The sequence below is a fragment of the Trachypithecus francoisi genome, unplaced genomic scaffold (assembly GCF_009764315.1).
Source record: "Trachypithecus francoisi isolate TF-2019V2 unplaced genomic scaffold, Tfra_2.0 Contig01585, whole genome shotgun sequence".
Taxonomy (NCBI): Eukaryota; Metazoa; Chordata; class Mammalia; order Primates; family Cercopithecidae; genus Trachypithecus; species Trachypithecus francoisi.
The window spans coordinates 1,612,166-1,684,254 of record NW_022681444.1 but is presented as its reverse complement, the minus strand read 5'-3'; the positions used below and the strand labels follow the sequence as shown (position 1 = coordinate 1,684,254).

Here is a 72,089-nt window from a genome sequence, read left to right as displayed (position 1 = left end):
GGAAGGCAGAGCAAATCAGGCTTCTACTCCCCCATTCCTCCCAATATCCCCTAGGAACCAGAGTATCTCTGACATTGTCCATTTTATATGCTGTTTTTCAAAATGGTCCCGTGAGGCCGGGCACAGTGGCTCATGCCTATAATCCCAGTACTTTGGGAGGCTGAGCACAGAAAGCTGCCCCCTTCGCTTACCTCTCTGTGTGACTGAGGCAGGTGGATCACCTGAGGTCAGGAGTTCAAGACCAACATGGCCAACATGTTGAAACCCTATCTCTACTAAAAATACAAAAATTACCTGGGCGTGGTGGCATGCGCCTGTAATCCCAGCTACTCGGGAGACTGAGGCAGGAGAATCCCTTGAACCTGGGAGGTGGAAGTTGCAGTGAGCCGAGATTGCCCTACTGCACTCCTGCCTGGGTGACAGAGCGAGACTCCATCTTAAAAAACAAACAAACAAACAAACAAAACAAAGGGCCCGTGAATAACAACCTGGCAGTCCCCCACTGCCTTAGAGATGCAAATGCAGGGAGGATCTGCTGGAAATGCAGGAAAACAAGAACCGCAGTGCTGTTTTCCCACTGATGCATTTGATATATGCTTCACATATCCGACATTTGGTAACTGGTTTCCTGGGGCAGCAGGAGTCTGTGGCCAGCCCTGTGGGTTCCCACTCAATTGCCCTGCTCCACTTCCGTCCTAACTGACGGAAATCTGATTTGGGTTGACCATTGGGTGCCCCTGTGATTCACGGGCTCCCTTTCTGGCCACAAGGAGAGAGGAAATGGGTACCAAGGTGAACCCACTGGAATGATTTCATCCCTCTTGCCAGTGATCGATCAGGGCCTGGGCGACAGGCCTGGGACAGGACTCTGCTCCTTAGACAGGAGGTGATGCCTACTGGGGAGAGGGAAACATTCCCTTTGATAGAAAACAAAAACCTAGGACTGAATTTAAGAAAGAGAAGGGCTGGGTGTGGTGGCTCACGCCTGAAATCCCAGAACTTTGGGAGGCCGAGGCGGGTGGATCCCTTGAGTTCCGGTGTTCGAGAGCAGCCTGGCCAACATGGTGAAACCCTGTCTCTACTAAAAACTGTAAGAATTAGCTGGGCAGTAGTGACTCACACCTATAATCCCAGCTATACGGGAGGCTGAAGCAGGAGAATCGCTTGAGCCTGGGAGGCAGAGGTTGCAGTAAGCCGAGATGGCACCACTGCCCTCCAGCACTCCAATCTAAAAATAAAACAAATGAAAAGATACATCGCAAGAGGAAAAGCTGCCACCTTCGCTTGCCTCTCTGTATGACTGAAGACATAACTCCTGACCCTGCAGCAGCCATCCATGACCTTTGGGGACAGGCCTGAGGACAAAGTGAACCTGCCGTGAACATATGAACTAGTCAGCTGTTGCTACAATAATGCTGCAAACAACCCACCCCCGCCCCAAACTCAGTGGCTAATGCAGTCTTGTCTCAGGCTCCCAGATCATAGGCGAGCAAGTTGATGTGGTTTAGCTAACCTAGAATGGGCTGGGCCACCCTGTGTCAGGCTGCAGGCTGGGCTCTGGTCTTCCCCCGATGTGTTTATTCTGGGAACCAGGCTGAAGGGATGCTACAGCTGGGATGAATTCTTTTCAGGGCAGGTCTCAGGAGTGCGAGGGTCTATGTCAACTCACATGAGCACATTTAAGGCCTTGGATGACCACTTGTGGTTGCTCACGCCTTTAATCCCAGCACCTTGGGAGGCCTAGGCAAATGTATTGCTTGAGCCCAAGAGTTTGGGACCAGCCTGGACAACATTGTGAGACCCTGTCTCTACAAAAAATTTAAAAATTTGCTGGGCATGGTGGTGGGCACCTGCATTCCCAGCTACTTGGGAGGCTGAGGCAGGAGGATCACTTGAGCCCAGGAGTTTGAGGCTACAGTGAACTGTGATTGTCCTACTGCACACCAGCCAGGGCAACAGAGAAAGTCCCTTTCTCAAAGAAGCACACACAAAAAAAGAACTTGACTCAAATTCCAATGGCTGATGAGAGTCACATGACCAAGCCCAGCACACCATTCAGGATTTATACTCACTCAGGGCAGGTGGAGGCCTGTGGATATTTACGGACCAATATCCCAACCTATCATGCAGCCACAGACATAACTGACCCAGGAACAGCCCTGCTGGCCTTCAGTTTTCCCCTCTGTGAGACAGGAGTGTCTACCAGTACAGTTAGAGTTTTTCTACTTGCAGCCGAGATGGAAGCTGGGTCGTGGGGTGGGGTGGCGGCTGCAGGGCCTCCTAGGGAGAATGTACTATGAGAAAATATGGATTCTGGAGTAAGCAATAGGGCCTGAACAAAAAGGAGAGTTCCAGACTTGAGGCGGTGGCTGGGACTTGAACCCCCAACCCCATCCTCCTGCTGAGGTGTGTGCTGCACCCAAGGGAAAAGCTAGTTGTAGGTTTTTGAACTTAGAAAGCAGCTTCATCAACTTCCGCACTGGGGCTTAAGCACCTCCAGGCAGGAACCTCCTGAGTGAGCATAAAGCATTCCGTCACAGACCCAGGATCTGCCTGGGTCTCAGGGGCTGGTGCTGTCAGGAAGTGTCTGGTGCTGGATCAAGGCACAGGCAAGGTCTGTGTGGAACAGACGCTGGTGCAGCAAAGGCTCAGAGGCCAGGGCCTGGGCGTGGTGGCTCATGCCTGTAATCCCAGTACTTTGGGAGGCCAAGGCAGGCAAGTCACCAGGAGTTCAAGACCAGCCTGGTCAACGTGGTGAAACCCCACCTCTACTAAAAATACAAAAATTAGTTGGGTGTGGTGGCGGGCACAGGTAATCCCAGTTACTTGGGAGGTTGACTGGAAGAATCCCTTGAACGTGGGAGGCAGTTGTTGCAGTGAGCCGAGATCGTGCTGCTGCACTCCAGCCTGGGTGACAGAGCAAGACTCCGTCTCAAACAAACAAAAAAGCTTAGAGGCCAGCTGAGATGCCCTGCAGGGCTGGAAGAGGCCCATGGCACAACCAGAGGATCGGAGGCCAACAGAGGCCCATGCAGCCTGGTCAGATTCACAGGTCCATGGAAGACTCCATTTGGGAACAGCCCAAACTCTCTTGTGGGGGCAGAAGGTGGGAGGTTTGTGGTGGACTAGGGTTCTGGGACAAAGAGGTGGGCCTTGGGGCTGGGTACTGGATGTGCCTCTCCATGTGATCTTTTTGTACCCACAGGATGGTGAGGCCTGTTCAGCCTTACGTCGTGGCCTGAGGTTCCCAAGCTCAACACCCTCATCTTCTATAGATACAGAAATTCCCAGTGACCAGCCTCCAGTAAGAAGAGAGCAGCCAGCGAGGAACACTGGCTTAATAAATAAGAAAATAAAATAAGAAGAAACAGACCAGGTGTGGTGTCTCACACCTGTAATCCCAGCAATTTGGGAGGCTGAGGTGGGCAGATGACTTGAGGTCAGGCGTTTGAGACCAGCCTTGCCAACATGGCGAAACCCCGTCTCTACCAAAAACATAAAAATTAGCCAGGTGTGGTGGTGCATGCCTGTAGTCCCAGCTACTCAAGAGACTGAGGTAGGAAAATCACTTGAACCTGGGAGGTGGAGTTTGCAGTGAGCTGAGATCACGCCACTGTACTCCAGCCTGGGCAACAGAGCGAGACGCCCTCTTGAATTAAAAAAAAAAAAAAAAAAAAAAGGGAAATGACATCAACAGTTGCATCTGTCCACAGTATGTAGGGTAGCTTTCCAGGAGAGCCCTGGGGCATCTGGGGTGTCTGATATCCTATAGGCACTAATGCTTCCTTAATGCTGCCTGGTGTCCCCCACCTGATTTTACAGTAGGGACCGCAGAACAATGTGTGGTCACAAGACCTCAGCCGGGCTGACCACGGAGGCTCAGTGGACTGAGAGAATGGTCAGAATGTGTGGTTTCAACAGCCAAACCCAGGCACCCTGGTGTGTGTTTCTCAAATTAGTGATATGTGGGTGGTGAGTGATGGAGGTAGCTCTCACTGTAACCACATGCATCCTGGGCATTCTTTGAATGGCAGTGGGGGAAGATGGTGGAGGTAGGGGAAGAAAGGAGGAGTGGGGCAGGTGGGCGAGGACCACGGGAACTGTAGGAATTTAGGGAATTCAGATGTGTCATGGTCACTGTGGCCAGCAGGACCTTGGGCCCTCTGCCCACACGACTTCGTGTGGTCTTGTAACCACCCCACTGGGAGGGGCTGTCACTATCATTTCACAAATGAGGAAGCAGAGACTCAGAGAAGGGAAGTACCATGCACAGAGATGAAAGGAATGGAGCTCAGCTAGCAGTCTATATGACCGTGGCCAAGGGGCCAAGTGGACCAAAGCTCAATTCAGGTCAAAACCCATCTCCGAGAGGGTCCAACTGGGCAGGAAGGTGTGCTGGGCATCTGTGCTCGTGGCCAGTCCTCCAGCTCCCTTTTCTTATACCCTCTTCTCCCCCAGGTGGAGCCTCAGGGGCCATATTTGTACCTCGCTGCTCCCCTGGCAACAGCTGATTAGACCAGAGGTGCAGGCTGATTTGAGCTGAGCCAATCAGCTTCTTTCCCCTGTGACTTTGGCCTTGAGAATCAGAGATACTGGGTTGAATTCCTAGCTGGTTATTTGAAAAGAGGCATAAAGCTGGGCTGGGCTGGCTGTGCTTGGCCACATGCTCATAGAATGGCAGAGAGAAGACTCAATCATGGAAAGCTTGAAATGCAGTTATGGGAGAGAGAGACAAGATAGAAAGAGACAGTCATGCAGGAGAGATACTGAGACAAGGTGGGGAGAGGGAGAGAGAAAGGAAGGAAAGGAAGGAAAATAAGGAGGAAGACTGAGATAAAAAGAGAGAGAGTCACAAGGAGCCTAAGACGCTACCTCCAGGTCTCCTGATAAATTTCTGGTCCCTACTCCTGCCTTCCTGAGGCTGCTGCATGTCCAGCCTCAGATCTCTGGGACCCTCCTGTTTTAACAAATCCCCTTCTCTTCTTGGGCTGTTTTGAAGAAGCTTTTTTTCTTTCTTTCTTTTTTTATTTTTTTACTTGCAATTAAAACCCCCTGACCTCATTGCCTTAAATCTGTACATTGTTTTGAGTGTACAGATTAATAATACAAATTGTTTTGGGTGTATAGATATTAATAATATTAATTCTTCTCATCCATGAGCATGAAATAGCTTTCCATTATTTGGATCTTCAATTTCTTTATCAGTGTTTTATAATTTTCAGTATACAAATATTACACCTCCTTGGTTAAATTTATTCCTAGGTATTTTTTTAATGCCATTGTACATAAGATTTCTTTTCTTGATTTCTTTTTCACCTAGGTTGTTGTTTTTGTATAGATCTGCTATTGATTTTTGTGTGTTGATTTTGTATCCTGTGATTTTGCTGAATTTATTTATTAGATCTAACAGGGTTTTTGTGTGGAATCTTTGGGATTTTCTGCATATAGAATTATGTCATCTGCAAATAGAGATCATTTTACTTCTTCCTTTCTGATTTAGATGACTTTTATTTCTTTTTCTTGTCTGACTGCTCTTGCTAGTACTTCCAGTACCATGTTGAATAGAAGTGGAGAGAGTGGGTATCCTTGCCTTGTTCCAGATATCAGTAGGAAAGTTTTTGATTGTTCCCCGTTAATTATGGTGTTAGCTGTGGTTTTTCATAAATGGCCTCTATTATGTCGAGAAACTTTCTTTCTTTGTCAAAACTGTTAAGAGTTTTTATCCAGAAAGGATGCTGAACTTGGTCAAGTGCTTTTTCTGTTTCAACTGAGATGATCATGTGGTTTTTATCTTTCATTCTGTTAATGTAATGTACCACATTGATTGATTTGTGCACGTTAAAGCAGTCTTGCCTGTCAGGAATAGATCCTACTTGGTCATGATGTGTAGTCTTTTTGGTGTATTCTTAATTTTGGTTTGCTTATGTTTTATTGAGGATTTTTGCATCGATGTTCATTATAGAGATTGGCCTGTAGCTTCTTCTTCTTCTTTTTTTTTTTGTGGTATCTTTGTCTGGCTTAAGTATTAAGGTGATGCTGGCCTCATAACATGTGTTTGGAAGCATTTCGTCTAGCTCTATTTTTTTTGGTAGAGTTTAAGAAGAACTGGTAATAATTCTTTGAATGGCTGGCTGAATTCAGCCATGAAGCCATCTGGTCCTAGGCCTTTCTTTGTTGGAAAATTTTAAATTACTTTTTGATACAGTTTGGATGTTGTCCCCACCCAGATCTCATATTGAGTGTTGGAGGTGTGACCTGGTGGGAGGTGATGTGATCATGAGGGCGGATTTCTCATGAATGGCTTAGTACCATCCCCTTGGTGCTGCCCTCACCATAGTGAGTGGGTTCTCCCGAGATCTGGTCATTTTAAAGTCTGTGGCCCTCCCCCTCTCTCTCTTGCTCCTGCTCCCACCATGTGAGAGGCCTGGCTCCCCCTTCACCTTCCGCCATGATTGTAAGTTTCCTGAGGCCTCCCCAGAAGCAGATGCCAATATTATGCTTCCTGTACGGCCTGCAGAACCATGAGCCAACAGAATCTCTTTTCTTACAAATCACCCAATCTCAGATATTTCTTCATAGCAATGCGAAAATGGCTTAATACACTTGTTCAGTCCCTTGTTATTAGTGTGTTCAAGCTTTCTATTTCCTCCAATTCAATCTTGACAGGTTACATTTTTCTAGGAATTTATCCATTTCCTCTAGGTTATCCAAAATGTCCATACCCAAAGCAATGTATAGATTTAAGGGAATCTCTATCAAAATTCCAATGGCATTTTCACAGAAATAGAAGAAACAATTATAAAATTCATATGGAACCACAAAAAACCCCTGAATAGCCAAAGAAACACTGAGAAAGGAAAACAAAGAGGCATCATACTTCCTGATTTTTTTTTTTAAATGGGGTTTTGCTCTTGTTTGTCGCCCAGGCTGGAGTGCAGGAGCACGATCTTGGCTCACTGCAACCTCTGCCTCCAAGGTTCAAGCAATTCTCCTACTTCAGCCTCCTGAGTAGCTGGGACTACAGGTGTGCACTACCACGACCAGCTAATTTTTTGTGTTTTTAGTAGACAGGGTTTCACCATGTTGGCCAGGCTGGTCTCTAACTCCTGACCTCAGGTGATCCACCTACCTCGGCCTCTCAAAGTGCTGGGATTATAGATGTGGGCCACTGTACTTGGCCTGATTTAAATTATATTACAAAGCTACAATGATTAAAACAGTATGTTACTAACATAAAAACAGAAACATAGACTGATGAAACAAAACAGAGAGCCCAGAAATACATCCAAACATATATGGTCAATCAATTATTGATAAGACCACCAAGAGGACACAATGGGGAACAGATAGTCTCTTCAATAAATGGAAATCCAAATGGAAATTTGGATTTCCATAAGCAAAATAATGAAACTGGACCCTTATCTTATACCATATGCAAACATCAGTCCAAAATGGATCAAAGACCTAAATGTAAGACCTGAAACCATGAAGCTCCTAGACTCTTCTAGACTCTTCCTGAAACCATAAAGTCTCCTAGACACAGGGGAAAAGCTCCTCAACATTGGCCTTGGCAATAATTTTTTGGACATCACACAAAAAACTCAGGCTACAAGAACACAAATAAGTAAATGAGACTACATTAAAAAAAAAATTCTGCACAACAAAGGAAACGATCAACAAAATGAAAAGACAACTAATGGACTGGGAAAAAATCATTGCCAACCACATATGTGATAAGGGATTGACATCCAAAATTTATAAAGAACTCTTACAACTCAATAGCAGAAAAACAAATAATCCAATTTTAACATTGGGCAAAGACCTAAACAGATATTTCTCCAATGAAGATATAACAATGGCCAATAGGTATATGAAAAGATGCTCAAAATCACTATCATAAGAAAATGCAAATTAAAATTACCATGAGATAGCACCTCATAGTAAGGATGGCTGTTATCACAAAGACAAGTGACAGCAAATGTTAGTGAGGGTGTGGAAAAAAGGGAACCCCAGTACGTTGTTGGTGGAAATACAGATTAGCACAGCCGTTATGGAGAACTGTGTGGAGGTTCCTAAAGAAATAAAAAATAGAACTACCACGGGACCCAGCAATCCCTCTTCTGGGTATATACCCAAAGGATATTTTTATTAGTCCATTTTTGCATTGCAATAAATATCTGAGACTGGGTAATTTATAAGGAAAAGAGGTGTCATTGGCTCACAATTCTGCAGTCTGTACAGGAAGCATGGTGGTATGTGCTCCTGGGGAGGCCTAGGGAGCTTTTACTCATGGTGGAGGGGCAAAGCCAGAGCTGGCATCTTACACAACAGGAGCAGAAGGAAGAGAGAAAGAGAGAGAGGGAGGAGGTGCTGCATGCTTTTAAACAACCAGATCTCGTGAGAACTCACTCACTATACAGTACCATGAGAACTCTGCCCCCATGATCCAATCACCTCCCACCAGGCCCTTCCTCCAATATTGGGGATTGCAATTCGACATGAGATTTGGGTGGGGACACAGATCCAAACCGTTTGAGAGATGAAGTCACCTTGGAAAGACGTCTGCACTCCCGTGTCCATTGCCACATTATTCACAATAGCCAAGATATGGAGACAATCTCAATGTCCATTGATAGATGAATGGATAAAGAAAATGTGATATATATGTACAATGGAATATTATTTGGCTTTAAAAAAGGAGTTTCTGCCATTTGCCACAACACGAATGGACCTGGAGGACGTTACACAGGTGAAATAAGCCAGACACAGGAGGAAAAAGGTTGCATGATCTCGCTGATATGTGGAACATTTTTCAAAAGATTCTCTATCTCAATACACAGATAGAGAATGAAGCAGTGGTTACAGGGGTGGGGGAATGGGAAGATGTGGGTCAAAATGATATAAAATAGTGGGTATACAGGATGAAGGAGCCAAGAGATCTGACATGCACTGTGAGGACTAAAGTTCATAAAATTGTATTGTATTGGGGATTTCTGTTAAACAAGCAGATTTTAGCTGCTCTCGTCACACATTTTAGAGAAGTAACTGTGAGATGATAGGTATGTTCATCTACCTCGCTACAGTAACTACTTGACTCTCTCTATATATAGCATCATGTTGTCAACATCACATACACACAGTAAAATTTATATTTAAAAAAACCAATAGGCCAGCCGTGGTGGCTTATGCCTGCAATGCCAGCACTTTGGGAGGCCGAGGTGGGCAGATCACGAGGTCAGGAGATTGAGACCATCCTGGCTAACACGGTGAAATCCCTTCTCTACTAAAAATACAAATATTAGCTGGGTGTGGTGGCAGGCACCTGTAGTCCCAGCTACTCAGGAGGCTGATGCAAGAGAATTGCTTGAACTTGGGAGGCAGAGTTTGCAGTGAGCCGCAATCGTGCCACTGCACTGTAGCCTGGGCCATAGAGCCAGACTCCATCTCAAAGAAAAGAAAGAAAAGAAAGAAAGAAAGAAAGAAAGAAAGAAAGAAAGAAAGAAAGAAAGAAAGAAAGAAAGAAAGAAAGAAAGAAAAGGAAGGAGCAAAAATCTTGATCTACGACATAGCAGGGGTGGCCCCTGTGATCAGATTTGCCAGGGATGCTCCACCAGAAATCTCTGAGTTACCCTGGCTCTGTCTCCCACTTCCCTGACTCCTCCTTCTGCAAGTCCACAGGTTCTGTTCTCACCCATCTTTCCATCTGCCTCCTTTGCAGCCCCCGAGGCCACTGCCCCAGCCCACACCTCTCCCCTTTCTCCTGCTCAGCCTCCTTCCTCTCTGTCATCCTGTCCCCAGCCTCAGCTCCTGCAGAGGGGCCTGGCTCACTCATGCGTTCAGCAAATGTAAAAGCAACCTTGCCCAATACCAGGTCTGCTCCTTGCTGGAACAGCACAGACCACTGGGAAGCCAATGGGTCAGGTCATTAAGAGCAAAACCCACATTCTCACTGTAGCCCACAGGCTCTTCCCAGCCTGGCCAGCCTCTCCAGACTCACTTTCCTGGGAATCCCTGCTTTCCAGCCCCACTGGCTGCCTCCTGCTGCCTCAGGCCCTTGACACATGCTGTGCCCTCTGCCTGAACAGCTCTTCCTGATACTGGTTCCTTCTCATCCTGCAGGTCCAATTCAGAGAGCCAGCTCTGATTCCTCCTCCAATATCTATCTATCTATCTATCTATCTATCTATCTATCTATCTATCTATCTTTGAGATGGAGTCTCACTCTGTCACCCAGGCTGGAGTGAAGTGGCATGATCTGGGCTCACTATAACCTCCACCTCCTAGGTTCAAGTGATTCTCCTGCCTCAGCCTCCCGAGTACCTGGGATTACAGGCACATACCACCACACTCTGCTAATTTTTTTGTATTTTTGGTAGAGATGGTGTTTCACCATGTTGGCCAGGTTGGTCTTGAACTCCTGACCTCAAGTGATCTGCTCGCCTCGACCTCCCAAAGTGCTGGGATTACAGGTGTGAGCCACCGCACCTGGCCTCCTCCTCCAATCTAATGCCTGTCTCCTTTCTTCTACATCTTGGCACCCTGTTTATCTCCCTTAGAGAACTTACCATATTTTGTAGTCATTTTTGTTTGTTGACCTGATTTTTGTCTGCCACTAACATCAGACTATAATCTCCATGAGTACAGGGGACTTGACTGTTTTGTTCACTACTGAATCTCCTGTACCCAGGACAGGGTCTGTGGTGATAATGAATGAATGAATGAATGAATGACTGCGGCTCCGCAGCCAGGAGTGGGATGGGGCCGAGAGCAATCCTTGAAGCCTCCAGCTTTAGCTCTGCCCCCAGACACACACAAGCCTTCTCTTGTGATGAAACTGCCCACAAGGGCAACAGCCTTTGTCAGCGTTCTGTGGGTCCGTTTAGTGTCTCTTTGTGTAGCTTCTTCATTCCAGGACACAGGAGCTTTGTGTGACCAAAAGGCCATCAGTATGTGTGTCACCAGAACCAAAGAGCAACTGCCCCCTTTCCCAGGACGAGTCTGAGAACTGTTGACCACTTGGAAAGGAGGGTAGAATTTTAAAATTACGGCCGGGCATGGTGGCTCAAGCCTGTAATCCCAGCACTTTGGGAGGCCGAGACGGGCGGATCACGAGGTCAGGAGATTGAGACCATCCTGGCTAATACGGTGAAACCTCGTCTCTACTAAAAAATACAAAAAAACTAGCCGGGCGAGGTGGCGGGCGCCTGTATTCCCAGCTACTCGGGAGGCTGAGGCAGGAGAATGACGTAAACCCGGGCGGCGGAGCTAGCAGTGAGCTGAGATCCGGCCACTGCACTCCAGCCTGGGTGACAGAGCGAGACTCCGTCTTAAAAAAAAAAAAAAAAAAAAAAAAAAGAATTTTAAAATTACTCGGGTCGGCTCTCAAAGCTCCCTTTACTTACGTATGTTGCTTTTGTTATGGGGGTAGGATGATAATTAAAAATAACCAAGCAATAGTAATTACTTACTTTTATTGATTGATTGATTTTTTTTTTTTTTTTTTTGAGACAGAGTGTCACTCTTTTTTTTTTGCCCAGGCTGGAGTACAATGGCATGATCTCATTTCACTGCAACCTCTGCCTCCCTGGTTCAAGTGATTCTCCCGCCTCAGCCTCCTGAGAAGATGGGATTACAGGCATGTGCCACCACACCCAGCTAATTTTATATTTTTGGTAGAGTTGGAGTTTCACCATGTTGGCCAGGCTGGTCTCAAACTCCTGACTGCAGGTGATCCGCCCGCCTCAGCCTTCCAAAGTGCTGGGATTACAGGCATGAGCCATCTCGCCTGGCCTCAGTAATTACTTATTAAGTATTAATTCATTTTTAAAATATTAATTATGAATACAACTATAGTTGACCCTTGAACAAGATGGGTTTTGAGCTGTGTGGGTGCCCTTATACATGGATTTTTCTCTTTTCTTTCTTTCTTTCTTTCTTTTTTTTTTTGGGGGGGGTGGAGTCTGGCTCTGTCGCCCAGGCTAGAGTGTAGTGGTGCGATCTCGGCTCGCTGCCAGCTCTGCCTTCTGGGTTCACGCCATTCTCCTGCCTCAGGCTCCTGAATAGCTGGGACTACAGGTGCCCGCCACCAGGCCTGGTTAATTTTTTGTACTTATAGTAGAGATGGGGTTTCACCATGTTAGCCAGGATGGTCTCGATCTCCTGATTTTGTGATCTGCCAGCCTCAGCCTCCCAAAGTGCTGGAATTACAGGCGTGAGCCACCGCGCTCGACCTTTTTTTTTTTTTTTTTGGAGACAGAGTCTCACTCTGTCACCCAGGCTGGAGTGCAGTGGTACAAGATCTGAGCTCACTGCAACCTCTGCCTCCCAGGCTCAAGTGATCCTCCCACTTCAGTCTCCCCAGTAGCTGGGATGACAGGTGTGTGCCTCCATGCCTGGCTAATTTTTTTGTGTGTTTTTTTGTAGAGACGGGGTTTCACCATGTTCCCCAGGCTCATCTCAAACTCCTGGGCTCAAGCAATCCCCTTACCTCAGCCTCCCAAAGTGCTGGGATTACAGGCATGAGCCACTGTGCCCTGCCAGTATGTGAATTTTTTCAAATAAAAGTTACACCGAGTACACCTGCTCTCCCACCTCCCCTTCTGCCTCCTCCACCTCTTCCATTTCTTTCACCCAAGACAGCAAGACCAACACCTCCTCCTCCTCCCCAGCCTACTCAGTGTGAAGATGATAAGGATGAAGGCCTTTATGATGATCCACTTCAACTTAGTGAACAGTACGTATGTATTCTCCGCTTTATGATTTCGCTAATAACATTTTCTTTTCTCAAGCTTACTTTATTGTAAGAATTTGGTCTATAACACATAACGTAAAAGATACGTGCTAATCAACTGTTGTCAGTCAGGCTTCTGGTCAACAGCAGGCTATCAGCAGTTAAGTTTGAGGACAGTCAAAAGTTATACATGGATTTTCAAGTACGCAAGGGGTTAGAGCCCCTAATTCCTGCATTGTTCAGGGGCCAACTGTATTAAAATAATGGGTAAAACAATCAATAAGCCAATAGTCATACTGTAAAAAGAGAGCAAGGTCTCTGGGTGCCAGGCAGTCTGGCTGGGTGGCCCAGTAGGACAGAGAGTGGTGGTGTGCATATGTGGCTAGAGCATGGAGAGGCCATGAGAAAGAGGGGTCTCCTGGGTGACATTCACGCCAGAGGTGCAGCTTGATGGTAAGAGCTGGGGAGGTGCCCTAAGAGGTGGGCAGAGGCCAGAAGTGCCAATCTCAAAGACTGTTTCTGAGCTAGGTGGGCCGAGGGTGTCTATGTTTGTTCCTTCTGCTAGTCTTCCAGCAGACCAGGCTCTGGGGAAGGCTCATGGTCTTGTCCTTTACCTGCTGTCTGGTGGGTGGGATTGGGGGCCAGTATAACTGGATTCTATCTGAAGGTGAGCAGCCTGGTCAAGCTGGGTCCAGAGTAGAGATGTCAAAGCCCAAGCGGTCTGAACAAGTGTTGGATTTGCAGTCAGAGTAGAACCCAGTGGTGTGCTGGTAAGCAGCTCTTTAACAGCAAAGCCCTAATTTGTAGCATTTGCCAATTTCCGTGGTGTAAATATTCACACCATGGCTGATTTCAAGCCACCAATGGGATGTCACTGAATGCAGAGTTGGGAAAACAGCCAGCTCCAGCACAGCCAGCCAGGGCAATGGGGATGGGGAGCAGCTGATCACAGCGGCTGCACTGGCCGGTGGCGTGGAGGGCCCTGAAGAGTGAGGCCACAGCCCCAAAGGATCACTAGAGGGATTGGCATGGGTAGGCAGCTCTCACCAAATGGATCAGAAGAGACAGGAGGTTTCCTGGTTGCTCATGGGACTGTGTTTATGTCCCTAGCACTATCCCCACGAGTGTGTGGCAGGTGACTACTGTAGTGAGGCCTCAGCCTGGGAAATAAGAGAATGGCCCATTGCTCAGGACTCTGGCCTGTGAGCAGAGCTAGAGGAGCAGCAAAGGCTGGGGGGGTTCACTCGTTCACGCATTCATTCAACAAAGACTGAATAAGCTCTGACTGTGTCCTAGGCGCAGTGCTAGGGATCAGGGATACAAGGGAACAGGAGAGACATGACCCTTCCTTTCATGGAAATTTCAGAGTCTAGCAGAGGCTATGGGCATGAAAGCAAGTAATCAAAATGCATTGCATGTGAAAAGTTCTGGGACCCGCGCAGTGGCTCACGCCTGTAATCCCAGCACTTTGGGAGGCTGAGGTGGGCGGATCACCTGAGGTCAGGAGTTCGAGAACAGCCTGGCCAACATGGTGAAAGCTTGTCTCTACTAAAAATACAAAAAAGTTAGCTAGGCGTGGTGGTGTGTGCCTGTAATCCTAGCTACTTGGGAGGATGAGGCAGGAGAATCACTTGAACCTGGGAGGCAGAGGTTGCAGTGAGCCAAGATCATGCCACTGCACTCCAGTGATAGAGTGAGACACTGTCTCAAAAATTAAAAAAATGAAAATAGAAGAGTTATGGATGGGGATCCCCAGGGCCCAGGGGAGCTCAGGGTACAACCAGCCTCAAGTGGAGAGGGTCGTCAGGGAAGGCTGCCCAGGGGAAAGGCTGTGGGCAGCTTGGAAGTCAGCCCTGTGGGGGATGGAGTGTGTGGATGGGGAAAGGGAGCATGTTCCAAGCAGTGGAACAGCCTGTGCAAAGACCCCAGAGCAAAGCACTGAGGGACCCTCAGTCTGGTTGGAGGGTGGGGTGCAAGGGGAGGGAGTGGTAGGGAGGAAGAAAATGAGTCAGCAGGGGCTGCAGGGAGGAAGCCATTGGAGGGTTTGCTGAGGAATGCTGAAATCCGACCCCCTCCTCCCCCATTCCCACCAAGGGTCATTCTGGCAGCTCTGGAGACAAGAGGAGGCAGGGGAAACAGTTACAAATGTCCCAGCAAGAGACAAGGAGGGCTTGAGCTGGAGAGGAAGGGGACAGGGTCAAAACATATTTCAGAAGTTGACAGATGCACGTGGAGTTGAGCAAACAGTAATCAAGGATTGTTGGCTTGAAAAGCAGGATATTGGGGGTACCATTTGCCAAAAAGGGGTAAGCCTGGAAGAGGAATAGGTTGGGGTGGGGGAAGCTCATGGTGGGCGTGTTGTGCCGTTTTTTGACTCTAAGCTTCTTTGATCCTTCAGGAAGCTCCGCGCCCCCGGAGTCTTGGTAGAGCAGAGGTCAGGACCAGCAACATCATTTGCAGGGCTAATTATGCAAATTGCAAATGCAAATCCCATGCAAAATGGAAATGTACAGCCCCTTGTTCAAAAATGCTTGCAAATTTCAAGACAGTGACCACAGAGCATTGAACCAAATGAGGGGCTGCACAGGCCACCTGTCCCTGAAGTCAGTCCTGACACAGGTACTTATTTTCCCAACACTACTCGTGGCTCAGGAGCCACAAAATGACATTGAAATAGATGGCATCTAAAACCATGGAATAGGTGAGGACACCCAAGGATAGAAGGTGACAGCAAAGGAGAGGACCCAACACTGACCTTGGGCATTCAAGCATTTACAGGTCCATAGAGGAGAAGAATAAAGAAAAAAATTGCAAAGGAGCCAGAAATGTATAAAACCAGAAAGGTGTGGTGTCCTGGAAGCTGAGAGAGTAAAGTGATTGAAAAACTGCTCGACACCGGGCACAGAGGCTCACGCCTGTAATCCCAGCACTTTGGGAGGCCGAGGCAGGTGGATCACGAGGTCAGGAGATCAAGACCATCCTGGCTAACATAGTGAAACCCTGTCTCTACTAAAAATACAAAGAAATTAGCCGGGCGTGGTGGTGTGCGCCTACAGTCCCAGCTATTCAGGAGGCTGAGGCAGGAGAATCACTTGAACCTGGGAGACAGAGTTTGCAGTGAGCCGAGATCGCACCACTGCACTCCAGCCTGGGCAATAGAGCAAAACTCTGTCTCAAAAAAGAAAAAGAAAAGAAAAAAGAGAAGAGGAAAAGAAAAGAAAAGAAAAAAGAAAAGGAAAGGAAAGAAAAGAAAAGGAAAGGAAAGGAAAGAAAAGAAAAGAAAAGAAAACACATTTTTCTTTTCTCAGTGGAGAGCTGCTGAGAGGCTGAGGATCACAACCACTTAGCAGGGGCCGGGAGTGGGCTGGGGGCAGGTGATGAGGTACCCGGGGTAGTGCTGCTCAGATGTTGTTATAATTACAATAATTATTATTATTTGGGAGAGTCTTGCTCCGTTGCCCAGGTTGGAGTGCAGTGGCGGGATCACAGCTCACTGCCGCCTCAACCTCCTGGGTTCAAGCAATCCTCCCGCCTCAGCCTCCCGAGTAGCTGTGACTACAGGCATATGCCACCATGCCTGGCTAATTTTTATTTTTATTTTTGTAGATATGGGGTCTCCCTATGTTGCTCAAGCTGGCCTCAAACTCCTGGGCTCAAGCAATCTTCCCACCTCAGCTTCCCAAGTAGCTGGGACTATAGGCACACATCACCAAACCCTGGCTAATACATATATATATTTTTTTTTTTAGAGACAGGGTTTCACCACGTTGCCCCAGGCTCAAGCAATCCACCCACCTTGGCATCCCAAAGTGTTGGGATACAGGCCTGAACCACCACACCTTGCCATTGCTCAGATTTTGACGTGCACAAAATCACCCAGGGGTCTTGTGAAACTGCAAATACTGATTCCTCAGGTCCAAGGAGGAGCCTGAGACTGCACATTTCTAACAACCTCGCAGGTGCTGCTGCTGTGGCTGGTGGGAGGACCGCACCTTGAGTAGCGAGCTCCAGGGCCATAGGTTTCAAATTTGGCTGCACAGAGGAAACACCTAGAGAACATTATGAGCATGGACCGTATCCCAGACTGATTAACTCAGAATTCCCAGGGGTGGGAACAAGACATTGGGAATTTCTTAAGCTCCGCAGGTAATTCCAATGTGTAGCCAAGGTCAAGGACTATTACTAAGGCCTTCAGAGCTTAAATTAGTGTGTTTGTTGCTGCAGATAGCTCTTCCTGTTTAATCCTTACATGGATATTATTATTATTATATATTTCTATTACGCATTTTATTCTGATCATTATATAATGTAATATGATTGTTTTTAGAGTTTACCATTTATTGCAATGCATTGAGCTGGGCACTTTATACTCATTATCATCATTACTATCATTGTTATTTTTAAAATAGGAAGAGCTCTTGGAGGGATGGATAGGTGGAGCACAGAGGATTTTTAGGGCAGTAGAAACACTCTGTACAATAGTATAATGGTGGGTGAATGTCATTATACATTTGTCCAAAGCCATAGAATATACAACCCCGAGAATGAACCCTGAGCTAAACTATGGACTCTGAGTGATAATGATGTCTCAGTACAGGTTTGTCAGTTGTAGCAAAGGGACCACTCTTGTGGGGATGTGGCTGATGGGAGAGGCTGTGCCCATGTGGGGGCAGAGGGCACAGGGCATATAGGAACTCTTTATACTTCCTGCTTATTTTTTCTGTTAACCTGAAGTAGCTCTTAAAAAATAAGATATTTTAAAAAATAGAAAGAGCTCATGTTTATGGAGGGCTTGCCTTGTACCAGACACTGTGCTATGTGCTTTGTGTGTATTCTCTTATTCCACAAATGAACAAACTGAGAATCAGAGAGATTTTTAAAACCGTCCCATGATTATATAGCTAATATGTGGTGGAGACAGTTTGCAATTTCAGATCTATTTCAAAGCCCATGTGCCTATCCACTATTCTCTAAAACCATGTTTTTCAAATGTTTCTAATGATAAAGATGATCTGGCCGGGCATGGTGGTTCACACCTGTGATCCTAGCAGTTTGGGAGACTGAGGTGGGTGGATCACCTGAGGTCAGGAGTTCGAGATCAGCCTGGCCTGAAACTCTGTCTCTACTAAAAATACAAAAATTAGCTGGGCAGGTGGTGGGCACCTGGACTCCTAGCTATTTGGCTGAGGTGGGAGAATCGCTTGAAACTGGGAGGCAACAGAGAGGGACTCTGTCTCAAAAAAAAAAAAAAAAGATAATCTGATGCTTGTTAAAAAAAAAAAAAAAACAGATTCCTAGGACCCTCCCTTGGGGAACCTGACTTAGTATTTCTGAGGTGGGACTCAGTCTCTATATTTTTCTTCCTCCCTGCCTCTGAGATCCTTATCATCAGGCAAGCTTGGGAAACACTGCTATAATACCTAATGATAGGATTGTGGTATATAGTTTTATCGTTGACAATAAAATTCATTCCCTTCTTTGTAAGAGGATTATCCAGCCCCACCCTTTCCTGGTAGGCAGGAGTGCAGCTGTCTGCACCTTTGCCAGGCTTGGCAGTGAGTTCCTCTGACCATTGGGAAGGGAACGACATGACCTGTGCATGTCTAGCACAAGCTTTAAGTGCAGTTGCATGGTCCAGCTTGCTCTCCTGCACTTCTGCTCTCTGTCCTGAAAGTGACTTGTCCCAGAATGGGGCTGTGTCTTCAGCCTGGGTCCCAGAACAAGAAAACACATGGGGCGGAGCAAACCTATAGTCCTTGTGAGAAATAAAGGTTTGTTGCTGTAAGCCATTGAGATTTGGTGGGGGAGATGTTGTTCGTTACACAGCACAGCTGACTAATACAACATTTAGTTATAATACTAACAATGGTGACATCTCTTGAGTACTTCTTATGTATGAAGCACTTGATACATATATATGTATAGAGCCTCTCATCTTAGCAAAAATAAACTGCAAGCTTGGGATTATTATTGCCATTTTGGAGATGAGGAAACTGAGGCTCAAAGAGAGCTTGCCCAAAGTCACCCTGCCAGGAGTTGCACAGCCACCATCTGATCCCAGAGTTCTTCATGTCACAACTGAGCTTTCCTGTCCTGGCCTTCCCTCTTTTTCCCACCTCTCCCCTCTGTTTTCTGCTAGTATCAGTCTCAAGTGCAACCTGTTGGCAGAAACAGACATATGCAATATTTAATTCACTTTAATTAAAATAAATTTTAGTGGATTTTTTTTTTCTAGGACATAACTCATTTTGATGGGAACCCATTGGATTTTAATGGGAAACGTATTAGAGGAACATATTGTGATCTTTAATGAAGCTGGGCTGCGTGGAGAACCACCTACAGGTAATTAGAAGCCCTCCAGGCCCTTGGGGAATAAGGTGAAATGAACTTCGGTTTGTTTAAGACAATTAGTGCAGACAATGATCTGGGAATGAATTAAATGGTCCTTGATTAGGAGCAGCTGTGCAGGTGGCATCCTCAGGAAAATGGGACGCACAAGTGGGGCTCTTAAGAAAGAGTGATTATTAGTGCTTATCTGTTTATATTGGCAGCCGGCACTTCCGCAGGCTGGAGGTTTGATTGGGTGGCTCCTCCCCGCCCCACCCCTCCCTGCTGCCCTTCCTCATTGATACAGGGTCCTTCTGGGTCTGCCAGGTGTCTCAAGAGGCCTTCTGGGTTCTGATAGCAGATGGGTGCATCTATAATGGCAGAGCTGGAAGCTTCTATACTCCCACTAGTACATGGCTCCATATTGATGGACACTTCTATGCTGGTGGGATTGGCAACCTCTATGTTCTTAAGGATGCGTGTTTTTTTTTTTTTTTTTTGAGACAGTGTTTCACACTTGTTGCCCAGGCTGGGGTGCAATGGCATGGTCTCGGCTCACTGCAACCTCTGCCACCCAAGTTCAAGTGATTCTCCTGCCTCAGTCTCCCAAGTAGCTGGGATTATAGGTGCCCGTCACCATACTTGGCTATTTTTTGTATTTTTAGTAGAGACGAGGTTTCCCCATGTTGGCCAGGCTGGTCTTGAACTCCTGACCTCAGGTGATCTACCTGCCTTGGACTCCCAAAGTGCTGGGATTACAGGTGTGAGTCAGTGTGCCTGGCCAAGGATGGGTGTTTCTATACTAGTTAAAGTGACCACTTCTATGCTTACACACATGCATGTGCTTATGTTTGCTGCTCTAGGAGCCACTGTACTCACAAAGGAGCCTCTGTTCTGGCATGGGCTTATTCTATTCATGCTGGACCACTGGGTGCATTCACACCACGAGGAATGCTAAATAGCACACCAACCAAGCCGGGCGCTTCTATCCTGTAGAGATAAGCATGCTTCTCCTTTGCCCCCAATGAGTCTCTGCATATGCAGGGAGGAGGAATCTTCCCCAGAACATGGGAAGGCTGCCTGGGAGAAGGGACATCTAGAGAGAATCCTGGTGGGAGTTAGCAAGGGGGCACTTCTAGAGTGATAGAAATAGAGCTCACATGTGTGGCTGCTTCTACACTGATGGGAACAAAGGCATTTACAGTGGCTGAGCTGGGAGTGTCCACGGGGACAGGAATGATTCTTCTGAAGGAACTGGTGAGTCTACACTGGCAGGGAAGGGTGCTCTACGCAGTAGAGATGGGCACTTTTCTACACTCGCATAAATGGAAATCCTGGCATTTGCTAGAATGAGTATTTCCGTAGATGGGCATGTCCACATTGGCAAGGATGGGCATATCTATACCGGCAGGGTTAAGTCCTAGAAAAATACAGAGCTTTTGCACCAAAAGGGATGGGCATTCCCTCATTGGTGAGGATGTGTGCGTCCACACCAGTCTCTGACATTTCCTAACTTTTTTTTTTTTTTTTTTTTTTTTGAGACAGAGTCTCACTCTGTCACCCAGGCTGGAGTACAGTGGCATGATCTTGGTTCACTGCAACCTCTGCCTCCTGGGTTCAAGCAATTCTCGTGCCTCAGCCTCCCAAGTAGCTGGGATGAAAGGCATGTGCCACCACGTCCGGCTAATTTTGTATTTTTAGTAGACACGGGGTTTCACCATGTTGGCCAGGCTGGTCTCGAACTCCTGACCTCAGGTGATCTGCCTGCCTTGGCCTTCCAAAGTGCTGGAATTACAGGTGGGAGCCACCATGCCTGGCACATTTCCTAAATCTTGACCAGTAAACCAGCGTGATCCCACTGACGTGTCCTCTGTTTCAGACCATCCTGCCTGTGGATGGAAGAGGCAGCTACTCTGTGGGTGGCGTGGGGGTGGGGAGAGAATGACGAAAGAAGCAGGACCACTGGTGACCTATACCTGCCCAGGAGGGGAGTATAAGGGAGGCCCCGATCCTGGGGAAAGCCCAGAGGAACTCAGCTCAGCCCAGAGCCCAGAGTGGATTCCAGGCAAACTTTCTGGTACCTAGAACCAGGGAGGCCAGGGAGGGTGGCAGCTGGGACCCCCCGTCACCACCCAGCAGCCCAGAGCCCCTTCCCTAACCCCCTCTCAGTTCCAGCTCCTGGCAGGGGCTGCTGTGAGATTCCCCATGCAACCCTGACACAGGGCTGTAGCTAAAACATTGGTCTGGCAGTTTTCCCTCTTTAAGTTGAAGTGTGATGTTGGCAGGCAGCGAGCTGTGGTGGCAGGCTGCCAGGGGGAGCATGTGTTGGAAATCCTTGTTCCATGTTGCAGCAATCTGGGGCTCCCCCACCCGCAAACTGCTCCAGAGCCAGCCAGCCCTGGGGACCAGAGCCTCACGCTGATGGGGAGCAGTCACAGAGATGAGGGGCCTGATGAGGCAGAGGGGCTCAGAGGACCAGGAAGAGGGAGAGAAGCGTGAGTAGAGATCATCAGAACTGAGATGGAGCCACGGAGAGACATGGAAATAGAACAGCCAGAGACATAGACCCAGAGAGACACACACAGCCAGAGAGAAACCGAGAGACCCGTGGTCAGAGAGATCCAATGAAGACTGAATTTAAGGAAGATAAGGGCCAGGCACGGTGGCTCACTCCTGAAATCCCAGCACTTTGGGAGGCCAAGGCAGGTGGATCACTTGAGGTCAGGACTTCAAGACCAGCCTGGCCAACATGGTGAAAACCCGTCTCTACTAAAAATACAAAACTTAGCCGGGTGTGGTGGCACACGCCTGTAATCCCAGCTACTCAGAAGGCAGAGGCAGGAGAATAGCTTGAACTTGGGAAATTGAGGTTGCAGTGAGCTGAGATCACACCACTGCACTCCAGCCTGGGCAACAAGAGCAAAACACTGTCTCAAATAAATAAATAAAAATAAGGAAGATAAGAAATACAGAAGAGTGAGCAAAAGGGACAGACTGGGCATACAGTTCTGTCTCTAAATCTCCTGTTGTCAGAAATATATATATATATATTTAAATAAATGTATACTATCTATAACAGTTGTAGGAAACAAGAAAGAGAATCCTCAGTGGACCAGTAACTTTGGAGTTCCTGAAAGATGGAAAGTAGACAGTCTTGGATTGACAGAGGGGCTCACAGTGTCTCCGCCACAGGAGAGATCCACTGTGCAAGGCGGGGCCGGCTCCAGGAGTGCTCCAAGCTCAGAGTCAGCAGAACCCAGGAATACTCAAACCAGTGAGAGAGCCTGGGGCAGTCATGACAGTTAGCAGTTGAGAGGGTTTAGAGCAGCCAAACTGGCCAGCCCCTCACTGCCCAACTGCCCCCAGCACCCCCACCCCACCCATCACTCACGCTGAACACCCAGCAGAAGTGGAGCTTGCCCACTAGCTGGAGGTGTGTAAGGGAATATTTAAGTCTGAGAGTCAGAACATGCCCTAAAGGAGCGGCCCCCAGCCTTTTTGGCACCAAGGACCGGTTTCATGGAAGGCAGCTTTTCCATGGAGGGGGTCGGGGGAAGGAATGATTTTGGGAGGAAACTGTTCCACCTCAGATCGTCAGGCATTAGATTCTCATACGGAGCATGCAACCTAGATCCTTGCATGCTCAGTTCACAGTAGGGTTTGTGCTGTTACGGGAATCTAACGCCACCGCTGACCTAATGGGAGGTGGAGCTCAGGTGGTAATGCTCATTCGCCCGCCACTCACCTCCTGTTGTGCAGGCCAGTTAGGACAGGCCACAAACCAGTACAGGTCCCTCGGCCTGGGAGTTAGGGACCCCTGCCCTAGAGTATCTAGTGGCACTCTAGGAAAAAGAAAAACATCAAGTTCCATTAGAGACCACTAGTAGCATGCCTTCATGGTGAGTATCAGAGGCAAACCCCTGTGGTCAACATCATCCTTCAGAGGCAGTCAGATAGGAATTCCCAAAGCAAAGGTGAGCAGAAAACCAAGAATGCCCAAGTATTTGAGCAAAGTCGACCCCAAAAGAGAAGCATCAGACTTAGCAAAGAGAAGACCTGAGACCCAAGGGAAAATATTTCAAGAGCAAACACAAACCAAAGAAGACCTTCAAGTGTGCAGTTACTATTCCGAGGGAGATGGGAGAAGATAACATATTCATGACTTGAGGACAGGCTGTTACTAAAATGAATCACTAAAAGATCTTGGAAATTTAAAATAATTGTTCAAATTTAAAACTCAGTAGGCTGGCTGAATAGTAGCATAAATGCAGCTAAAGAGAAAACTGGAATCCATTTAAAGATATGCAGCCCCTATGCCTCTTTTAGGTGTTTGCTTAGAGAAGCTCTTATGTGTATACGGAAATATGTATGAAAGTGTTCACTGCAGAACTGTTTGAAATAGCAAAAAATTGGAAGCAACCTATCGTTCAACAGAGAACGGATAAATCAATCATGGTTTGATCCCATTACAGAATCCTACACAACAGGTAAAATGAATTACCTAGAGCAACATATATCCACAGGGATACATTTTAAAAATATGATGCCTAGTAGGGGGAAATAGGCAATTGCAGAATGACAGATTTTACTTTTCTTTTTTTTTTTTTTTTGGAGATGGAGTCTTGCTCTGCTGTCTGTTGCCCGGGCTGGAGTGCAGTGGCACGCTTTTGGCTCACTGCAACCTCTGCCTCCTGAGTTCAAGCGATTCTCCTGCCTCAGCCTCCCCAGTAGCTGGGACTACAGATGCATACCACCACACCCGGCTAACTTTTGTAGTTTTAATAGAGATGGGATTTCACCTTGTTGGCCAGCCTGGTGTCAAACTCCTGACCTCAGGTTATCCGTCTGCCTTGGGCTCCCAAAATGCTGGGATCACAGGCATGAGCCACCGCGCCCAGCCCACTATCTACCTTTTTTGATGTAGTCAGTATAACATGGATGATTATACTTCAATTAAATTTACATTAAAAACCATATATGGAGCCAGGAGCAGTGATGCACCTCTAGTCCCAGCTACTCAGGAGGCTAAGGCAGGAGGATCACTTAAGCCCAGAAATTCAAAACCAGCCTGGCAACATAGCAAGACCTGTCTCAAAACAAAAACAAAGATCGGGCGCGGTGGCTCACACCTGTAATCCCAGGCCTTTGGTAGGCCAAGGCAGGCAGATCACCTGAGGTCAGGAATTTGAGACCAGCCTGGCCAACATGTCAAAAACCCATCTCTACTAAAATACAAAAATTGGCTCAACGTGGTAGCCTGCTCCTGTAATCCCAGCTACTTGGGAGGCTGAAGTGGGAGAATTGCTTGAACCTGGGAGATGGAGGTTGCAGTGAGCCGAGATTGCGGCACTGCACTCCAGCCTGGGTGATAAAGCAAGACTCCATCTCAAAAACAAAAACAAAAACATATATGGAGAGTGCATACCCAAAATATATAAAGAATCTTTACACTGTTGTAAGGCGAAGATGGGCAAAAGATTTGAACAGAAATTTCATAAAAGAAGATACATGAATGACAATAATTACATGAAAAGATACTCCACTAGTCCTTAGAGAAATGAAATTAAAATAACAACAAAGTACCACTACACACTAAACTGAAAAATACTGGCAATACCAAGTGTTGGCGAGGATATGGAGCAATTGGAACTCTCATAGATTGCTGGTGGAAATGCAAAATGGCACAGCCACTTTGGAAAAGAGTATGTTATCATCTTATAAAGTTAAACATAAACTTACCCTGTAACACAGCAATTCTACTTCCAAGTATTTACCCAAGAGAAATTAAAATATATGTCCACACAAAGATTGATACACAGATATTTGGCCAGGCACGGTGGCTCGTGCTTGTAATCCCAGCACTTTGGGAGGCCAAGGCAGTCAGATCACTTGAGGTCAGGAGTTTGAGACCAGCCTAGCCAACATGGCGAAACCCCATCTCTACTAAAAATACAAAAAAATTAGCCAGATGTGGTGGTGTGAGCCTGTAATCCCAGCTACTCGGGAGGCTGAGGCACAGGAATTGCTTGAGCTCAGGAGGCAGAGGTTGTAGTGCGCCGAGATCACACCACTGCACTCCAGCCTGGGTGACAGAATAACACTCCATCTTAAAAAAAAAAAAAAAAAGATACACACAGATATTCATAGTTATATTATTCAGAATAGCCCCAACTGGAAGCAACTCAAATGTTTGTCAACTAGTAAATGGATAAATTAATCATATTATCCATACTTGGGAATACTACTCAGCAATAAAAAGTATGAACCATTCATAACACATGCAAAAACAGGGCTGAATCTCAGAAATATTATGCCAAGTGAAATAAATCAAACATAAAAGATTGTACTGCATTATTACATTGACAGAAAATGCCAGAAAAGGCAAAAATATAGTGACAGCACTTGTTGTCTAGGGCCAGAGAAGGGGCAGAGGATCAACTGCAAAGGCACAGTAGGAAACTTTCTTGGATGGCAGAATTGTTTTATATTTTGATTGTGCTAGTGGTTACAGAATTTCACACAATGACCAAAGTCATCATATGGTACCCTTAAAAAACAAGTGAGTTCTATTGTATACTATTGTATACAAATAATACTTAATTTGTAATAAGTGCATCCTATCCTATACAACGATAGAATTCACTTATTTTAAGTGTACCATATGATAAAAAAGGTAATTAGAAATCACAAAGACCAGGTTGGGCATGGAGGCTCACGCCTGTAATACCAGTACTTTGGGAGGCTGAGGCGGGTAGAACACTTGACGTCAGGAGTTCAAGACCAGCCTGGCCAACATGGTGAAACCCCCATCTCTAATAAAAAATACAAAAATTGGCCGGGCGCGGTGGCAGGTGCTTGTAATCTCAGCTACTCAGGAGGCTGAGACAGGAAAATTGCTTGAACTTGGAAGGCAGAGGTTGCACTGAGCCGAGATTGTGCCACTGCACCCCAGCCTAGGTGACAGAGTGAGACTCCGTCTCAGAAAAAAAAAAAAAAGAAAGAAAGAAAGAAAAATATTTGAAGAGAAAATGACTGAGAATTTTTCAAAACTGCAAAATGGGAGTAACAAAAAAATACAGGAAGTTCAGCAAACCCAGGAGGTTAAAAATAAGGAAAACCACATCTAAAGGCATTATAGATAAATTATTGAAAACAAAAGATAGTGATTATTTTAAAATAGAAAGAGACACAGGTAGGAAAAAGACACATTACCCATCTTCAAAGACAGTAAGATATAAAGCTGACTTTTCAATGGAAATCACAGAAGACAGAACATAGCATAACAAAATTGTTAAAGTATAGAAGGGAAAATTCTAGCAACATAGAATGCTACACACAACAAAATACTCTTCAAAACTGACGGTGGTGTCCTCTTAATGTTTCTCAAAAAATTAAAAAAAAATACTGAAGGTGAAACAATATTTCAAATAAACAAAAGTTGAAAAATTTATTGCCAGAAGCTTCACAGAGTAAAGAAGACTTCTTCAGATTAGGAAAATGAGTCCAGAGGGATGTACAGAACTTCAGGAAAGAATGGAGAAAAATAGATGAATATCAGGGTAAATATTTTTAAACTGTTTGTAACAAGGATACAAATGTGAGGTTTATACATAGATGAAAGTAAAATATATGATAACAATATCACAAAGATCACAAGGAGGTAAACAGAGTTAAATTACTTACTTCAGGAAACTGCATCATTTAGGAAATGGTAAAAGGACTAAGTTAATACCTACAGATGTGGGACAATGTCAAATGGTCTAATATACCTATCATTGGTATCCCAGAAGTAGAAGAGAGAGAAGAAACAGGTCAGAAGAAATATTTGAAGAGACAACGACCGAGAATTTCCCTAAAATTAATGAAAGGCAACAAATAACAAATCACAGATCCAAGGAGCTCAGATATTGCCAAGGAGGATAGTTTTTTAAAGAGAGAGTTACATCATGTTCAAACTCCTGAAAATTTAAGAGAAAATTCTTGACTCTTCCATGCAGCCAGAAATAAAAGGCACATTACATTCAAAGGTACAAAGATTGGAACTACAGCAGATCTCTCAGTAGAAACGACACAAGTTCAGAAGTTCTTAGAGTAACATCATTAAAGTATAGAAAGATAATATACCTGTCAACCTAGAATTTTCTACCTAGTAAGAATATCTTTCAAAAAACTTAGGAGAAATGAGAACTTTCTAGACAAAGACTGAGAATATTTATTACTGGCAAATCCTCACTGAAGACATGTTAAAAGAACTTTTTTAGGTAGAAGGAGTAAGATATCTGAGATGGTTTGGATACTTTTTCCCTCCAAATCTCGTGTTGAGATGTAATCCCCAAGGTTGGAGGTGGGCCTGCTGAGAGGTGTTTGGATTGTCGGGGAGGATCCCTAATGAATGGCTTAGCACCACCCCTTTGGTGATGAGTGAGTTTTCTCTCTGGCAGTTCATGTGAAGTCTGATTGTTTAAAAATGTGGCACCTCCCTCTTCTCCCTCTTGATCCCTCTCTCATCACATGATTTGCCTGCTCCCTCTTTGCCTTCTGCCATGACTGTAAGCTTACTGAGGGCCTCCCCAGAAGCAGATGCTGGCACTATTCCTCCTGTACAACATGCAGCACCGTGAGCCAATTAAATCTATTTTCTTTATACATTATCTAGCCTCAGGTGTTCTTTAACAGCAATGCAAAATGGGCTAACACAATACCATCTAGCACCTTGGATCTGTACTAAGAAATGAAGTGACGGAAATAGCCTAAATTAAATTAAATATAAGATTCAATGTATCGTGGGTTTTTAGCATATGTAAAAGTAAAATGTATGTTAAAATAGCACAAAGGATGGGAGAGAGAAATCAGAAGTATACTTTTGTATGATCCTTACACTACACATGAAACAGTATAATATTATTTGAAAGTAGACTGATATCAATAATATGTGTATATTATAAACCACAGGGCAACTACCAAAATATTTTTAAAGATGTATAAATAATAAGCCACTAGCGAGCATCATAAAAAAAATCAATCCAAAAGAAGGGGGAGAAAAGAAGCAGAACAGATGGAACAAATAAAAAACAGCAAGCAAAATGCTATATTTCACTTTGGCCATTTCAATGATTTTATTAAGGCACATAGTCTAAATGCACCAAATAAAGAAAAATATTGTCAGTTTGGATTTAAAAAAAATAGCAAGACCCAACTATATTCTGTCTACAAGAAACCCACTTTAAATATAAAAGCATAGACAGGGTAAAAATAAAAGAGTTAGAAAAGATAGACCTTCCAAACATGAATTAAAAGAAAGTTAGAGTGGCTGTATTAATATTAGACAAAATAGACATCAGAACAAGGACTATTACTGTGGATAAAGAAGGAAATTACATAACAATAAAGGAGTCAATTCACCAAGAAGATGTAATAACACGTAACAGCAGAGGTTCAAAAATACATGAAGCAAAATTTGACAGACTTGAAAGGAGAAATATAAGTCCACAATTATACTTGAATTCAACATTTTCCTCTAGTAATAAAAATAATAAGTAGACAAAACCCAGAAAAATTATAGATAAAATATTGTGAAACTTCACCTAATTAAATTTTAAAGAATACCCTGCCCAGCAACAGAAGAATACAGTATCTGTTCAGGGGTACACATGAGACATTAATCAAGATAGACCATATTCTGGGCCAAAAAATAACTTAAAAAATTTTAAATAATTGAATTTACACAAAGTGTGTTATCATATATAATGGAATTGAACTGAAGATCAATAATAGGCTGGAAAAAATAAAATAAAATACAAAAAAGAAAAGATCAGTAACAGAAAGATAATTGGAAAATGGTTGGAAATGAAACCATATGTTTATAGATGACCCCTGGGTCAAAGAATAAGTCACAAGGGAAATAAGAAAATATTTTAAATTGAATGAAAATGAAAATACAACATAACAAAATGAAAATGAAAATACAATATATCAAAATGTATTGGATGCAGCTAAAGCAGTATTTAGAGAAAATGTATAGCATCAAATATTTATATCAGAAAAGAAGAAAGTTTCAAATCGATTATCTAAGTTCCTAAGTCAATAAACCAGAAAGAGGATCAAATTAAACACAAATCAAATAGAAGAAAAGAAATGATAAAGATATGAGCAGAAGTCAATGAAATTGAGAGTAGAAAAGTAATCAAATGAAACTTAGCTTGTCATTGAAAACATTACCAGCATTCATAGATCTCTAATCAACCTGGCCAAGAATAAAGGAAGAGAAGATATAAGTTACAAATATTAGAAATGAAAGCTAGGATGTGACTTTAGATGCTACAGACATTAAAGAAAAAATAAGATAATTTGACAAAGAATTCTATCTTCATAAATTTAACCACTTAGATAAAAGGGACAAACTCCTTGAAAGGTATTAACTATCAAAGTTCACTAAAGAAGAAATAAATAACCTCATTAGTCCTATATCTATTAAGGAAATTGAATTCATAGTTACAATGTTAAAACTTACAGCAAAGATAACTTCAAACCCAGTTGGCTTCACTGGAGAATTATATCTAATATTTAAGGAAGAACTAACACCAATTATATACAAACTTTTCCATAATATATAAGGATAGGGGCCTAGACAATAGGATCTTGGACATAGAAAGGGGCAAAGGTTTCATGACAAAGATGCCAAAAGCAATTGCAACAAAAGCAAAAATTGACGAATGGGATCTAATTAAACGTAAAAGCTTCTGCACATCAAAATAAACTATCAACAGAGTAAACAGACAATGTACAGAATAGGAGAAAATATTTTCAAACTAAGCATCTGACAAAGTTCTAATATCCAGCATCTATAAGGAACTTAAACAAATTTGCAAGAAAAAAGAACCCCATTAAAAAGTGGGTAAAGAACATGAATAGACACTTTTCTAAAGAAGACATACGTGTAGCCACCAAGAATATGAAAAAAGCTCAGTATCACCGATCACTAGAGAAATGCAAATCAAAACCACCGTGAGATACCATCTCACACCAGTCAGAGTGGCTATTACTAAAAAGTCAAAAAATAACATGCTGATGAGGTTGTGGAGAAAAGGGAACGCTTATACATTGTTGGTGGGAGTGTAAATTAGTTCAGCCATTGTGGAAAGCAGTCTGGCAATTCCTCAGAGACCTAAAAACAGAACAACCATTCAACCGAGTAATCCCATTACTGGGTATATACCCAGAGGAATATAAGTCATTCTACCGTAAAGACATGAATGTTCATTGAAGCACTCTTCACAATAGCAAAACCATGAAATCAACCTAAATGCCCATCAGTGACAGACTGGAGAATGAAAATGTGGTACATATACACCATGGAATACTATGCAGCCATAAAAGATAACAAGATCTGTCTTTTGTGGGAATGTGGCTGGAGCTGGAGGCCATTATCCTTAGCAAGCTAACACAGGAACAGAAAACCAATACAGCATGTTCTCACTTCTAAGTGGGAACTAAATGACAAGAACTCATGAACACAAGGGAACAACAGACGCTTGGTTCTACTTAAGGGTGGAGGGTAGGAGGAGGGAGAGGAGCAGAAAAAATAACTACTGGGTACCAGGCTTAGTATCTGGGTGACAAAATAATCTGTACAACAAACCTCTGTGGCACAAGTTTACCTATATAATAAACCTATATATCATGTACCCCTAAACCTAAAATAAAAGTTAAAAAAAAAAAAAAAGGAATAGGGACCAGTTCCCAACTCATTTTGTGGAAGACAGCAAGGAAAACTGCAAACTAATACCACTCATGAACTTGGCTGCAAAAATCTTTCATGTAGTACTAGAAAATCAAATCCAACAATACATAAACAGAAGTGTGGCTTAGTGGGATTTCTCATGGAAACACAAGGTCAGTTTAACATTTATGAAACAATCAATTTAGTTTACTAAATTAAAAGACAAAGGAAGAAAAAAATGATGGTTTCATTATATGAATACATTTTTTGAAATAAAATTCAGCATCTATTTATGATTAAAAAATCTCTCAGCAAACTAACAGAAGTTCCTCAACCTGGCAAAGGGCATCAACAAGGCTCTTACAAGTACCATTGTATTTAATGGTAAAAGACTGAATATTTCCAGGCTAAGATGAGGAACAAGGCAAGCATGTCAACTACTGCTCCTCTACAAGGCAAGGATGTCAACTACTGCCCCTCCTAGTCAATGTTGTTCTGGAAGTCCTAGACAGTGCAATGAGGCAAGAAAGAGAAATAAAAGACACACATTTTGGAAAGCAGGAAATAAAACTCTGCTCAGAGAGGACATGATTGTCTAGTAGAAAAATCTCAAAGAATCTAGCAAAAGATACAAGAACTAAAGTGAATGAAGGTATGAAGTTTTCAGGATAAAATGCAATACATTAAAATCAATTGTGTTTCAGTATAATAGCAATGAACAATTGTAAATCGAAACAAAACGTAGCAATTACAATGGTATCGACAAACATAAAATGCTTTGGTATAAATCCAACAAAATATGTGCAATATATGTATTCTGAAAACTATAAAACACTGATGAAAGAAATTAAAGAAAACATGTATAAATGGAGAGGTATATATTATTCAAATATTGAATAATTCAATATATTTAAGATGTCAATTCTCCTTAAACTGATCTGTAGACTCAACACTATTCTAATTGAAATGTCAACAGAATGAACTGATTGAAATGTTAAGTGGAAAGGCAACAGAACTTAGACATCCAAAGTAATTTTGGAAAAAAAAGTAAAATTGAAGGACTCATATTACGTGGTTTCAAGACTTGGGATCAGTCACATCCCAAACCTCAGCATCATGCAGTATATTTGAGTAACTAGCACAAGTACCCCTGAATCTAAAATAAAAGTTGAAATTATTTTTTAAAAAAGTTTCATTATAAAACTCCAGTAATCAAAACAGTTGGTATTAGAGAAATGATAGATATAAAGACCAATGGAACAGAGTAGAGTTTTGAAATAGACCTACCTGTACCTGGCCAGTTGATTTCAACAAATATGTAAGGCACTTAAACTGAGAAAGGATAGTCTTTTCAATAAATAGTACTGAAACAATCACATATCCACATGGAAAAGAATGAACCTTCATTCATACCATTCATCATAGTCAAAATGAATCATAGGTGTAAGTGTAAAACCTAGTACTATAAAACTTCTAGAAGAAAACTATGCAGAAATCTTTGTTACCTTGGATGAGCAAAGTTCTCTCAGCTATGACAGCAAAAGCATGATCCATGCGAGAAACAAAAAATGATAAATTGAATTTCACCAAAATTAAGAATTCCTCCTTTTTAAAAGATACTATTGGTTTGTTTTTTAGTTTGCTTGTTTTTTGCTGTTTTTTGAGACAGGGTCTCACTCTGTAGCCCAGGCTGGAGTGTAGTAGCAAGATCTTGGCTCACTGCGACCTCTGCCTCCCAGGTTCAAGTAGCTCTTCTGCCTCAGCCTCTGTAGTAGCTGGGACTACAGGTGTGTGCCACCACACTTGGCTAATTTTTGTAGTTTTAGTAGAGACAGGGTTTCACCATGTTGGCCCGGCTGGTCTTGAACTCCTGACCTCAGGTAATCCACCCACCTTGGCCTCTCAAAGTGTTGGGATTACAGGCATGAGCCACCATGCCTGGCCTAAAGACACTATTGAAAGAATGAAAAGACAAACCACAGACTGAGAGAAAATAGTTTCAACTTGTATATCTAATAAAGGATTTGTATCCAGGATAAGAAGGAACTCCCAAAATTTAGTAATGAGAAAACACACAACGTAATAAAAATATGGTCTCAAGATTTGAATAGATGGGAAAAAATATACCAAACAAATTGTTTCAGTCCTTTATTACTGAATACCAAATAACTCCCAAACATGTAGTAGTATTGTATAGGTCAAGATTTCTGTCAGGGCTAGGCTGGGCTGTCCTTCTGCTCCATGTGGTCTCGTCTGGTGACCCTCACATGGTTGTATTCAATGTGTGGCTGGGCTGGAAAGTCCAAGAAGCTTTCCTTACATCTGGCACCTGCTCCAATATGAAGGCTGTTTCCACACCGTGTCCCATCACTCAGTCTTGTGTGAACGTCTGTACTTCGTGGCAGTAGTGTTGCCAAAGCACGATGTTGAAAGCTGCTGGAATTGCTTAAGGGCTAGGCAAGGAATTGGCACCGTGTCACTTCTGCCACTTTCTGTCAGCCAAAGCAAGTCACAAGGCCAGCCTGGATTTCAGGTCAGGGGAATTAGACTCCACTTCTGCAGGCAGATGCACTTATAGGGACAAGAAGAATTGTTGGCAACCATATTTGGAAACTCTACCGCACAAATGATAACAATCAGAAGGTAGTATTTGTGCAAATGTAGAAAAATTAATTTAGGTAAAACTTATTAAAGGAGAAAATATGACAAACCACCAGAAGCATAAAACAACTGAACTTCTATGTAATTTAGCATGACTTAAAAATATACAAAGCAAATACTGATTGAAAAGAATGAGACATAAGTAAATCCACAAAGATGATGGCATGTTTTAGTATCCACCTCTCTCAGAAAATGACATCAAAAATAAATAAATTTAAAATAAGTAAATATAAAGTAAACAAGGATACAGGGAGTTGAATGGCACACTAAAGTTTAATTTATTAGGTAGATGATGGTTATAATTTTCTACCCATCAAACAGAAAACAGATACTCTTTTCAAGTATCCATGAAACACAAAATGCTGACTGTATTATCCCTTAAAATAAATATTATAACACATATCATAAATTATATAGGTCACTTCCTCTGAGTTTGATGAGATGGAAGTAGAAATAAACAACATCAAAATTAACTCTTAGTCCAGAATTTGTTTTTAAAACTGAAACTGTTTAGAAAACAGTAATATTTAGAAATGAATGGTAGCATTCCACATCCAGCAAAGTCTGAATAGCTTGTTTTGGATGAGCCCTCCCACTGAGAAAAAACAACCAGAAAATCTGGATTAAAAACTACGTTTGAAGGCATTGGAGAGCTACCAAGACAGTGTAAGTTTGGGGCCAAGATCTGGAGTGGGAGGAAATATAAGATAGGTGAGCCCAGTATTTGGCAGCAAATTTCCACTCAAGGGACTTGCTAATTTAAAAATTGAAGTAACAGTTTGGAGGCCAAGAAGCTGAGCAGAAATTTCTCAGAGCAGCAGTCTCAGAGGCTAGGGGACAAAAATTGGAGTTGAGGATCTGTGAAAGATGGGGAACCAGGTAAACATTCCCACATTCCTTTGAATGAACCCTGGAAATAGATCAGCCCTCACAAGGATGAAGTCCAACTTTGAATCATCTCAATTCCTCCCCAATTGGAATAAGATGAGCTGCCTCTAGCTTATCCGTCTGCCAAAAGCAAAAGAACATCCTCTCTGGAGAAAGATCACATCATCCAGAGCTTCAAATTATTTCCATAATTTTTTCATACACAATGCCCAGCACTCAATCAGTAAAAACCAGGCCCACAAAAGACAAGCTTTGATTGAAAACCAAGAGAATAAAAAGCAGGTAAAATAGGTTCGACTTTTGCCAACAGCTGAGTAGCTTGAATCTCTATCAAACCAATCCTGCCTCAGATGACAACCATAGACTCTTGCAAAATATGGTAAACAAATATCTGAAAGCCATAGAGAGCAACCAACAAGCAGACAGAAGCTGGAGGGAAATGACATTTGAAAGAAGGGAAAGGCACTGGGCGATCTGCACATTGCAACAGCTCTTTGCACAAAAGAAAAGTAAAGCATAGTCTGCCCTCTGTGGAGTTACTAAAACTTGGATAGAAAATCCAATCTTGGCCGGGTGCAGTGGCTCACGCCTGTAATCCCAGCACTTTGGGAGGCCAAGATGGGCGGATCACTTGAGGTTAGGAGTTCGAGACCAGCCTGGCCAACACAGTGAAACCCTGTCTCTATTAAAAATACAAAAAATTAGTTGGGCATGGTGGTGGGTGCCTGTAATCCCAGCTACTCAGGAGGCTGGGGCAGGGGAATTGCTCGAACCCAGAAGGTGGAGGTTGCAGTAAGCTGAGACTGTGCCATTGCACTCCAGCCTGGGTGACACAGTGAGACTCCATCTCAAAAAAAAAAAAAAAAAAGAAAACAAGAAAACAAGAAAAAAGAAAATCCAGTCTTACTCACATAAGAATCAAAAGACAGAGTTTCCACTGTAGCTGGAAATTGAGAGAGTAACTCCCAGAAAGGAGAGAACTAGGTAGGGGGAGCCCCAAATTATATGTGCAAACTATGCCCAAGTCCCCAAGTCTCTGGATGCCTCCTGAACTAGCATCCGTTGGGCAGGTCCCAAGCAATGCATCCAAGACTAAAAGAACTGAGCTGACATATCGGCTGCCAACCACCACAGAGGAGACAGAATTGACAGTTTGGTTTCAGCCAAAGCAATTGTTTATTTTAAAAAATACAAAACAACAAAAATAGCACTTTTAAGAGACACATACTAGAATCCAAAGTTTCTACAGCTTATCACTCACAAAGTCCAGGATACAATCCAAAGCTACTTGGTATATAAGAAGCAAGAAAACATGACCCATTATCAGGAGAAAAAATAATTCATGGAGAATGCCCTTAAGATGACCCAGATGTTGGAATCAGCAGAAAAGTGTTTTAAGACAGTTATTTTAACTATGCTCCATATCATAAGGGAAAATACACTTATAATGAATAAAATACAGAAAATAGGCTGGGTGCAGTGGCTCATGCCTGTAATCCCAACACTGGGAGTCCAAGGCAGGCGAATCACTTGAGACCGGGGGCTCAAGACCAGCCTGCCAACATGGCAAAACCCCATCTCTACTAAAAATGCAAAAATTAGCTGAGGATGATGGTGCACGCTGGTGGCACAGCTACTTGGAAGGCTGAGGCATTTGAATCACTTGAACCTGGGAAGCAGAGGTTGCTGTGAGCCGAGATCACACCACTGCACTCCACACTCCAGCCTGGGTGATAGAGCAAAACTCTGTTAAAAAAAAAAAAAAAAAAGGAGAACAAAATAGAAGTTGTATAACTGAAAAATACAGTATCTGAAGTAAAAATGTACTGGGGACTTATTGAAGATGAGAGAAAAGGAGAAAAGTCAGTGAATTTGAAGTCAAATCAATGGGAATTATTCAGGCTGAAGAACAGAGCCTCAGGTACCCAAGTGATCATATCAGAAAGATTAACATCCATGTAAATGGAATACCAGAAGAAGAGGGGTAGGATGAAGGCAGAAAACGTATGTGAAGAAATAATGGTGCCGGGTGTGGTGGTTCAGGCCTATAAACCCAGCACTTTGGGAGGTCAAGAAAGGAGGATCACTTGAGCCCAGGAATTCAAGACCAGCCTGGGCAACATGGCAAAACCCCATCACTATCAATCAATCAATCAATAAAAATTAGCTGGGTGTGGTGGTGCATGCCTGTGGTCCCAGCTACTCAGGAGGCTGAGGCAGGAGGATTGCTTGAGCTCAGGAGGTCCAGATTGTAATGAGCCTTGTTTGCACCACTGCATTCCATCCTGGGCAACCAAGCAAGACCCTGTCTCAAATGAAAAAAGAAAGAAGGAATGGCTTAAAATGTACCAAATTTTTTTGAAAAACAAATTTACAGATTCAAGGACCTCAGTAAATACCAAGCAAAATGAATACAATAAACTACTGTCAAGCACATCATTTTCAACCTGTTGAGGACCAAAAGTAAAGAGAAAAATCTTAAAAGGAACAAGAAAAACTAATATATTACATATAAGGGAACAATTAGTTTAATGACCACCGAAATTTTTTTTTTTTTTTTTTTGAGACAGAATCTTGCTCTGTCACCCAGGCTGGAGTGCAGTGGTGCAATGTTGGCTCACTACAAGCTCTGCCTCCTGGGTTCACGCCATTCTCCTGCCTCAGCCTCACGAGTAGAGCGTAGCTGGGATTACAGGCACCCACCACCAAGCCTGGCCTTATTTTTTTTTTTTTTTTTTGATATTTTTAGTAGAGACGGGGTTTCACCATGTTGGCCAGACTGGTCTCAGACTTTTGACCTCATGATCTGCCTGCCTCGGCCTCCCAAAGTGCTGAGATTACAGGTGTGAGCCACTGCGCCTGGCCACTGAATTCTTACTAAAGATTATGGAGGTCAAAAATGCTTAAAAATTTTGCTTAAAGAAAGAATGCGTTAGGCCGGGCGCAGTGGCTCACACCTGTAATTCCAACACTTTGGGGGGCTGAGGTGGGCAGATCACTTGAGGCCAGGAGTTCGAGACCAGCCTGGCCAACATGGTGAAACCCAGTCTCTACTCAAAACACAAAAATTAGCTGGGCTTGGCAGCGGGTGCCTGTAATACCAACTGCTTGGGAGGCTGAGGCAGAAGAATCGCTTGAACCTGGGAGGCAGAGGTTTCAGTGAGCCAAGATCGCACCACTTCCCTCCAGCCTGGTGACAGAGGGAGACTCTGTCTCAAAAAAAAAAAAAAAAAAGAGAAAAAAGCTTTAAAAAATTCTAGCGACCACAATGTAGTGAAAATATCCTTTGATAATAAAGGCAAAATAAAGGTGCGTTCATATTTTTTTCAAAGGGGAGAAAATATCACAAATAGGTTTTGTATTGCATGAAATGCTAAAGGAAACTCCTCAAAAAGAAAAAAAAAAAAGTCATAAAATACTAACCCCAAGTCTAACCATATCAATATTTACATTAGTGTGAATGCACTAAACACTATAATTAAAAGTCATATTGCCCTAATGAATAAAAAACAAAACTCATAATATGCCGTCTATAAGAGACCCACTTTAAATATAGGTTGAAAGTAAACAGAAAAAAAAAACAGTTATCCCATGCAAAAAGTAAGTATAAGAAAGCTGGAGTGGTTATATTAACATCAAATAGACTTCAAGAAAAAGAATATTTCCAGAGATAAAGGAAGCATTTCATTATTATATGGGAGTAAAAATCATAAATGTGTATGTTCCTAAGAATAGAGGTCCCAAGTACACCAAGCAAAAATTCATAAAATTAAAGGAAAAAGGAGACAATTTTATAATCATACTTGAAGATTTTTACACCCCTCTTTCAGCACTTAATAGAACAATTAGACCAAAAATAAACCAATAAAAATGTAGTATATAGGCACTACATCTAACAATTGCAGAATAGACAAAGAACTTTTCAAATGTCCATAGCATATTCACCAGTACATATCATATGCTAGACCGTAAAGCAAAACTCAATGCACTTTAAACAAATGAAGCTACATGGAATATGTTTTCTGACCACAATAGACATTTTATTGAGAATCAATAAAAATAAGATATCCAGCAATTAAATAATATACTTCTTTTTCTCTCTCTCTCTCCTTTTTTTTTTTTTTGAGATGGAGTTTCACTCTTGTTGCCCAGGCTGGGGTGCAGTGGGGTGATCGCGAGATCTCAGCTCACCGCAACCTCTGTCTCCCAAGTTCAAGCGATTCTCCTGCTTCAGCCTCCTGCGTAGCCGGGGTTACAGGCACCCACCACCACGCCCAGCTAATATTTATTTTTTTAGTAGAGATGGGGTTTCACCAAGTTGGCCAGGCTTATCTCGAACTCCTGACCTCAGGTGATCCACCCACCTCAGCCTCCCGAAGTGCTGGGATTACAGGTCTGAGCCACCGCCATCGCGCCCAGCCCAAACAATGTAACTTCTTCTTTTTTTTTTTTTTAACTAGGCAAAGAACTTTATTAACCTTTGTTTCAAACTTGATTCCCGGGCTTCTTCGGCTTAATTAGCTGCAAAGAATGAATTGTGTATAAGCAAAAACTAAAAAGAGCTGCAGTGTCCAAGTGGCTTGGGCTTAAAATATCAGAGATCTAGATTTTATCAGATCCATAAACAAAAATTTCTTAAAAAGCAGTCATAATATAAAATAGCAGCTCCCAGTAACTTCTTCAAGTTTTATCTTCAGAACTTGACTCAATTCCGTTTGCCTCATTCTTGGAAGCCTCATCAAAATTCTCCACAATATCTGGAGCTTCATCATCATCATCCTCTCCAGTAGCAAGTGGTGCTTTTCCATCTACAGATTGTTTGGGCAGAGCTTCAGCCAGTCTCCTTAATCTAGTCAGACTATCTGCGCCAAGCTGGTTTACGGTGCTGGGTAGCATTTCTGTCAGCTGCTTCGTCTCAGCATGGCCTGTAATGGTGAATGCGTTCGCTGCCGGAGATGCCTGAACTTGAGGGTTGTTAAAGTGGATCACTGTTCCTTGGTTTGTAAACATATTCACCTCTTCAATACCAGAGATATTGCTTACCCCTAACTTCTTTAAGGAGAACTGAAGATTTTTATCATCTGCTGTGACTGTTCTATGAACCGCCTTCTTTCTGCGAGCAATTCCTTTGCCACCAATGCGCACTTGTGCCTGCAGTTTGGCGAGTTTTTCCTGGTTCATGATTGTTTCTTTCATCTTGTTGGAGCGAATAAGGGGCCGCGCGGGGGGCTAGAGTTGGTGCTCAGGGGGTCTGGGGTGGACCAGCTGAGATTAGGCGCACGCACGCGGAGACGCAAGATGGCAGCTAAAGGGCAACAATATACTTCTAAATAGTCCACGAGTCGAAGAATAAAACCCAAAATAAATTAGGTAATATTTTGTATCGAATGATAAAAAAAAAAATGTAACATATAAGGATCTGTGAGGTGCAGCCAAAGCAGCCGTTATGGGGAAAATTATGGTTTAAATACTCATATTAGAAAAGAAGAAAGTTTAAATGTTTGTATTAGAAAAAAAGAAAGATTTAAAATTAATTATTTATGGCTTCACATTAAGAATCTAAGAGGCCGTGTGCGTGGCTCACGCCTGTAATCCCAGCACTTTGGGAGGCCAAGGCGGGCAGATCACCTGAGGTCAGGAGTTCAAGACCAGCCTGGCCAACATGGTGAAACCCCATCTCTACTAAACATACAAAAATTAGCCAGGCGTGGTGGTGGGCATCTGCAATCCCAGCTACTTTGGGAGGCTGAGGCATGAGAATCACTTGAACCCAGGAAATGGAGGTTTCAGTGAGCTGAGATTGCACCACTACACTCCAGACTCCAGTCTAGGTGACAGAGCGAGACTCCGTCTAAAAACAAACAAACAAACAAACAAAGAATCTAAGAAAAGTAAACCAAATTAATTAGAGGAAGAAAATAATAAAACTAAAAGTAGAAATCAATGCTACAGAAAAGAGACAAACAACAGAGAAAATTAACAGTGAAGAGTTAAGTCTTTTAAAAGATTGTATGTTTTAGAGACAGCGTCTTGCTGTCATTCAGGCTGGAGTGCAGTGGGGCAATCATAACTCACTGCAGCCTCAAACTCCTGGGCTCAGGTGACCCTCCTGCCTCAGCCTCCTGAGTAGCTAGGACTATAAGTCCATATCACCACACCTGACTAATTTTTAAATTTTTGTAGCAATGGGATCTCCTTATGTTGTGCAGGCTGGTCTCAAACTCCTGGGCTCAAACTATCCCCCTTGATTGGCTTCCCGCAGTGCTGGAATTACAGGCATGAGCCTTTGCGCTGGCCTTAAAAGATTTTTAAAAATTGATAAACCTCTAGTCAGATATCAAGAAAAAAAGAGGAAAACCCCACAAATTATCAAATATCAGGAATGAAAGAGGAGTTAGCACTACAAATATCACAAGCATTGAAGAATAAAAAGTGATAATATTATGAATAACTTTGTCAATAAATTCAACAATTCAAATAAAATGTATGAATTCCTTGAAAGACTAATTATCAAAAATGACCCAAAGTGAGATGGAAGATATAAATATCCATAAATATTAAAGAAATTGAATTTGTTATTGAAAATCTTTCCACAAGGAAAGTTCCAGGCCCAAATAATTTCACGAGTGAGTCCTAGCTTTCTTTAAGAAAGAAAGAAGACCAACATCAGGCAACTCTTGCAGAAAACAAAGGGGATAAGAAAACTTTCCAAATTATTTTATGAACCCATCACAATCCAATTACCAAAACCTGACAAACCCATTATGGAAAAAAAAGAGAAAATTGCAGAGCCACATCTCCCATGAACATAGACAAAAAAAAGCACAAAACGTTAGCAAATAAAATTCGACGATGTATTTAAAAAGAGTAATGCATCATGACCAATTGTGATTTATCTCAGGAATGCAATGTTGGTTCAGCATTCAAAAATCAGTCAATGTAATTCACTGATTAACAGACTAGGAAGGAAAAAAAACCACATATGATCACTTTCAATAGATGCAGAAAAAGCATTTGACAAACTCCAGTATCCACTCTGGATTTTTAAAAAGAACACTCAAGCCGGGTATGGTGGCTCACACCTGTAATCCCAGCACTTTGGGTGGCTGAGGCCGGAGGATTGTTTGAGGCCGAGAGTTCAAGACCAGCCTGGGCAACATGGCGAGACCCTGTCTCAATTAAAAAAAAAAAAAATCAAAATAAAAGAGCACCCTGCAGACTAGGAGTAGAAGTAAACTTTCTTAATCTTATAAAGGGCATCTGAGAAAATCACGCAGCTAACATAATACTTAGGAAAATTAAACACTTTCCCCCTAACGTCAGAAACAAGGCAAGGATGCTGCTATTAACTGAATGTGAATCCTCAACATTCTATGTTGAAGACTAATGCCCAGTACAATGGTATTTAGAGATGGGGCCTTCAGGAGGAAATAGGTCATAAGGGTAGAGCCCTCATGAACAAGATTAGTGCATTTTTAAGAAAAAACATGAGATACCTTGCCTTTTTTCTCCTCCATAAGAATATAAGGACATATGAAGATATCCAGAGGCCAGGTGCAGTAGCTCATGCCTGTAATCCCAGCACTTGGGGAGGCTGAGGCAGGAGGATTGCTTGAGCCCAGCAGTCTAAGACCAGCCTGGGCAACATAGTAAAACCTCGTTTCTACAAAAAAAAAAAAAAAAAATTAGCCAAGCTTGGTGGCATGTTCCTGTAGTCCCAGTTGCTCAGGAGGCTGAGGTGGGAGGTTCACCTGAGCCTGGGAGGTTGAGGCTGCAGTGAGCCATAATCCTGCCTCTATGCTCCAGCCTGGGCAAACACAGTGAGGCCCTGTCTTAGAAAAAAGAAGGGCTGGGTGTGATGGCTCACACCAGTAATCCCAGCACTTTGGGAGGCCAGGGTGGGTAGATCACCAGAGGTCAGGGGTTCGAGACTAGCCTGACCAACATGGTGAAACCCTGTCTCTACTAAATATACAAAAAAATTAGCTGGGCATGGTGGTAGGCCCCTGTAACCCCAGCTACTTGGGAGGCTGAGGCAGGAGAATCACTTGAACCTTGGAGGCAGAGGTTGCAGTGAGCCAAGATCTCACCATTGCACTCCAGCCCTGGGCGACAGAGCAAAACTGCATCTCAAAATAATAAATAAATAAATAAATAAGAAAGAAGAGGAGGAGGAGGAGGAGGAGGAGGAGAAGTGGTCCCTCACCATACACTGGATCTGCTGGCACCTGATCTTGGGCTTACTTGCCTTCAGAATTGTGAGAAAGAAATGCTTGTTATTTGAGCCACCAGTCTATGGTATATTTGCTATATTAGTCCAAACTGACCAAGTTAAGTGCACACTCACCCAATTCTAATCAATAGGGTCCCAAAGAATCTAAGCATTGCAATAAGGCAATAAAAAGAAATACAATCTTCTCTATTTGCAGATGGCATAACGTAATTGTTTAGGTAGAAAATCTCAGGGAAGCTATAACACAACTACTAGAACTAGCACCTGAATTTAATGAGGTCACATACACAAAGGTAGAAAACAAAAATTAATTAGATATTTGTATACTGGTATGAAACAATTGGAAAATAAAGTCTAAAAAACAAGTTGACTTACAAAAGGATTAAACTACATATAATCTCATAGGAATAAATTTAACAAAAGTTATGTGAGATATATATACTGAAAACTATGAAACATTTCTGAATGAAATTGAAGAAGACCTAAAGAAATGGAAATATATAAGATGTTCATGAATTGAAAGACACAAAAATATTAAAATATCAATTCTCCCCAAACTCATCTATACATTTAACTTAATCTCAGTTATAATCCCACAAAGATTATTTGGTAGCAATATGTCAACTAATTCAAAAGTTATTTGGAAATGCAAATGACTTAGAATAGGCAAAGCAGTCCAGAAGATAAGTTTGGAAGGCTTTCCTACCTAACCTCAAGTAATTAAGATTATGGTACTGCTATAAGGACTCTACAAAACTTATAAGGACTATAAGGGCAACAATGTATCAATGGAACAAAATAGAGAGCTCAAATACTTAATTTTAAATAAGAGCACCAAAGTAATCCAATGGGGAAAGGTAAGTCTTGTCAACAAATGGAACTGGGACAACTGGATATCCATATGGAAAAATAAACTTTTACCCATTTCACATCATACACAAAAATTGACCTTAAATACATATTTTTTAAAACCTAAGCAGGCCAGGCGCGGTGGCTCAAGCCTGTAATCCCAGCACTTTGGGAGGCTGAGACGGGCGGATCACGAGGTCAGGAGATCGAGACCATCCTGGCTAACACGGTGAAACTCCGTCTCTACTGAAAAAAATACAAAAAAACTAGCCGAGCGATGTGGCGGGCGCCTGTAGTCCCAGTTACTCGGGAGGCTGAGGCAGGAGAATGGCGTAAACCCGGGAGGCGGAGCTTGCAGTGAGCCGAGATCATGCCACTGTACTCCAGCCTGGGTGACAGGGCGAGACTCCGTCTCAAAAAGAAAAAAGAAAAAAAAAAAACCTAAGCATAGCTGGGTACAGTGGCTCATACCTGCAATCCCAGCTACTCAGGAGGCTGAAATGGGAAGATTGCTTGAACCTAGGCGTTGGAGACTGCAGTGAGCTATAGTAGTGTTACTGCACTCCAGCCTGGGCAACAGAGCAAGATCCTATCTCTAAAACAAAAACAAAAAACCCTAAACATGAAACTTAAAACTATAAAGCTTGCAGAGGAAAACACGCAGAGCAACTGAAATTCTCATATATTGTTAGTGGTAGTGTTAAATGTCAAATCAGTTTAGACTTATGGAGGCAGTAAAAAGATCAGAGAAGTGGGAAGGGAGGAATGGGCAGAGCACAGAGTATTTTGGGGGCAGTGAAAATGTGCCATATGATACTATAATGGTGGACACATGCCATTATACATTTGTCCAAACCCATAGAATTTACAACACCAAGAATGAACCCTGAGCTAAACTATGGACTGAGTGATACTGATGTCTCAGTACAGGTTCGTTGGTTGTTAACAAATGGACCACTCTGGTAGGGGATGTTGATGGTATGAGGTGTTCTGCATATGAGGGGCAGGGGATATATGGGAAATTTCTATACCTTCCTCTCAATTTTGCTGTGAACCTAAAACTGCTCTAAAAAAAATTAATCTTGACTGGGCACGGTGGCTCACGCCTGTAATCCCAGCACTTTGGGAGGCCAAGGTGGGTGGATCTCCTGAGGTCAGGAGTTTGAGACCTGCCTGGCCAACATGGTGAAACCCCATCTCTACTGAAAATACAAAATTAGCCATGTGTGGTGGAAGACGCCTGTAGTCCCAGCTACTCGGGAGGCTGACACAGGAGAATCACTTGAATCCGGGAGGCGGAAACTGCGGTGAGCATTTTTTCATACATTTTTTGGCCACTTGTAGGCCTTCTTTAAAAAAATGCCTGTTCATGGTCTTTGCCTACTTTTTGATGGAGTCATTTGTTTTTTCTTGTAGAGTTGTTTGAGTTCCTTGTGATCTGGGCTATTAGTCCTTTGTTGGATGCACAGTTTGCAAATATTTTCTCCCATTCTTTAGGTTGTCTGTTTACTCTGTTTATTATTTGTTTTGCCACGCAGGAGCTTTTTAGTTTAATTGAGCCCCATTTGTCTATTTTGTTTTTGTTTTTTGTGCTTTTGATGTCTTAGTCATAAATCATTTGGCTATGCTAATGTCCAGAAAACTTCCTAGGTTTTCTTCTAGGATTTTTATAGTTTTAGGTCTTACACTTAAGTCTTTAATCAATCTTGAGTTACTTTTTGTATACAGTGAAAGATATGGGTCTAGTTTCATTCTTCTGCATATGGCTACCCAATTTTCCCAGCACCCTTTATTGAATAGGGTGTCCTTTTCCCCAATGTGTATTTTTGTGGGCTTTGCTGAAAATCAGTTGGTTGTAGGTATGTGGCTTTATTTCTGGGTGCTCTCTTCTGTTACATTGAGCTATGTGGCTATTTTTATACCAGTACCATCCTGTTTTAGTTACTATACCCTTGTCATAAAATTTGAGGTCAGGTAACATATCTCCAACTTTGTTCTTTTTGCTTAGGACTGCTTTGGCTATTCGGGCTCTTTTTTGGTTCCATATGAATTTTATTTTATTTTATTTTGAAACAGAGTTTTGCTCTGTTTCCCAGGCTGGAGTGCAGTTGCACGATCTAGGCTCACTGCGACCTCTGCCTCCTGGGTTCAAGCGATCCTCCTGCCTCAGCCTCCCAAGTAGCTGGGACTACAGGCATATGCCACTATATGCAGCTAATTTTTGTACTTTTAGTAAAGACAGGATTTCACCATGTTGGCCAGGCTGGTCTCAAACTCCTGACCTCAAGTGTTCCACCTGCCTCAGCCTACAAAAGTGCTAGGATTACAGGCATGAACTATGGCACTGGCCTCATATGAATTTTAGAATTGCTTTTTCTTCTGAAAAATGACATTGGCAATTTGATAGGAAATGCATTGAATCCGAAGATTGCTTTGGGCAATATCATCATTTATGATATTGATTCTTCCAATCCACAAGTATGTGATATTTTTCCGTTTGTTTGTGTCATCTGTGATTTCTTTCATTAGTATTTTGTTGTTCTCCTTGTAGAGATCTTCACCTCTTTGGTTAAATGTGTTACCAGGGGTGTGTGTGTGTGTGTGTGTGTGTGTGTGTGTGTTTTGTAGCTATTATAAATTGGATTGAGGTTTTGATTTGGCTTGCAACTTGTTGTTGGTATATAGGAATGCTACTGATCTTTCTGATCTTTGTGTGTTGGTTTTGCATCATGAAAATTTGCTGAAGGCATTTATCAAATCTAGGAATCTTTTGGAGGATTTTTTAGGGTTTTCAAGGTAGAAGACCATACAATCATTCAACAGAGATAATTTGATTTCTTCTTTTCCAATTTGGATGCATCTTATTCTTTTTTTTTTTTTGGATGAAGTCTCTCACTCTGTCGCCGTGCTTGGGTGCAGTGGCACAATCTCGGCTCACTGCAAGCTCCACCTCCTGGGTTCACACCATTCTCCTGCTTCAGCCTCCTGAGTAGCTGGAACTACAGGCGCCTGCAACCACGCCTGGCTAGATTTTGTATTTTGGGTAGAGACGGGGTTTTGCCATGTTGACCAGGCTGGTCTCAAACTCCTGACCTCATGTGATCCACCCTCCTGGGCCTCCAAAAGTGCTGGGATTACAGGAGTGAGCCACTGTGCCTGGCGGATGCCTTTTATTCTTTCTCTCGCCTGATTGCTCTAGCTAGAACTTCCAGTACTATGTTGAATGGGAGTTGTGTCTTTTTCCATTTCTTAAGGGGAATGCTTTTAACTTTTTCCCTTTCAGTATGACATTGGCTGTGGGTTTATCTTATGTGGCTTTTACTATTTTGAGGTATATTTATTCTGTGCCTACTTTGTTGAGGATTTTTATCATGAAGGGATGCGGAATTTTATTGAATGCCTTTTCTGCATCTATTGAGATGATCATATGCTTTTTGTTTTTACTCTACTTATGTGGTGAATCACATTTATTGATTTGCATACGTTGAACCATCCTTGCATCCCTGGAATAAAGCCTGCTTGATCATAGTATATTATCTTTTTGATGTGCTATTGAATTGAGTTCACTAGTATTTAGTTGAGGATTTTTGCATCTGTGTTCATCAAGGATATTGGCCTGTGGTTTCCTTTCTTTGTTGTGTTCTTGCCTGGCCTTGGCATCAGGGCAATACTGGCTTTGTAGAATGAGTTAGGGAAGATTCCCTCCTCCTTGATCTTTTGAAACAGTTTCAATAGGGTTGGTACCAGTTCTTTGTACATCTGTTAGAATTTGGCTGTGAAAATGGTTGTCATGAGCTTATTTTTTGTTAGGAAAGTTTTGATTACTGATTTATGGTCCTAAAGTTTTTGCAGGAGGAAATGTATAAGAATAGCCAAGAAACTTTAAAAAGACAACAATAATGAAGATTTTCACTAGAAGCTACCAAAGTACAACATTACAGTTATTAACACTCCATGGTATTGATGGGAGAACGGACCAATGAAAAACATGGAATTTTAAAAATAAATATAAAAATTTAAGAAGAAAAAGTAGAAGAATATTTTTTAAATCTCTTGGCAGAAAAACTTCCATGAGAAATATTTTCATAATTTCATGGCAGCAAAATCTCCTTTAAAAAGACAACAAGCTTATATGAAAAAGATGGGCAGATATGACAATACGTAAAAAATTTCTGTATAAAGAAATATCACATAAATAATATTAAGAGAAAACCAACAGAATGAGAGAAGTATTTGTAATGTATATAACAGATAAAAGATTGATACTCAGTATCTATAAAGAGCTACTACAAATCTGTCAGAAACAACTCAATAAAAAAAGGGCAAAAAAACTGAACAGTAAATTCAAAAAGAAGAAATACAAATAATTATGAACAAATGTAAACCTAAACTTTAAATAATTATAGAAATTAGAAATTAAAATATTCAATGACATTTTACCTCCAAATTAATAAAACTATAAAATAATGATATCCAGTGATGGAGATAATATGAAAAAAAAAAGTCCTTTTATATATGGTTGGCAGATCTGTAAATTTATAAAACATTTTTGGATGATAACTTGGCAGTATCTATCCAAACTTTAAATGTGCCTACTCTTTGAGCAAATTTTTTTCAGGAATCTATTCTGCAGAATCATTGCACAGAGTCTGCACTTAAATTTTTATCAATAGAGGAGTAGTTAAATAAATCATAATATAAACTGATGAAATGCTAGATGTCAGTTTAAAAGACTAGGAGAGAACTATGTATTATGATATTGAAAAAATTCTCAAGGTAAAGTGAATGTGAAAAAATGAAGTTGAAAATCTATAAATATGATATAATCACATTTATGTAAAAATAAAAAATATACATTGTGACAGAAATATGTAATTATTTAGCTAGTGTCGTTTTCCTTTCTTCCGTAGTAATAGAAGTACAACATAACTAGCTAAAAGACCACAGATCCCAGCCTCATTTGTAGCTAGGTAGCTATATGACTAAGTTCTGTCCAATAATATATAAACAGAAGTTATTACGACAGTCTTCTGGGAAGGCTCATTAAAAGGAAAACTGATAGCCAAGACATTCTCTCTTTGTCATTCCATCTTTCCTTCTCCCTCCTTTCTTTTTTTTTTTTTAACTTGAGATAGGGTCTCACTCTGTTGCCCAAGCTGGAGGGCAGTGATACAATCATAGCTTATTGCAGCCTTGAATTCCTGGGCTCAAGCAATCCTCCTACTTCAGCCTCCCAAATAGCTAGGATTACAGGTGCGCACCACCGTGCCCAGCTAATTTTTTTGTTGAGGGTAGAGATGGGGTCTCTCTATGTTGGTCTTGAACTGGTCTTGAACTCCTGGGCTCAAGCAATCCTCTTTTCTCAGCCTTCTAAAGTGCAGGGATTACAGGCAGGAGGCATCACACCTGGCCCTTCCTTCTTTCTTGGATAAGGACATGATGGCTGGAATTCCCACAGCCATCTTGGACCGTGGGGTCATAGAAGCCAACGCTAAGAATAGAAGAGCAGAAAGTTCAGAGGAGTCCAGGTCCCTGACAACCATGAAGCTGCTGTGGTACCTGCCTTCAGACTGCTTTTCCATGAGAAAACAATACGCTCCTCTGCTTCTATTTCTACTTCCATCAGTCTCTTTCAAGGCTAAACACAATTTTCATTTAATACATAAGCATGTAAAACTTAAGTACCCAGAATATATACAACCCAAAAGATTGCAGTGATTACCTCTAAGAAGGAGTTGAAGTTGGAGGAGTATAAAGGGAACACTTCAATTTTACTGTCTGTATTTCTATGGTTGAAATATTTGACAGCCAAGATGGGATCATTTATTGTTGCATATAATAAACAAATTTGAAATCATTCTGTTAAAAGAAAGAGAAAAAAGGAAAGAGACTGGAAGAATATGGCAGGGTGGTAAGAGTGGATGCCTCTGGTTGATGGAATTATCAGTTGTTGATGTTTTACTGTATTTTCCAAATAAAAAGATCACTTTAAAATAAGAACAAGATTCATCAAAAGTTATTTTCAAGGAAGAACAGCAGAAGGGAACAGAGGGAGGAGTAAGAAAAGGAGGAGTAAGAAAAGGGAAGACACGAAGCCTGGTGTTCTGAGAGAGACAGCAAAAAGAGAAAGAGCAAAAGACTGTGGAAGTTGAACCTGCAGGCAACAGTGTGGCTCTGTGCTCAGCTGCTTCCTCAAGATCCTGCTGATCATTGTACCCAGATTCCCATAGGGCCCAGTCCCTCCATTCTGACCAACAGCCCGGGCTGCCTGTTATAATAGTGAAGCCAAGATGTCAGAGTCTCCGATTACATACAAAGGGAAAATGACTTCAAGATGTGTAGGAGATCCCAGAGACCCATTTCAGCATAATCTGTTCCTCCTTTCTATATAGGGAAGCATCCCTGGTCTTTGACACTTGAGGGTCTCTCAGTGAATGGGACTGAGAAGGCTGTGGGGGAGTCCTAAACACAGATACCCAGAGGGAACAAGAAATGGGGCTGAGACCCATGAGATCAATGTCTTGTTTTGCCAGGCACAGAGGTCTATATTTGTGTTTGCAGTCTGAGCATCCTGCCAGGAGTCCAGATAGGAGATAGGTGAGATGGTGATTAGGGGTTGGAGCATGCTCTGAATGTAGCCTTTTCTAAATTGGAGCTCCTCAGTATTCAAGGAAAATGGAGAAGAGTAGGCAGGAGGATGCTAGCATTCAGCATGGTCAGTACTGGAAAGACAAATGGAAAAGTAAAGCAGGAGGAAAAGAGATCAAATCAAAGAACCCAAAGGTGCCTAGGTGTTTGCTCCCGGCCTGGGATGGAATTCATATCCTAGGGTTGATCCCTTGATTAACATAAACAGAGGCAAGCAAAGAGGTGTCGCAGTTCTGGTGACTGGGAGAAAAGTCCATCTAGATTGAAATAAGACCACTCTTAGGACGCAGACTGTCATAGATAACGGCAGACACCTGGGAGGGTATCAAAGCCAAAATAGAAGTCCAAGGTCACAGCTTGGTGGATTAGGGTTCAGGGAACCAAAGTATTCAACAGAAAAAGTGAGGCAGACACTCAGTCATCTAGTGGAAGATAATAGAGAAAACTGTCAATAAAGGAAGCACTAGTTCAAGCCTGCAGCAAGATATTTGCCAAAAAACAAATATGAAGAATTAGGATTTTTGAAGGATAGGATTGCTTTATTCAGCTAAGAATCATGATATTCTAAGGGTTAGACTAGCACTGGCAAATGCCTAGCAACCATTTCACGGCTCACTCATTTTCCACCTATGGAAATTAATTAATTAGTCGTTAATCAATCTTGGAACAATTCCCTGTTAAACGTATACAAGATTTCATTGTTCTCCCCAAGAGAGCTCTTTGGGAAGCCACTACCAGTCACTTATAGTTAACATAGGAAGATGAAATCATTTGATACCCTAGGGATATAATACATAATTCTTCCCTGTGGATATGACCTACAGGGTATTTATGAGCTCCCCAGGGTACAAGGATTCTGTCATGAGGAGATCATCCCAGAGACAGCTCCCTCAGAACTCTCCTTGGTGCTGAAAATTGGTCTGCATTTCCCTACAGATCCCGGGATCCTGTCACTTCCCACCCTGCCATCATTGTTGACATGGATCAAACTTTCCATAGTAGCTAGAGATGCACCTTGTAAATAAACAGAACCCAGACTTCTGAGGGATGAAAAGGATTTGGTAGCAAATAATTCTGAAAGGGATGTGTTGGGAGTTAGGAGGTAGGCTCTAACAAGGTCATCACCCAGGTAACTGTGGGAGTCCATATCAGAGAAGCTATGGATGAGCACTAGAATATCCTTCAAATCACGAGAGAAGTTGAAAAGAAAATTCAAGGTTGACAACCTATGTTACAACTAGAAAACAGTGAAGATGGGGCAGGTCTCAGAGATATGAAATCAGAACCAAATTCAGGCACTAGGAAAGGCAAGTGAGACAGAATCACATGGTGCCAAAGACTTAATGTTTGTGTCCCCCAAAATTCATATGTTGAAATTGTAATCCCCAATGTGATGGCATTAAGAGGTGGGGCCCTTGGTAGATGATTAATTCATAAAGATGGAGCCTCATGCATGGGATTAATGCCTCTAAAAAAAGGAGACTCTAGAGAGCCCCTTCGCCTCTTCCACTACGTGAGGAAACAGCTGGAAGATGCCGTCTGTGGAACGGTAGGTATGTCCTCACTAGACACCAACTGTGCTGGTGTCTTGATCTTGGACTTCCTAGACCCCAGAACTGTGAGAAATAAATTTCTATCATTTATAAGCCACCCAATCTATGGTATTCTTTTATGTAGCCCGAAGGGACTAAGACACATGGACATTGATGAAATTGTACTGGACAGATTTTTCCTTGTTCATGGATACTTATTTCTTCATGGATACTTTTTAACAGGACATTTTGTCTTTTTTTTTAAAAAAAAAATAACATATAGTTATTATAGGAACACTGGGAAGAAAACAAAAGTAGAAATAACGGGAAAGATATTGCCCACAATCCAGAGACAATAACTGTTATCATTTTGGCATATTTCATTTGTCTGTTTTCCTTGAATATTGACACAATTGAGATGATATTTTTACATCCCAATTTTTCACTTAACATTATGTTATTAGCATCTTCTCATGTTTAAAACTCTATATAAAAGTCATTTGTGGCCAGGTGCAGTGACTTGCCCTGTAATCCCAGCACATAGGGAGGTCAAGGTGGGAGGAACGTTTGAGCCCAGGAGTTTGAGACCAGCCTGGACAACATAAAAAGACCCCATCTTTAAACAAATATGTATTTAAACATTATTGGGGAATGGTTGGTCATGCATGCTTGTAGTTCTAGGTACTTGGAAGGCTGAGGCAGAAGCATGACTTGAGCCCAGGGATTCGTGGTTACAGTGAGCTATGATGGTGCCATTGCATTCCAGCCTGAGCAAGAGTGAAATCCTGTCCCTAAAATAAATGAATAAATGGCCAGGTATGGTGGCTCATGCCTGTAATCCCAGCACTCTGGGAGGCTAAGACAGATGGATCACCTGAGGTCAGGAGTTCGATACCAGCCTGGCCAATATGGTGAAACCTTATCTCTATTAAAAATACAAGTTAGTCAGGCATGGTGGCATGTGCCTGTAATCCCAACTACTCAGGAGACTGAGGCAGGAGAATTGTTTGAACCCAGGAGGCAGAGGTTGCAGTGAGCTGAGATCATACTTCATTCCAGCCTGGGTGACCGAGCAAGACTCTGTCTCAAAATAAACAAAATAAAATAAAAGAATAAATAAGAAACATTTGTACTGGTTGTATCATATAACATCATATATGGATGAACCATAATCTTTTTTTTTTTTTTTTTTTGAGATAGAGTCTCACCCTGTCACCCAGGCTGGAGTGCAGTGACACAATCTCGGCTCACTGCAACCTCTGCTTCCAGGCTCAGGTGGTTCTTGTGTCTTAGCCTCTTGAGTAGCTGGGATTACAGGTGTGTGTCACCATGTCCAGCTACTATTTTTGGGATTTTTTTTTTTTTTTAGTACAGACAGGTTTTGCACATTGGCCAGCCTGGACCATAATCTATTAATTGTTCTCTTTTATTGTATATATTTTTGGGTTGCTTCTATTCTTGATTTTTTATGAAAATCACATCAATGGTATGTAATTGAATATACTTGTGCCAATATTCTATTTTCTTAAACTCCAAGAAATACAATCACAAACTAAACTTTTTTTTTTTTTTTTTTTTTTTTTTGAGACGGAGTCTGGCTCTGTCGCCCAGGCTGGAGTGCAGTGGCCGGATCTCAGCTCACTGCAAGCTCCGCTTCCCAGGTTTACGCCATTCTCCTGCCTCAGCCTCCCGAGTAGCTGGGACTACAGGCGCCCGCCACCTCACCCGGCTAGTTTTTTGTATTTTTTTTTAGTAGAGACGGGGTTTCACCATATTAGCCAGGATGGTCTCGATCTCCTGACCTCGTGATCCGCCCGTCTCGGCCTCCCAAAGTGCTGGGATTACAGGCTTGAGCCACCGCGCCCGGCCCACAAACTAAACTTTTAAAGCTCCTGACACATCTTGTTCGATTGTCTTTGAGAGATATTGTACCCATTTACCCTCTCTCCAATGTAGCAGAGAGCCTGGATTATCACTTCCATACCAATGACATCAGTTAGGATATAGGCTAAACTGTTATAGCAAAAAGATCAGAAAACACAGTTACTCAAGCAAGCTGGACATTTCTTTTTTTTTTTCACATAAGAATCTAAAGGTAAGAAGCCCCAAGCTGAGGAGGCAGTTCTCATTGAAAACATTCTGGGACTGTAGTTCCTTCATCTTCATCTGCCATCCCCTGGGGGACTGTCTCCAACTCTGTGATCAAAGGTCCTCCAGGTCCTCATTTGATTTTATTCTGCAAGAAAGGAGAGGGAAAGGCGGTAGAGAGCAGATGATTTTGTTTGGGGCAAGTGAACTGGATATTAGCCTCTCCAGATCCATGCTCTGTTCTGCTGTGTGCCTTGGAGCTGACCTCTATAGATTTCCTTGTCCTTTGGCTTACAGCTTAGTTCAGCCAATGGAAGACCGCAGTAGGAGATCAGAGGATGTAGTCAAAAGATCAGGGTACCGAGTGCTCTGGCTCACTCCTTGCTGGGAGTTGCCTGTGTCCCTTTATTGAAAGCCACAGCTCCTGGCCAGACACAGTGTCTCATGCCTGTGATCCTAACACTTTGGGAGACTGAGGTGGGTGGATCACCTGAGGTCAGGAGTTCGAGACCAGCCTGGCCAACATGGTGAAACCCTGTCTTTACTAAAAACACAAAAAATAGCCAGGTGTGATGGCGGGCAACTGTAATCTCAGCTACTCGGGAGGCTGAGGCAGGAGAATCTCTTGAATCCGGTGGGTGGAGGTTGCAGTGAGCTGAGATCACACCACTTCACTCCAGTCTGGGTGAAAGAGCAAAACTCTGTCTCAAAAAAAAAGAAAAAGAAAAGAAAAGAAAGCCACAACTCCTGTCAGATGGTCTGCGCCGTGCCATTCTCTCTGAGCTTCTATTTGCTTCTTTCTCCAGTCTCTAAGGCCTAGAGAAGATAAGAGCTCCCTGTTGTTGCTCGCCTAGGGGTACTGCATCACCTCCTGTTACTTTTCCTAAACCTGCCTGCAGTGACTTTTGACACCAGCTGCTCATAGTCCGACCAAACTTCACAAGGTAAAGACCACAGCCTTCTAGAAGACTCAGACATCAGCTGCAAGTTTGGGGTTTCCCAGACTACCCCCACTTCTAACCAGCTGACTACAAATCCAGGGATCCTCACTACTCCCTCAGGTTCAGTCATTCTAGAATAATGTAACTGTGCAAGGAGTTCACCTTCCCCGCTGCCTAGACAGAGCTGATTTCTCAATACACGGGAATTGTAATAGAGGAAGAATAATTCACACGGAGCTGGCTGTGTGGGAAACTGGAGTTTTCTTATTACTCAAATCAGTCTCCCTGAACAATCAGGGAGCAGAGTTTTTAAAGACAACTTGGTGGGTAGGGGGAAGCCAGTGAACCAGGAGTGCTGATTGGTCAGAGATGAAATCACAGGAAGTCGAAGCTGCCTTTTTATGCTGAGTCAATTCCTGGGTAAGGACCATAAGATCTGATGAGCCAGTTGATTGTTCTGGGTGGGGCCAGCTGATTCATCAAGTACAGGGTCTGCAAAATATCTCAAGCCCTGATCTTAGGAGTAGTCCAGGGAGGGTTATAATCTTGTAGCCTCCAGCTGCATAACTCCTAAACCGTGATTTCTAATGTTGTGTCCTACAAATGCAATCTAGTTCCCAAGCAAGAAGGTCTGCTTTGGGAAAGGGCTGTTAATGTCTTTGTTTTAACTACAAACTGGGTTTCTCTCAAAGATAGTTCAGCCTACACCCAGGAATGAGCAAGGACTCTTTGGAGGTTAGAAGCAAGATGGGGTGCCGGGTGCAGTGGCTCATGCCTGTGATCCCAGCACTTTGGGAGGCCAAGGCGGGTGGACCACCTGAGGTCAGGAGTTCAAGACCAGCCTGGACAACATGTCAAAACCCGTCTCTACTAAAAATACAAAAAATTAGCCAGGCATGTCGGTGCGCGTCTGCAGTCTCAGCTACTTGGGATGCTGAGGCAGGAGAATCTCTTGAACCCGGGAGGCAGAGGTTGCAGTGAGTCAAGATCACGCCATTGCACTCCAGCCTGGGTGACGGAGAGAAATTCTGTCTCAAAAAAAAAAAAAGAAAGAAAGAAAGAAAAAGAAAAAGAGAAAGAAATAAGATAGATTCAGTTAAGTTAGGTCTCTTTCACTGTCTCAGTCATAATTTTGCAAAGGCAGTTTCAATAACTCGTAGAATTCAGGATAGCATCATACATATGATTAGCAGGAAGATACAAACCAGAATCAGCCAAAGGAAAAGCTGCATAGGGCAAGGTCTGGAAGCGTCCCAAACATCAAGCTTCCATCATCCTCAGGGAGCCGCTACCCTCCCAGCACATCAATATGCATAGTATGGACAACCAGGGAAGCTCACTTAAATGACAGTGTCCAGACTTTCTATTGGAGCTTTATTTCATAGGCTGATTAAATCATGGCCATGAGGTTGAACTCAACCTTTATACCCTAGCTGTCCCCAGAGATAGGGCTGATATCAGGTGACTCAAAGTCCCAGCTGTCTTATCACATGGTTGGACATTCTGGCATAGTCAGTCTCCACACTGACCCTACCTCGTCTTCAGATTAGCATAAACTTCCTAGGAACCATGGTCACCTAAACCATCAGGTGTGGCCCATGGGGGACATCATGAATAACAAAGATACTTTTTTTACTCAGGAAGTTCCAGGGGTTTGAAGATTACCTCCCGGGAACCAGGAATGAGGCCAGCAAATTCTTTTTGTTTGTTTTGAGAAAGAATCTTGTGACCAGGTGAGGTTACTCATGCCTGTAATCCCAGCACTTTGGGCGACTGAGGCAGGCAGATCACTTGAAGCCAGGAGTTTGAGACCAGCCTGGCCAACATGGTGAAGCCCGTCTCTACTAAAAATACAAAAATTTGCCTGGCGTGGTGGCACACACCTGTAACCCCAGCTACTCGGGAGGCTGAGGTAGGAGAATCGTTTCCACCCAGGAGGCAGAGGTTGCAGTGAGCTGAGATAGTGCCACTACACTCCAGTCTGGGTGACAGAGTGAGACTCAGTCTCAAAAAAAAAAAAAACCAAAAAATAAAAAACTCTCCCTCTCGAGAGAGGGAGAAAGGTTCTTGCTTTGTCACTCAGTGGTGCAATCATGACTCACTGCAGCCTTGACCTCCTGGGCCAGCAAATTATTTATTATGTACTGTCCACACTGTCTCACGCATCTATGTGAAGAGACCACCAAACAGGATTTGTGTGAGCAACAGGGCTGTTTATTTCACCTGGGTGCAGGTGGGCTGAGCCCGAAAAAGGAGTCAGCAAAGAGTAGTGGGATTATCATTAGTTCTTACAGGTTTTGGGATAGGCAGTGGAGTTAAGAGCAGTATTTTGTGGGCAGGGAGTGGATCTCACAATGTATATTCTCAAGGGTGGGGAGAATTACAAAGAACCTTCTTAAGGATGGGGGAGATTACAAAGTATGTTGGTCAGTTAGGGTGGGGCAGAAACAAATCACGAGTGGAATGTCATCAGTTCACTTCTTTTGTGCATCTTCAGTTGCTTCAGGCCATCTGGATGTCTACGTGCAGGTCACAGGGGATAGGATGGCTTAGTTTGGGCTCAGAGGCCTGACAACCACTCCTGGCACATTCCATTGGTGAGATCTTAGTCATATTACCATATCTGCTACAGAGTAGTTTGGGAAATACAGTCTGTATCTAAGCATTCTTATGCCATCAGAAATTCTGTTACTATGGAAAATAGAATGTATTTTGAGGGAATAAACGGCAGTGTGAGTTGGGTGCTGTGGCACATGCCTGTAGTCCTAGCTACTCAGGAGACTGAGGTGGAAGGACTACTTGAACCCAGAGTCTAGCCTGGGCAACACAGCTAGATCCCATCTCTTAAAACAACAATGATGATAATAGTAATAGCAATCTGCCACACTGTGCTAGGCACTAACATTTTAAATTCATCACCAGTTTGACAGGCAAAAGATAGTATTTTGACATATCACTTTTGCCATTTTTTTTTTTTTTTAAGACGGAGTCTTACTGTGTCGCCCAGGCTGGAGTGCAGTGGTACCATCTTGGCTCACTGCAACCACCACCTCCCAGGTTAAAGTGATTCTCCAGCCTCAGCCGGCCGAGTAACTAGGATTACAGGCAGCTGCCACCACACCCAGCTAATCCAGCTAATTCCTGTATTTTTAATAGAGTCAGGGTTTCACTGTGTTGGCCAGGTTGGTCTCGAACTCCTGACCTCAGATGATCTGCCCTGTTCAGCCTCCCAAAGTGCTGGGATTACAGGCATGAGCCACCATGCCCGACCTACTTTGCCTTTTTTGACTACTAGAAATAAGCATCCTTTTGTAACTGGAAAGGGCTTCTAATGTAGACCCCAAGAGAGGGTTTTTGAAACTTGCACAGGAAAGAATTTGGGGTGAGTCCATAGAGTAAAGCAAAAGCAAGTTTATTAAGAAAGTAAAGGAAAGGCCAGGTGTGGTGGCTCACACCCGTAATCCCAGCACTTTGGGAGGCCGAGGTGGGCGGATCACCTGGGGTCAGAAGTTCCAGACCAGCCTGGCCAGCGTGGCGAAACCCTGTCTCTACTAAAAATACAAAAATTAGCTGGGTGTGGTGGTGAGTGCCTATAACCCCAGCTACTCCGGAGGTTAATGCTGGAAAATTGCTTGAATCCGGAAGGCAGAGGTTGCAGTGAGCTGAGATGGTGCCATTGCACTCCAGCCTGGGCGACAAGAGCAAAACTCTGTCTCAAAAAAAAAAAGAAAAAGAAAAAGAAAATAAAGGAATAAAAGGATGGCTATTCCATTGGCTTCTCAACTGCGTATACCCATAGTTATTTCTTGATTATATGCTAAATAAGGGGTGGATTATTCATGAGTTTTCCTGGAAAGGGGCAGGCAATTCACGGAACCAAGGGTTCCTCCCCCTTTTAGACCATATAGGGTAACTTCCTGACGTCGCTGTGGCATCTGTAAACTGTCATGGCATTGGTAGGAATCTGTTAGTCTGCGAATGCATTATAATTAGTGTATAATGAGTACTGATGACAACCAGAGGTCATTTTCGTTGCTATCTTGGTTTTGGTGGGTTTTGGCCAGCTTCTTTACCACAATCTGTTTTATCAGCAAGGGCTTTATGACCTTCTGCCAACTAACTAACCTCCTGGGAATGCAGTCCAGGAGGTCTCAGCCTTATTTTACCCAGCCCCTATTCAAGATGGAGTCACTCTGGTTCGAATGCCTCTCACATTTTCATTTTTTTCTCTTGGTCATTTGTCTTTATTTTACTGTGTTTTTTTTTTATCAGGTTTTTGGTTCACTTTTCCATTGGCTTTCTAAAATGTTTTATTGATCCAATGATCTCTTCTAGGTTTCAAGATAGCAACTGTTTTCTGTCAAAGCAACATAGAACAACAACAACAACAAAAAGGCCAGGTGTGGTGACTCATGCCTGTGTAATCCCAGCACTTTGGGAGGCCGAGGCAGGCGGATCACCTGAGGCCAGGAGTTCAAGACCAGCTTGGCCAACACGGCAAAACCCCATCTCTACTAAAAATACAAAAAATTAGCCAGGCGTGGTGGTGGGCTCCTGTAATCCCAGCTACTTGGAAGGCTGGGAGGCAGGAGAATTGCTTGAACCCGGGAGGCAGAGGCTGCAGTGAGCAGAGATCGCGCCATTGCACTCCACCCTAGGCAGCAAGAGCAAAATTCCATCTCAAAAAAAGGATGAGTTTATGTCCTTTGTAGGGACATGGATGCAGCTGGAAACCATCATTCTCAGCAAACTATCGCAAGAACAGAAAACCAAACACCGCATGTTCTCATTCATAGGTGGGAAATGAACAATGAGATCACTTGGACACAGGAAGGGGAACATCACACATCGGGGCCTGTTGTAGGGTGGGAGGAGAGGGGAGAGATAGCATCAGGAGATTTACCTGATGTAAATGACGAGTTAATGGGTGCAGCACACCAACATGCCACATGTATACATATGTAACAAACCTGCACGTTGTGCACATGTACCCTAGAACTTAAAGTATAATAAAAAATAAGTTTAAAAAAGAAAGAAAGAAAATAAAAGAAATAGAAAAAAAAAAAAAAGGCTCATGCCTGTAATCCCAGTACTTTGGGAGGCTGAGGTGGGTGGATCACTTGAGCCCAGGAGTTTGAGACCAGTCTGGGCAACAGAGCGAAAACACATCTCTACAAAAAACACAAAAATTAGCTGGGCATGGTGGCACACACCTGTAAGTCCCAGCTACTTGGGAGGTTGAGGTGGGAGGACCGCTTGAGCCTGGGAAGCGGAGGTTGCAGTGAGCCAAGATCGTGCCACTGCACTCCAGCCTGGGCAACAGAATGACACTTTGTCTCAAAAGAACAAAACACATAGCTGAGGGCAGTGGCTCATTCCTGTAATCCCAGCACTTTGGGAGGCCGAGGCAGATGGATCACTTGAGGTTAGGAGTTCGAGATCAGCCTGGCAAACATGGTGAAACCCAGTCTCCACTAAAAATACAAAAATCAGCTGGGTTTGGTGGCAGGCACCTGTAATCCCAGCTATTCAGGAGACTGAGGCAGGAGAATTGCTTGAACCCAGGAGGTGGAGGGTTTTTTTTTTTTTTGAGGCAGTGTCTCCCTCTGTCGCCCAGGCTGGAGTCCAATGGTGTGATCTTGGCTCACTGCAACCTCCGCCTCCTGGGTTCAAGCGATTCTACCGCCTCAGCCTCCTGAGTAGCTGGGTTTGCAGGCGTGCATCACCACGCCAGGCTAATTTTGGTATTTTTAGTAGAGACAGGGCTTCACCATGTTGGTCAGGTTGGTCTCGAACTCCTGACCTCGTGATCCGCCCACCTTGGCCTCCCAAAGTGCTGGGATTACAGGTGTGAGCCACGGCGCCCAGCCTAATGCGGGAGGCGGAGGTTGCAGTGAGCCAAGATTGTACCACTGCACTCCAGCCTGGGCGACAAGAGTGAGACTCCATCTCAAAAACAGAAAAACGCAAACAGCAAAAACAAAAAAACTAGTTCAAAATGAAACACAAAAACTAAAAAAAAAAAAAAAAAAAGCACTTAAAAAGACCAACTTCCCTGAGCCTCATGTTGTCAGGCCACTCTCCTCTGCCCATTTACTCCAGGTGGCCTCACAGGTGATGCTTCTTGGTCTCTTTCCTCTAGTTCTAGGTCTACCCCAGGCAACTTTATGTGCCATCATCTGGGAGCAGTTAAAGTAAGTATATGTCTATGGTCTCCGACAAATGATGAGTCCCCTTTCTCAGGTTCAAATCCTGTGTTCAGGGGGCAGGAGATGGGTACCTTACTGGCAGCCTATTTTCCAAGAACTCCCTGACCCTAGATGTCTGGTGAGTTTCGGCCCCTTCTGTTGCAATCTGTCAGCTGCTCACTTCTGGAGGATTCTGGTTAGCTCAGTCAGCAGGCTGTGACTTCACCAGATACCATCCTTCATGTCTTAGTTTGAGCTTTCTCCAAAACAGAGCCTGAGACAAGGACTTGGGGACTGGGAGTTTAGTAACACCAGGAAACTGGAGCAAGGGAGAAGGAGGAATGAGCCAGGGGAGGAGCAGTGCCAAGAAAGGGTGTGTTAGGGTGTGTTATTGGACTGGGCAAATGAGGGTTGACTTTAGCTGGGGACTCTCCAAGGAACTTTATTTCATTTTTTGTCATTTTTTTTTTTTTCCTTTTTGTGGAGAACAGGGTCTCACTATATTGCCCAGGCAGGTCTCAAACTCCTGGGCTCAAGCTATTCTCCTACCTCCGCCTCCCTAAGAGCTGGGATTACAGGCATGAGCCACCGCACCTGGCCCAAGGAACTTTATAGAACGCACTTGAGAACCATGTCTTGCTGGATCAGAAAACAAGAGCCCAAAATGAAGGCCTCAGAAGCAAAAGTTTTTTTTCTTTTCTTTCTTTCTTTTTTTTTTTATTTTTTTGAGACAGTCTTACTTTATCTCCCAGGCTGGTATGCAGTGGCACCATCTTGGCGGCTCACTGCACCTTCCACCTCCCAGGTTCAAGCAGTTCTCGTGCCTCAGCCTCCTGAGTTGCTGGGATTACAGATGTCACCACTATGCCTGGTTATTTTTTGTATTTTTAGTAGAGACGGGGTTTCACCATGTTGGCCAGACTGGTCTTGAACTCCTGACCTGAGGTGATCCGCCTGCCTTGGCCTCCCAAAGTGCTGGGATTACAGGCCTTAGCACCCCCGGCAAAATTTTTTCTCTGGCTTTCTCCTGCCCTTCTGTCTCTGAGTCCCATTCTCCCCCAAGGCTAGCCATAGAAACTAGAATCCTTCTTCCCTAAGGCAGTTTATAGAAACCAGAACCCCCTTTTCCCGAAACCAACCATAAAACCTTAAAAACATTACTCCAACTTTCCATCTGCTTTCTATGTAAAAACTGCTGCCATAAAGAAATGATCTGACTTACCTTGTTTGGCTTGTAGGTCATAAGATCCCCATTCCAGAGGGGGTCCTGTCCCATACTCGGAAGGAAGGAACGCTGTTCAGAGAGGGCAAGAAGAATCTAGACAGACAGGCTGTTCAGAGACGGCAAGAGGAATCTAGACAGACAGGTGCTGCTGGATTTCCCCACTGCATCTGTTAGCATTTGATCAATCCCCTTTTGTCCAATCATATTTCTACATGGCTGTCCATACTTGGCTAAATTTAAACATAAAAATGGACAGTTTCCCCTGTAGACTAGGGTCTTCATTCTGAAGGCTCCAGGTACCTGTGACTAACATTCGTGTGCCTTATCTCCAATTAATCTAACTTATCTGAGTTGATTTTTCAGTGAACCTTCAAAGTGGGAAGGGGAAATCTTCCCTTGGCCTCCACAGTCTCTAAAGGACAGCTGGCAGAAGCAGACATTTGTCCACTGGTTCCCCAACAACCTCCCAACACCTTTGTTGGCTGAAAGTTGACCACAAGACAGTCAACTCTCCGGACTTTCCAGCTGCCTTGGAAAAACCCTAAGTGTCCACCCCAGCTGCAGTCGAAATTAGAAGTGGGTTAAGCAGATCTGGTGTGTGCCAGAAATAGCACTGGTTGCATTGTACTTTTTTAAATACGTAAATACGTCAACCACATACTAACAAAAACATATGTGTTGTGTTTGGGGTAGATTCATGCCCGAAGCAGTCTGGGACCTCAGAAATATGGTGCGTGGGGAAGGAAGGGCTAGAAGCTGGCCCACACGGGAAGGAGTCTCCAGGGGGCAAGAGTGTGTCAGACTCAGATGGGGATGGGACACAGAGTGTGAAGAAATGGAGTGGCTTGGCCGGCAGTGGCCCTGGCTGCGAGGCAGCTGAGGATGCTGACCTAGCTTTAAAGGGCTGGGCAGGCTGACCTGAAGCGGAGACAACAATGTTCCCAACCCAGGAGGATCAGGGAAGGCGAGGGCCACCTGTCCCATGAGAACAAGGCATCCACAAACATACAAAAAATATAAGCAAGGATGTTCATCTTAGTGGTAACTATTCTAGTGATTCAGAACTGTAAGCTGGGCATTGATTACAAATCATGGTGTGACCATTAAAAAGAGTCATTTGCAGGAATGACAGAAGACAGAGGGCATACGGAACTGCACTGGGTGAAATCCATGCTGTGGGAAAGTCTACCATCAAGTGGCATTGACCAGTGTTCCTCTACAGGCTGCTTTTTTTTTTGAGACTGAATCTCTGTCACCCAGGTTGAAGTGCAATGGCGTGATCTCAGCTCACTGCAACCTCTGCCTCCTGGGTTCAAGGAATTCTCCTGCCTCAGTCTCTTGAGTAGCTGGAATTACAGACTCCCACTATCATGTCCAGCTAATTTTTGTATTCTTAGTAGAGACGGGGTTTTACCATTTTGGCCAGGCTGGTCTTGAACTCCTGACCTCAGGTGATCCACCCGCCTCGGCCTCCCAAAGTGTTGGGATTACAGGCGTGAGCCACTGCTCCCGCCTACAGGCTGCTTTTAAGGAAAAGAACAAGATGGAGGGAGAACCTGTAGACTAAAGCAATTAAAAGACACCCCAATTTTTTTTAAATGGCCAGAACTAAACCGTAGTGTCTAAGTATGTCCACTTGATTGATAAAGCTACAAAGAAATGCAAAGAAGCAATTGGCACAAACGTCAGGATAGTGGGTTATTTTTTGGGGAGTGAGTGGGGAGCTGTGGTGACCAGGCAGGAAACAGGGAAGTCTTCAGGAGGCTGTGGAAGTTCTCAATCTTGAACCAGGTAGTGGTTACAAGGGTGTTTGTTTATTACAGTTCGTAAAGCTATACACTTATTTTAGAAGATGAAATAAAAATAGGGAAAAATGTTGTAGAAGAATGTTCAATAACATGAAAAATGCTTGCCCATATCATTATGGGAAAAGGCAGATTGAAAATCATTAACTATACTATGATGCCATTTTGTGGGTGGATGGATGGATGGATGGATGGATGGATGGATAGCTAGGTAAGTAGGTAAATGGAGAGATGAATGGATGGATGGATGAATGAATGGATAGGTGGATGGACGGGTAGACGGATAGACAGATAGACAGGTAGGTAGGTAGATGGATGGATGAATGGATGATCAAAAGGATGGATGGATAGATGATAGATACAGAGATAGATAGATACAGACAGACAGATAGATAGAGATAGACAGACAGAGATAGATAGATAGATAGATAGATAGATAGATAGATAGATAGATAGATAGATAGATGTAAAAAATGATCATGGAGGAAAATACACCAAGGTGTTACTAGTAGTTAATGTTTGGAAGTAGGCTTTTTCTGACTTTTGTTTTCTTTTACCATTCTGTGCCATGTGAGTCTTGTACAGTGAATATTTTTGTTTCTCATGAATCACTTAAATAAATGTTACTTTTATTTATTTTAATCTTCAAAAAATGGCATTTGGGACTGGGCACAGCAGCTCACACCTGTAATCCCAGCACTTGGTGGGTGGATCACCTGAAGCTAGGAGTTTAAGACCAGCCTGGCTAACATGGTGAAACCCCATCTCTACTAAAAATACAAAATTAGCCAGGCACTGTGGCGCATGCCTGTAGTCCCAGCTACTTGGGAGGCTGAGGCAGGAGGATTGCAACCTCCGTCAAGAGGTTGCAGTGAGCCAAGATCGCCCCACTGCATTCCAACCTGGGTGACAGAGTGAGACTCAGTGTCAAAGAAAAAAAAAGAAAGAAAAAGAAAGAAAGAAAGAGAGGAAAGAAGAAAGAAAAAAGAAGGAAAGAGAAAGAAAGAGAGAAAGAGAAAGAGAGAGGAAAGAAGAAAGAAAAAAGAAAGAGAAAGAAAGAAAGAAGGCAAGAAAGAAAAACAAAGGCAGAAAAGCACTTGGAGCACTCGGAAGAAAGCAGCAGGTGCACAGCCTTCTTCACTCTTACAGCCATTCTTCCCCAACACACTGAAAAGGCTTTCACACCCCCTAATACTCCCAGAATTAGCTAAGAGTAGACCCCTCATTTTTAAAAGGTCTGACTTTTTTGGTAGTGGTATTAATGTTGATTCAGGAGAGAACATTGAAATAAATAGCTCATGGAAAATACCATGGTACTCTAAGAGTTTCTGGCCCTGGCAGGGTCCGAGGTGCATTCGACACAGGTTGATGCCAGGATCCAGCAGACGCCTGGGAGTGTCCCTGAGGCTGGATCAAGAACCTGGCTGGGTGTGGTGAGACTGGGTCCACCCTTTGACTCTGCCAGGGACGCAGGACTCCTTGGGGACTCTGGTCAGAGGAGGCCTTTGCTGGTCAGAGTAGTGAAGGAAGTGGGCAGGTTTCCTTCCTAGCTGAGAGGAGATAGAGATGGGGTGTGCCTCAGGAGCCACAGCCTCATCACCCCCAGGACAGCCCACCTTCCTGCCCTGCACATCCTCTGAGGCCCCCGGGCTGAGTGAACAGCACTGCCAGCCCAGGACCCCAGGCCAGAATTGGGACACATCCTTGACTCGCCCCTCTCCCCTCTTTCCCAGCATCCCATCCATGCCACGCCCATCTCTCAGGGTCTCCCATTTGTCTGCATCCCAAGCTGCTTGTTGTTGTTATTTGTTTGTTTTTGAGACAGGGTCTCGCTCTGTCACCCAGGCTGGAGTGCAGTTACGTGATCTCGGCTCACTGAAACCTCTGCCTCCTGGGCTCAAGTGATCCTCCTGTCTTTGCCTCCTGAGTAGCTGGGACCATACCATGAGCCACCACATCTGGCTAACTTTTTTGATCTTTTTTTTTTTTTGAGACGGAGTCTCACTTTGTCGCCCAGGCTGGAGGGCAGTGGCGCAATCTCGACTCACTGTCAGCTCGAGCTCCGCCTCCCAGGTTCACACCATTCTCCTGCCTCAGCCTCCCGAGTAGCTGGGACTACAGGCACCCGCCACCATGCCCGGCTGATTTTTTGTATTTTTAGTAGACACGGGGTTTCACCATGTTGGCCAGGACAGTCTCAATCTCTTGACCTCATGAACCACCCTCCTCGGCCTCCCAAAGTGCTGGGATTACAGGCGTGAGCCACTGCACTCGGCCTTTGATTTTTTTTTTTTTAGAGATGGGGTTCCACTATGTTGCCCAGGCTGGTCTCGGACTCCAGGCCTCAGGCAATCCTCCAGCCTCAGCCTGCCAAAGTGCTGAGATTACAGGCATGAGCCACTGCGCCCAACCTCCAAGTTACTTTTCCTGTCCAGCTCTCAGCCCTCGCTGATGCTCACTGCTGTGGCTGCTCCAGAATGGACAACACATGCCCCCTAGGGATCCCGATAGAGTGCATACTCGCCACCTCCAGGCACGGTGCTGAGCACTTTGCCCATATCAATGCCTTTCATTCTCACAACCACATGAGGCAGATGCTATTAGGACCCCATTTTCCAGAGGAAGACCTTGAGGCTCAGGGCTCACCTGTCAATTGCCCGATGTCACAGTGACATTAGTGATGAAGACAGGACTCAAACACAGACAGCCTGGATCCAGAGCCCAAAGCCTCCACCCCAGGCTTGGAGACAGAAAATGAGAGATCTGGAATCAGACAGATCTCTCACAGCAGCTGCCTGCAAGCTGCATGGCCTTAGGACATTCATTCACCCCATATCTCTCTTTCTCCCTCTCTCTCTCTCTCTCCTCTCTCTCTCTCTCTCTCTCTCTCTCGACTGAGTCTTGCTCTGTTCCCCAGTCTGGAGTGCAGTGGTGCAACCTCGGCTCACTGCAACCTCCGCCTCCCAGGTTCCAGTGATTCTCGTGCCTCAGCCTTTCCAGTAGCTGGGATTACAGGTGTGTGCCACCATGTCCGGCTAATTTTTGTATTTTTAGTAGAGATGGGGTTTTACCATGTTGGCCAGGCTGGGTTCGAACTCCTAACCTCAAGTGATCCGCCCGCCTTGGCCTCCCAAAGTGCTGGGATTACAGGCGTGCGCCACTGTGTCTGGCCTCACCCCATCTCTTGAGTCTCAGTATGCGTGGTGTCGGTGCCGATCTTGCCTTGGGCTGCGGAGAAGGGAGGAGGAAACTGTGCACATAAAGGGCTTCCACCGTGCTTGGCACAGGATGGCGCTCAGTGAGTGTGAGCTACTATCTCATCGATGACTACCCCTCCCACCTCCGTCTCCACTCCCATGTACCACCCAGCAGGCTGAGTCATCTTCCTAAAATGCCATCTTGGTCCCTTAATTATTCCCTGATGAAAACCTTCCACATCTCTCCAAGGTGCCTCATTGCTTTCAAGATAAAATGCTTTCTCTTGACCGCGGGATTCCGGGCCTTCCTGACATGACCAGCTCATTCCCTGCCCTCTCCTCTCATGTCTCACCCCCTCTCCTCCTGCTCTTGGTCCTCACTTGCCTTTCTCTGATGAGTCAGGCCTCTCAATGCCCTTGTCTCTGCACACGCTGTTCCCATGCCCCGGCAAGCAATCCTCCACCATGCCCAGTAGGCTATCTGCTGCTCATACCTCCTCAAGTTCAAGGTCGCCACCTTTGTTGCTTCTCTTCTCTCCCTGCAGGCGGATCAGCCAACACGCTCCCCTCCACTCCTGCCTTTACTAATAGTACAGAATGTCTTTACTATTCTTCTTGCCATGTCAGCTGCAGTTGGGGTTTCTGTGTCTGCTACTAGAATATAAGCTTCTTGGCCAGGCATGGTGGCTCACACCTGTAATCCCAGCACTTTGAGGGGCCGAGGCAGGTGGATCACTTGGGGCCAGGAGTTCGAGACCAGCCTGTCCAACATGGTGAACCCCCATCTCTATTAAAAATACAAAAATTAGGCCAGGCACGGTGGCGCATGCTTGTAATCCCAGCTACTTGGGAGGCTGAGGCAGGAGAATTGCTTGAACCCGGGAGGTAGAAGTTGCAATGAGCTGAGATCACGCCACTGCACTCCAGCCTGGGCAACAGAGCAAGACTCCATCTCAAAAAAAAAAGAATATAAACTCTTTGAGGCTGAGACCATATGCAAATGAGATTGGAAGTCTCAAGTAGCCCTAATCCCAGAGTCTCTAGATGCTCTCTAGCATTTCTGTCTGCCTGGAAGGCCTGGGGACAGAAAAGCACGTGCTCAGGGAGGAAGCTGTGGCACCGGGGCTGGGAATGCCCTTCACTGGAAGGCACGTCCGGGCAGCATCTGTCTCGCTCACAAGGCCCCTTTCTCTCAGAACTGCTTTTCCACCCAGATGCAAACCATCTCCCCTGGACACAGCTGATGAGACTGTAGGTGGTGGCCCCAAATGACCTGGTCTCAGCATAGAATTACAAAGACACAAAACCCAGTCATGACACAGTAATTTTAAAAGAATCTCAGGGCAGACGCGGTGGCTCACGCCTGTAATCTCAGCACATTGGGAGGCCGAGGCGGGTGGATCATTTGAGGTCAGGAATTTGAGACCAGCCCGGCCAACATTGTGAAACCCTGTCTCCACTAAAAAAAAAAAAAAAAAAAAAAAAAAAAAAATTAGCCGGGCATGATAGAGCGTGTCTGGAATCCCAGCTACTTGGGAGGCTGAGGCAGGGGAATCGCTTGAACCCAGGGGCGGAGGTTGCAGTGAGCCAAGTGCACACCACTGCACTCCAGCCTGGGCAACAGAGTGAAACTCTGTCTTAGACAAAACAAAACTAAACTAAACTAAACTAAACTAAACTAAACTATACTCAGCCTTTACTTGAATTTCGAGACTGTTGACAAGGGGTCCAGGTTAGAACTCACCACGGTGTCTTCCCCTGCTCCCCTCTGCTTCCCCATCTCTCACCCCACATCTGCCCACCGCCTTTCACACACGGAATCCCCACGTTCCCCCTTCCCTTACTGTTTTGCTCTTCCTTCTTCCTTTATCTCAGTTCTTCATCGCGTTGATCTTAGCCTCTCTCCTCTTGCCCTCCCCTTCCCTCCCTCTCTGGGCTCCTGCCTCTCTATGCCTTTCTTCCAGTTTGTCACAACTTAGGAGTTGGGAGCCCGGGTAGCAAAGGGTGGATGGAGTTGGGGGCAGGGTAGGGAGTGTACATGATATTGGCACATGAATAAATATGGCTCCCAATCTGCACGTAGGGGACTGGTCCAGGAGCACCCAGCACTGCCTTCTATTACTCTTATTCCCAAGTCTCGCACACAATTTGCATATTATTACTATATTTATCCTCCGCTCTTGCAGCAATCCTGTGTCACCTGCATAGACTCCAGCACGCGGAATGACCCCGGAGGTACGTGTACACACAAGCACATGCACCTGGGCACACATGTCCACACATGGACAGTGTCCAGCAGCACACAGGCGTGAGCCCCATGAGAAAAGCTTCACTAGTGCAGACAAGGGAAAGGAGCGCCACCCCGCAGCTCCCCAGTGTGGTCCTCCATGACTCCTGGCCTCCCCTATCCTTCCGCACCACAGCCTGCCCTTGCTGGAGCCCCTCCACACTCTCCCTCCTGCATAGTCTTTCTTTGTGCCCTTTCCTGAACTCAGTTCTGTCACCAGGCTCTGCAGGGACCTTGTTATTTTTACAGCTTTAGGGAGCAAACTCTCGGAGAGAAGGGATGGCTTTGCTAAGAGGGTAGGTGCCTAATGCCCTGCATCACCGCCAGCCCAGCTCCCAAGGGGCAAGGTTTCCCCAGCTCAGCTGCGATGGTGGCTCTAGTCAGCCAGGACCAGCCTGGGGGCTGCCCAAGGGACCTTCCTGGCAAGTTGGCTCAGTGCCACTGCCCAGTCTCCCCTCACGAATGGGAACACCCTGGGCTGGCTCTGGGCTCTGAACCCAGAAAAGCCCACAGACCAGCACCCAGGGGGAGGGGATTCTACATCAGCTATGGGGGCAGATCCTGAAATTCTTGTTTGACATCTCCCTTTAGGGCAGGCAGCTTCAGGGCTTTGTTCATCTGTAAGGATCAGAGGACTTGCAGGGTGGGCCACAGGACCAAGGGGCCTACCCAGGAGGCTGGAGGGAGAGGGACTAGTCCTGGAGCTCTTGGTACCAGAGAGAGGGAGCGAGAGGGAGGACGTGGGGCTTGGGGAGAAAATGACAGAACCAGAGCATGTCTTATGATGGTGGAGTTGCTGTCGGGTGCAGAGGCCAGGGAAAATCATCTCCTAGACCCATATTCATCTTGCCCCCGCTTTTTTTTTTTTTTTTTTTTTTGAGATAAGGTGTCACTCTGTCTCCCAGGCTGGAGTGCAGTGGCATGATCTCAACTCACTGCAATCTCTGCCTCCCTGGTTCAAGTGATTCTCCTGCCTCGGCCTCCTAAAGTGCTGGGATTACAGGTGTGAGCCACTGCGCCCGGCACATCTGGCCCTCTCGTTCCTTCCTCCGTCATCTCCCACCTATAAACTTGCCAAGATAGCCAAAGGGTTCCTCCGACACCTCGCACTAACTTCCATCCACTCTATGTTCTTCCTGGCTGGCTGACATCTGGCTGGAAAGACCCAGTGTGACATCAGATGTTCCCCCTCCAGGGTACCTTTCTTGCTTTCTCACCTCACAGCCTCCTGGGCCTCTGGGCCTCTGCCAAGAGTTGTTGACAAGATTAGGCACCTTGGAGTCCTTGTCTGTGCCAGGAGTGTCTCCGGGGAAAGCCAGGCGGCACCTTTTCTGGCACAGGGCCTGGGGAGCAGCCTCCAAGGGCTCCCCCAACACGCCCACCCTCTTTCTGCTGCAGAGCAGGAATGTTGATTTCAGCACAAATAACTCATTATTTTGCTTTCCAGACCAGATAGGCCCAAATATGGAGTTAATTCCCCATTCTGACTTAAGGCTAGTGCCAGTCAGAACTGGGAGTTTTGCTTAATACCCACTAGGCACCATTGTTTCCATCACAGGGTTAGTTAGTCCCCAAGAGCCTCGAGCCCAGGGAGGCTGCTCTGGGTGGAAAGTCCAGAGACCCAGATTTTGAATCTTCATTTGCCAACGACCATCTGCGTGAGCTTCACTAGACAAGGCCCTTTCTCTCTCCGGACCTGTTTTTCCATCTGCAAAATGAGCAGGTGAACCTGGATGATCACCAAAGTCCTTTCCGGCTGGCTCAAGGTTTCCATGCCATTCTGTGGTGCTCACATTGTGTAACACCCAACGACAGTCTAGCATGATGTTCTAAGTCATTCCACGACATTCACAGCTATCTGCAGCACTCTCTGATGACATCGTCGGAAGGTAGTCCTTGACATTCCATGACATTTACAGCTATCTGCAGCATTCTGTGACATCCACTGACATTTACAAGAATTCACAATACCCTGTGACATTCTTTGGGACATTCCAGAGCATTTTATGGCATTTCTGGACATTCTATAGCACTCTGGCATTCTAGTCACGATATTCTGTGGCATTCTGTGACATTCTAAATTTGTACCATGTAGATTTGTCTCTCTTCCAAGGGGCCTCCCTGGTATCACTGGAGACGCCACATCCCCGCCCTAGGACTCCTCACCCTAAAGCTCGTCCTGCCCACACTGTGTGACCACTCTGTGGTCAGAAGTTCTTGAACTTGGGCCTCTAGAGCCAAGTGGCCACTCCAGGATCTTGATCTGGGCTTTGGGGTTAGGATGGAGGGAAACTCTCCCATAACAGCGGTCTCCCCAGGGTGTTTTGCACGTAAAGAAATCAGTTTTCCCCTCCCCCACTGCCGCCAGAGTATTCCGATAAATGGCTGTTACCTTCAGGATAAGGGTTTCCCTTGGCATAGTGTTGAGTTTAAGCATACCAGATATTTGACAAATTTCGACCTACAGGAACAGCAATTTTATTTTATTTCATTTTTTACTTTTTTTTGAGATGGAATCTCACTCTGTCACCCAGGCTGGAGTGCAGTGGGGTGATCTCAGCTCATTGCAGCCACCACCTCCCCAGGTTCAAGCGATTCTCCTGCTTCAGCCTCCCAAGTAGCTGGGATTACAGGCACCTGCCACCACACCCAGCTAATTTTTAGTAGAGCCAGGGTTTCACCTTGTTGGCCCGGCTGGTCTCGAATTCCTGACCTCAAGTGATCCACTTGCCTTGGCCTCCCGAAGTGCTGGGATTACAGGCTTGAGCCAC

General features: G+C 44.1%; 1 protein-coding gene and 1 long non-coding RNA gene across 2 annotated transcripts; both read right to left on the bottom strand.

The window, feature by feature from the left end:
* Window positions 1-38,785: 38,785 nt before the first annotated feature.
* LOC117070684 (transcription factor BTF3-like) lies at window positions 38,786-39,632 on the bottom strand. The gene has a single exon (XM_033190182.1). The coding sequence runs from the start codon at window positions 39,519-39,521 to the stop codon at window positions 39,006-39,008; it is 516 nt and encodes a 171-aa protein (XP_033046073.1). The 5' UTR covers window positions 39,522-39,632; the 3' UTR covers window positions 38,786-39,005.
* A 13,998-nt stretch (window positions 39,633-53,630) lies between these two features.
* LOC117070680 lies at window positions 53,631-62,484 on the bottom strand. The gene is made up of 2 exons (XR_004432004.1): window positions 62,027-62,484; window positions 53,631-53,823 (listed from the first exon to the last, which is right to left on the bottom strand). It is a non-coding gene; the product is annotated as an uncharacterized LOC117070680 (long non-coding RNA).
* Between the last annotated feature and the right edge of the window lie 9,605 nt (window positions 62,485-72,089).

What these genes read in the sequence shown, in the direction of transcription:
- LOC117070684 (XM_033190182.1), bottom strand. Translation starts at nt 39,521, where the DNA reads ATGAAAGAAACAATCATGAACCAGGAAAAACTCGCCAAACTGCAGGCA.